The sequence below is a fragment of the Rhinoderma darwinii genome, chromosome 12, assembly GCF_050947455.1.
Source record: "Rhinoderma darwinii isolate aRhiDar2 chromosome 12, aRhiDar2.hap1, whole genome shotgun sequence".
Classification (NCBI taxonomy): domain Eukaryota; kingdom Metazoa; phylum Chordata; class Amphibia; order Anura; family Rhinodermatidae; genus Rhinoderma; species Rhinoderma darwinii.
Window position 1 is genome coordinate 82,950,958 of NC_134698.1, and position 72,089 is coordinate 83,023,046.

Sequence of the window (72,089 nt, forward strand, 5' to 3'; positions counted from 1 at the left end):
GCCCACCACCACCTATCCCCCATCTTCGCCCGCCTGCCCCATCTTCGCTCCCCTGCCCACCGCCTGCCCCATCTTCGCCCGCCTGCCCCATCTTCGCTCCCCTGCCCACCACCACTACCTGCCCCCTTTCTTCGCTCCCCTGCCCACCGCCTGCCCCCATCTTCGCTCCCCTTCCCACCACCACCTGCCCCCTTTCTTCGCTCCCCTGCCCCCATCTTCGCTCCCCTGCCCACCACCACTACCTGCCCCCTTTCTTCGCTCCCCTGCCCACCACCACCTGCCCCCTTTCTTCGCTCCCCAGCCCACCGCCTGCCCCCATCTTCGCTCCCGTGCCCACCACCACTACCTGCCCCCTTTCTTCGCTCCCCTGCCCACCGCCTGCCCCCATCTTCGCTCCCCTGCCCACCACCACCTGCCCCCTTTCTTCGCTCCCCTGCCCCCATCTTCGCTCCCCTGCCCACCACCACCTGCCCCCTTTCTTCGCTCCCCAGCCCACCGCCTGCCCCCATCTTCGCTCCCCTGCCCACCACGACTACCTGCCCCCTTTCTTCGCTCCCCTGCCCACCGCCTGCCCCCATCTTCGCTCCCCTGCCCACCACCACCTGCCCCCTTTCTTCGCTCCCCTGCCCCCATCTTCGCTCCCCTGCCCACCACCACTACCTGCCCCCTTTCTTCGCTCCCCTGCCCCCATCTTCGCTCCCCTGCCCACCACCACCTGCCCCCTTTCTTCGCTCCCCAGCCCACCGCCTGCCCCCATCTTCGCTCCCCTGCCCACCACGACTACCTGCCCCCTTTCTTCGCTCCCCTGCCCACCGCCTGCCCCCATCTTCGCTCCCCTGCCCACCACCACCTGCCCCCTTTCTTCGCTCCCCTGCCCCCATCTTCGCTCCCCTGCCCACCACCACTACCTGCCCCCTTTCTTCGCTCCCCTGCCCACCACCACCTGCCCCCTTTCTTCGCTCCCCAGCCCACCGCCTGCCCCCTTTCTTCGCTCCCCAGCCCACCGCCTGCCCCCATCTTCGCTCCCCTGCCCACCACCACTACCTGCCCCCTTTCTTCGCTCCCCTGCCCACCGCCTGCCCCCATCTTCGCTCCCCTGCCCACCACCACCTGCCCCCTTTCTTCGCTCCCCTGCCCCCATCTTCGCTCCCCTGCCCACCACCACTACCTGCCCCCTTTCTTCGCTCCCCTGCCCACCACCACCTGCCCCCTTTCTTCGCTCCCCAGCCCACCGCCTGCCCCCTTTCTTCGCTCCCCAGCCCACCGCCTGCCCCCATCTTCGCTCCCCTGCCCACCGCCACTACCTGCCCCCTTTCTTCGCTTCCTGCTCTCGTAACATCTCATTCCATGCCCCCCCCGGCCATTTCTCCGGACCCACTACTTTCCTTGCCCGCCGCCGCTTCTCATAGCTCCGCCCTCTCCGCCTGTAACATTGTATCACTTTAGTTCCCTGCCGTCACCTGTTCATTCTGCGGCTCAGCTCCACATGTGTCGCCGTTTGATGACGTCACCACGAGGCGCACAGAAATAAACGTCACCGCCTAGCCAATTATAGGTATTTCCCACATATTCTCCCGTTCTAATGTCCTTGAATATTATCGAGCTATAATAAAGAGAAGCCCAGCCGCTGTATAGTAGTACTGCCCCCTGCTGGCACATTCTAACAGCACTTGTTATAATGGAATTACAACTCCCAGCGGAGGTCAGCCAGGCTATCTCTCAGTTTCGGTGTAACGCCCCCTGACTGGACTTGCTGGGAGTGGCAAGCGGCATCTAGAACACTGCGATAATAATAACTACGCCACTGAGAGGACCTCTTGGAGTAAACCAATAGCCACGTTGCTTACAACTGACGTCAGTCATCGGCGACCAATAAGGTGTAAGCTTAGATTTGAGCGGTTGTTTTGGATTCTGGGTTGCTATGGCGACGCGGCCTGTGCGGTTGGGTGAAAGCAGTCCCGGGCGGTATTCAGGCGTCATTTCTGGGTTGGTTTAGGGGCAGAGCGATGTTTGCAGCGGGGTCTCTGTCAGCGCGGGATGTGAGTGACTCTGAGAGGAGGAAGTTTCTGCAGGTAATGTCTTCTCATACCCCAGTACATGGAAGTCCCGGAGTCGTCCTCTCTCCCCTTGTTTCAGGGAATGCTGGGTGACAACCAATATGGCGTCACGGGGTTATAACCCAACTCTCCCGGACCCTCGAGCGCCAAATCTGGCAAAAAGATGGACGTAGAAGAAATATCACCTCAGGGCTAAACAAGTTAACCATTCAGGAGTCTGGGAAAGCTGAATAAAACCCCATATGAGCTTCATTACAGTTCTCACAGGTGTTATTACCCAGCTTTTCTAGGCTTCTGAATGGTAAATCCACCCACCAATGTATGAATATAGAGCATCACCCATAACCAGGCCGATTTAGGCCACGTTCACACCATGCGTATTATGTGCGGTAAATCTGCAGCGTAATAAAGGACCAGCAAAGAAAATAACATTGCAAGAAATCTCGTCTACACGTTGTTATATTTTTCGGGAACATAAATGACCTGCGGTGCAGATTTCAAACTCCGCAGCGTGAATTTATTTTGCTTTTCCGTCTCAGAATTGTATCTGACGAGTTTATAAAAAAAATCACATCAAAATCTGCAGCTGTTTCCGCATTAGAACCTAAAAACAAAAAAAAACAATATAAAGTGCGGAATTACCACAATAAATAAATAGCCTTACCATTCAAGAGTCAGGAAAAGCTGTGTTAAAAGCCATAGAAGCTTCGCCTTAGTTCTCACAGATGTAATTCCCCAGCTTTTCTAGGCTTCTGAATGGTAAATCCACCCGTCTATGCCTTAAAAGAAAAACTGATGAATCCTCCCCCGGCGACCGCACCGATAAATCCTCCCCCGGCGACCGCACCGAGAAATCCTCCCCCATCGACCGCACCGATAAATCCTCCCCCATCGACCGCACCGATAAATCCTCCCCCGGCGACCGCACCGATAAATCCTCCCCCGGCGACCGCACCGATAAATCCTCCCCCGGCGACCGCACCGATAAATCCTCCCCCGGCGACCGCACCGATAAATCCTCCCCCGGCGACCGCACCGATAAATCCTCCCCCGGCGACCGCACCGATAAATCCTCCCCCATCGACCGCACCGATAAATCCTCCCCCGGCGACCGCACCGATGAATCCTCCCCCGGCGACCGCACCGCTGAATCCTCCCCCGGCGACCGCACCGCTAAATCCTCCCCCGGCGACCGCACCGCTAAATCCTCCCCCGGCGACCGCACCGCTAAATCCTCCCCCGGCGACCGCACCGCTAAATCCTCCCCCGGCGACCGCACCGATAAATCCTCCCCCGGCGACCGCACCGATGAATCCTCCCCCGGCGACCGCACCGATAAATCCTCCCCCATCGACCGCACCGATAAATCCTCCCCCATCGACCGCACCGATAAAGCGACCGCACTGATAACTCTCCCCCCCCCTGTAACATTCAGCGCACTGGGACTATTTCCTCTGTGATTATTGCCAGTCATTATCTCTCTGTGATCATGGGATTGTTTTGTTTCAGGTGTTCGAGGCTTGTGATGAAGGCAAAAAAGGGCATCTCAGCAGGGAAGACCTCAAGGTGGCTGTTGTAACATTATTTGGGTATAAACCCTCTAAGGTAAGTTGTGCGGCGCTGTATATGGGATCTATCATCAGGTTATATATAGGTGAAGATATAAAGTAGAAACATGACAAATGCTGCATAATCCAGACCTTGCGTGATACCACTGTTTTCCAGAAGATGTCAGCAGAGAGTCACTGTCAGTGGCCGGGAGTCACGTATCTGCTGTCATGATTGCTCCCCGCGTTATTACCATTCACTATGTCTCCCAACGTGTGTACACCTGTTGGGGGTCACAGTGCACCCTACTGAACGATGTACGTGGCCTCTTTCACTGTCACTTTTCTTTTCAGAAACTTTCATAAAGTAGTTGCACTTGGTGTGACTGAATTGTAACTTTCCTTTTGTTGACAAGGACATCAAATTTCCTTTTAGGGTTAACTAAAGTTTCAGCAAACTTCTGACATGTTATAGTGACATGTCAGAAGTTTTGATTGGTGGGGTCCGAGCACTGAGACCCTCACCGATCGCTAAAACTAAGCAGCATAAGCGCTCGTGTGAGCGCCGAGTCGCTTCGTTTCTGTTAAGCTTTTTCCGGAAATCGTTGTAGCGGTGTACGGACTGGATAGAAAGTCTACGAGCCCATACACCGCTACGTTGGCTTTCCAGAAAAAAGCCGAAAAGAAACTAAGCGGCTCAGCTCTCACACTAGCGCTTCTGCCGCTTCGTTCTAGCAATTGGTGGGGGTCTCAGTGCTCGGACCCCCACCAATCAAAATTTCGGACATGTCACTATAACATGTCAGAAGTTTGTTGAACATTTAGTTACCATTCAAGTATAAATTAAAGTAACTGTGGTCTCCTCATAAATATACACTGTAACGAGCCATACACCAGTGTGAGAGTTTTTTTTTTTTTTGTTTTTTTTTTACTTTCCACAGTTAGACCTACAATGTTGAGTAACTTTGCAAGTACTTTTACTTATCTTGTACTAATTCTGAGTATTATTTTCTCTGTATATCAAGAGCTGCATTCAAAATTCTGCTGTGTGTCCTTAGCAGCAGACCGTGGTTTAGCTGTCATCTGAGCTCCCACAATGCACTGCTCTCTAGTTAACCTGAAATTTGCAGAATTCTGGATTTAGCTTTAGATTTGAGTGGAGAAGAAAACATAATGTAGTTAGTATTTTCTTAACTTTTTATGTCGATTTATGTTCAGCCGTGGAGTTCAGATAATGTTTAGCTGCATTATTATAAAAGTACAAGTAATGACCACTTATAAGTCGCTCTTGCTTCTCTGATATTCATAAATATCATTCATTTTTTCCAGATTGAAGTGGATACAATGGTGCCGGGCCTGCCAAAGACTGGAGGTAACTGGGTGTCTGTAGAGGTTTCTAAAACTCCAACATATAAATTTGTGCTTTTAAAGGGCAGGTCTAGATTTTGTGGGCTGGACTAGAGTGTAAGTGATTTACATGTAATCTGTGCCATCACGAAGTCACTGATTAATGCTGAAGCTTATGTTCACCAAACCTTAAAGGGTAATTAAACTTCTGACATGTTCTAGTGACATGTCAGAAGTTTTGATCGGTGGGGGTCCGAGCACTGAGACCCCAACGATCGCTAAAACGAAGCAGCAGAAGCGCTCGGGTGAGTGCTGAGCCACTTGGTGTCTAATCGGCTTTTCTCGGAAAGCCGATGTAACGGTGTACGGACTCAATAGAATGTCTATGGGCGCGTTCACCGTTACATCGGCTTTCCGATAAAAGGCGATTAGAAACGAAGCGGCTCAGTGCTCACCCGAGCGCTTCGGCCGCTTAGTTTTGGCGATCGGTGGGGGTCTCATTGCTCGGTCCTGCACCGCTCAAAACTCCTGACATATCACTATGACAAGTCAAGTTTTCTTAAAGTTTAGTTACCCTTTAATATATAGAATTACACAAAGTAACAGTTCGGTTATATTATATGTATTATCAGAATTGCTCCCTTTACAGGCAAGTATTCGGGTACGTCCACACACAGCGTCGTTTCTCCACAGATGGTTATGAATGTAACACATGCAGATTTTGCAGTGGATTTCAATTTCGTGACAGAATGACCATGTGGCGGATTAGAAAATCTGCATCATGGCCTGAATTCCACACAGATTTTTTTTCCACTACTTATGCGGCAGAATAATAATCAATGTCGGCAGCGCGTCCCTCCGTGTAAACGGGATGTATTGCCGACAATGATGTAAACTGTATTGGCACAAACTTTCTTGTTCGTCGCCCGTACAGTACAATGATTGCTCCATATAAATGCAGCTAAACAAGTGCTCGACGCGCTACAATGTCGATCAGCGCCGGTGTAAAAGGACCCTGAGGTTCTGCGGACAGTCCTGGGCTGGGAGATCACTGAATACACATCAGCATTAGAAAACATCATTTACTAACACAATGTAGTGTCGTCTTCTTACCCCATAGGAGTGAGACCTGATGAATTTGTGAAGCTGATGTCCCTGAAGAGAAGTGCGCAGCTGAGCTTTGGAGACCTGAGACAGATATTTTCTGTGTTTGATACGCACTGTGAGTATTCATTCTACGCCTCTAGATGTCATGGTCACTGTAAGGCCCTGTTCACACAGAGTTATTTTGCAGGCAGAAAAAAAAATCTGCCTCGGAATTCCTTCAGGAATTTTGAGGCAGATTTTGAACTGCCTGGCCTTTTTTCCGTTTATTTGCCCCTTGGCCATTGAAGCTGAGGCAAGGACCGCGGAGAAAAAAAAACGCTCGGAAACTAGCGCCGCAGATTTTTTCTGCCTCACATTGATTCAATGTAGATGGACTAATACATGAGCCTCCATATGTCTTGCTTAACGTTAAGGCTTTTTAAAACAAAATTTTAAAAAATAAAAAATTTGAAAGTTGATGCTCCCTTTAAATCGTTTCCTTTATACTGTGTCTTTAGGCCGTGGATTTTTAAACTTGGACGACTTTAATCGTGCATTTAAACGAGTGGCCCCAAACCTATCTGAGCAGACGATCATTGAGGCTTTCAGGTGAGGGGCTAACGTCTCCAAGACGGCAAGATATTACATGTACATCATTCGGACGGTTTCACTGGGTTGAAATACAGTTGTGTATTCTAGTCCCCAAACTACGGAGGAAACATCCGGACTCCCCACCCCTCTAATGAACTGAACTTGACAATAGGGTTCAGTTGGGATCTAAATTCGGGTCAGTAGAACCAGAGTCCAGGTGTTGTGCTCTTAACACTGATGCTTAAATGTGGCCATATTATATGTAACCAGCTACAGCGTGATTCTGATGCATAATTTTTCCTGCCGATGAAAGATTTTACATATTGGAAGGTGTAATTTTTTTTAGGGTAAATTTACTTATATGGTTTTTGATGCGATGAAAACAAAACGCAATAAAAACTGCATGCGGTTTTTAGCACGCCACTTTTCAGTGTAGTTTTGCGCCATGCGGTTAGACATTTTTAAGAGGAATAAGCTGCTACTGCACTATAATCACACTGGAGCAACTACTCATATATGTGCTGAAATACAAGTTCCATCCCTTTTATTAAATTCTATGGTTTCTGCGAGTTCTGCAGGTTTCAAGAAGTAAAAACCACAGGAAAAAAATGGGCATGTGAATGAATATACCCTCAAAGTGCACCTACTGTTAAAAATGTAAAAGCTGTATATAGGTCCTATGGATCGCCCTCTAGTGATGGCAGCAGTCCTATGCATCACCCCCTAGTGATGGCAGCAGTCCTATGCATCACGCCCTAGTGATGGCAGCAGTCCTATGTATCACCCCCTAGTGATGGCAGCAGTCCTATGCATCACCCCCTAGTGATGGCAGCAGTCCTATGCATCACCCCCTAGTGATGGCAGCAGTCCTATGTAACACCCCCTAGTGATGGCAGCAGTCCTATGGATCACCTCCTAGTGATGGCAGCAATCCTATGTATCACCCTCTAGTGATGGCAGCAGTCCTATGGATTGTCCTGTAGTGATGGCAGCAGTCCTATGTATCACCCCCTAGTGATGGCATCAGTCCTATGGATCACCTAGTGATGGCAGCAGTCCTATGGATCACCACCTAGTGATGGCAGCAGTCCTATGGATCGCCACCTAGTGATGGCAGCAGTCCTATGGATCACTTCCTAGTGATGGCAGCAGTCCTATGGATCGCCCCCTAGTGATGGCAGCAGTCCTATGGATCACTTCCTAGTGATGGCAGCAGTCCTATGTATCGCCCTCTAGTGATGGCAGCAGTCCTATGGATCACCTCCTAGTGATGGCAGCAGTCCTATGGATCGCCCCCTAGTGATGGCAGCAGTCCTATGGATCACTTCCTAGTGATGGCAGCAGTCCTATGTATCGCCCCCTAGTGATGGCAGCAGTCCTATGGATCACTTCCTAGTGATTGCAGCAGTCCTATGGATCGCCCTGTACTGATGGCAGCAGTCCTATGGATCGCCCACTAGTGATGGCAGCAATCCTATTTATCGCCCCCTAGTGATGGCAGCAGTCCTATTTATCGCCCCCTAGTGATGGCAGCAGTCCTATTTATCGCCCCCTAGTGATGGCAGCAGTCCTATGGATCGCCCCCTAGTGATGGCAGCAGTCCTATGGATCGCCTCCTAGTGATGGCAGCAGTCCTATGGATCGCCCCCTAGTGATGGCAGCAGTCCTATGGATCACCCCCTAGTGATAGCAGCAGTCCTATGGATCACTTCATAGTGAAGGCAGCAGTCCTATGGATCACTTCATAGTGAAGGCAGCAGTCCTATGGATCACTTCATAGTGAAGGCAGCAGTCCTATGGATCACTTCATAGTGAAGGCAGCAGTCCTATGGATCGCCTCCTAGTGATCCAGCAGTCCTATGGATCGCCCCCTAGTGATGGCAGCAGTCCTATGGATCGCCTCCTAGTGATGGCAGCAGTCCTATGGATCACCCCCTAGTGATGGCAGCAGTCCTATGGATCACTTCCTAGTGAAGGCAGCAGTCCTATGGATCACCCCCTAGTGATGGCAGCAGTCCCATGGATCACTTCCTAGTGAAGGCAGCAGTCCTATGGATCACTTCCTAGTGAAGGCAGCAGTCCTATGGATCGCCCCCTAGTGATGGCAGCAGTCCTATGGATCACCCCCTAGTGATAGCAGCAGTCCTATGGATCACTTCATAGTGAAGGCAGCAGTCCTATGGATCACTTCATAGTGAAGGCAGCAGTCCTATGGATCACTTCATAGTGAAGGCAGCAGTCCTATGGATCACTTCATAGTGAAGGCAGCAGTCCTATGGATCGCCTCCTAGTGATCCAGCAGTCCTATGGATCGCCCCCTAGTGATGGCAGCAGTCCTATGGATCGCCTCCTAGTGATGGCAGCAGTCCTATGGATCACCCCCTAGTGATGGCAGCAGTCCTATGGATCACTTCCTAGTGAAGGCAGCAGTCCTATGGATCACTTCCTAGTGAAGGCAGCAGTCCTATGGATCACCCCCTAGTGATGGCAGCAGTCCCATGGATCACTTCCTAGTGAAGGCAGCAGTCCTATGGATCACTTCCTAGTGAAGGCAGCAGTCCTATGGATCGCCCCCTAGTGATGGCAGCAGTCCTATGGATCGCCCCCTAGTGATGGCAGCAGTCCTGTGGATCACTTCCTAGTGAAGGCAGCAGTCCTATGGATCGCCTCCTAGTGATGGCAGCAGTCCTATGGATCGCCTCCTAGTGATGGCAGCAGTCCTATGGATCGCCTCCTAGTGATGACAGCAGTCCTATGGATCGCCCCCTAGTGATGGCAGCAGTCCTATGGATCGCCCCCTAGTGATGGCAGCAGTCCTATGGATCACTTCCTAGTGAAGGCAGCAAGCATCTGAGATTTTTAATTTGGGATACAGGGGAACAATGCACTGTATTAATGAAACAGAGGACTGTAGCCTGATTATGTATATTAGAAAAATGTTCAAAATAATTTATACTGCTGTTAAATGATTGGACCCTTAAAGTGAACCTGCTTTTAAAATACATTTTAAAAGCAGGTTCACTTTAAGGGTCCAATCCCCCCATTCTGCACTACTAATGCTACATGTAAAACCAAGGTTTAAGGGGTTGTTGAACTTGAGCCACCCCTGCTCCGCCGGCACTTCCCTCAACAATGACTTGATCTTGAGGATCTCCCGGAATCCGCTGTTCTTGCTGGAATGTGCGGCCACTAAGCCTTCATGTTCCCTGCAAAGGACACGTTAGACGTCGCCCACGGCTCTCTGTAATGACAAACAAACCCCTGGCTAACCGTGTGGGGGACCCCGCTCTGTTACCTCCATATGCCGTAATAGAGGGCGTGATGAATATAGAATATTTATATAATGGGAAGGGATATTGTTATCTGCCCAGGCTCCGGGTTTATAGCTGGCACAATGACCGTAACATTTAGGGGTGATAGATGGAGTTGCCTCCATTATATTCGGTGACATCCGTAGCGACGAGCTCTTTTTAACATTCCAGTCTGTCCTCTCCCGATGATCTCCAGCCAGCTGATTATACCAGTTGCTGCAGAATTAGGATCCCAGACAGACAACACAGGACGTGGTCAAAAGCATTTAGAACCCAAGTGCACGCCGCTCCACAAGCCCCCCCATTACAAGAATAACCCTGAAGCAATGACCACATCTGCAAACGAGCCCCCGAGAAACGACCGCATAAAATCCGACCCGTCCCATCCCGTTGACCGCAGGACGTAATAAACACGACTCGCCAAGCTGGAAATAGCGTTTTTTGATTGTGCGTTGATTAGCATGCTCCGAAGGCAGCTCGCCCTGCGTTTTTATTGCGCTATTATTGCCTTCTATTATCTCCTCTCGGTCCATCCCGGCAGCTCCTGCACCACATTAGATAAACACGGGGTCAGGTGCCCCTCTAATTATTTCACTTCATTGTCCACTAATAACGACCTCATTGTTTTGTGCCGCTTTGCTGTAATTAGAAGCAGAAGCCAAACGACGCGCGGCTTACGACAATGGCGGCGCGCTGATACCGCGCTCCCTCTGCAAGTTAGATTTATGAACCTGTACTACAGAGCAGAATGGATCTCCTGCGTTCATCTCCCAGCGCCGGTTACCATGGAAACCACATACACAGAGCAGCGTCGTTTCACCTCTGGTGATTCCGTCAGACGATTTTCTCGTTCCTTTGTTGCCGTCTTCCCAGCCTTTCATCACCAGACAATTAATCATTCGCGCAGGTTTTTCTCTTCTCATACAACATTTATGAGCGTCTTTTTTTCCGGTATGAAAAAATAAAATAAAATTAAGAGCAGTGAGTTCCCGGCTGCCATTTACAGCATCTCCGTCTCCTGAACACGGGTAGATGCAGCCATTTTATGGAATTCGCCAACTTTAGGTGAGGCACACCTGAGGCGCGAGGCGCTGCGTCTGTCAGGGTTGTATTTTAGCCTCTGTTCAGACTACAACTTGTCATGGCTCCTTTTTTCTTTAGTGAAGCTGCGGACGACACCTGACCACAATAGAAGCCGCCATCAGATGTGTCACGTACGTCTTTAACCTTTTCAGGACCAAGGGGCATCGATGCCTCAATGACCAGGCCCAATTTTACCGTTTTGGTATACATTCTTTTACACCGTTATAACTTTTGGACTATGTTGAATAACTGAACCATTTTTTTTTAGAGTTTTACAGCTGACTAAGGCTCTGTTCACATCTGCGAAGGAGGCTCCGTCACAGATCCGGCAGGGTTTACCGGAGAAAATAGCGCAGCATGCTGTGCTATTGTGTCCGGTAAAATCACGGACACTGCGACGTAAGGCCGACGGAACCTATTAAAGTCAATTAGTTCCGTCGGCATCCGGCGGTGTCTGTTGGTTCCGTTATTCCCTTTTCTGCTACTCCGACCGAGTAGAACAACGGAATGACACAACGCAGGTGTGAACAGAGCCTTACCTACTATTCCTGCCTGCATATTCTAATACTAAGGGGCACAGGGAATACAAAGTATATACTTTCTACTTTGTAAATGTGTGTGTGTGTGTATCTATATATATATATATATATATATATATATATACACAGTCGAGGATGAGAGGAGAGATCAAGCGTGAAAAGTTTTTTTACAAACAAACTTTTCAGAGATTACCATGATTTGTTAATCATGGTGATCACATTCTCAGAAGCCAAGTGGTTCGGCAATCAGTCATCAGTTTGCTGGGGACACTCACACCGCCGGCGTCAGAGCGCTCTCCTCAGCGCTATGCCGGCAGAAGCAGAGGACTGTAGATTCACGTCCTGGCTGCACGGGGTATATGCGGCTAGGACATGAATCTACAGATTGTCAGCATGAAGGGGTTAATCAGAATCCAGGTATAGGGATTTTCAGGTTGGAAACCATTTAGAGACCTAGCAGAAAATTTTAGTAGCATAAAAATCGAATAGAATAAAAATAATTTTCAAACATTTCTTAGTTATATCCGTTTCTGGGAAAGTTGTGTGAAAACCAATATGGCCACCATTATCTTCCAAGATTCATTACTCTGCTTTCCAAGAGTCCTGAAAGACAAATCTACCTAGTTGTGCTCCAGTATGGGAGCGGAGGATGTATCTCTGTATTGCTATGCAGATTTGTCATTGTGGGAAAGCTGGGTGACAACCCCTGTAGTGGGTGCAATGGCAGCCATATTTATTTATTTATTTTCCATTGTTTATATAGCGCCAACGTATTCCTCAGCGCTGTAAACAAATTATCATCACACCAGTGAGCGGCCCTGACACGGTCGCAACGTGGCCAACAACCACGTTGGCACTATGTAGGAGCGGCTGTCAAATACCTAGTTAAGGGCTATTCCAGTTACATGCGCACGCACACTGCCGCTCCACTCATTCGCTATGGGAGCGCCGGAGATAGCCGAGTGCAGTGTTCGGCTTTTTACGGCGCTGCCATAGAGAATAAATAGGGGGTAAGTTGTTGTAATTTGCTAAATCGTGCGGCCATAAAGGGTGTATTAATTCAGGGCCGCACAATTTTGCAGATAAAGATACGGTTTACCCGCGTTAACATGCGACCACTAACAGGCTGCTTGACAGCCGCACCGAACCTGGTGCCGGCGCAGTTGTTAGCCGTGTTGCGACCGTGTCAGAGCCGCTCCGTGTGGCCTTACCCTGAAACTTATGTAAGATTTAGTTAGGATTTTTTTTATTTTCTTTTTAAGGGAACCCTCATCAGTTCAGTATTAACCCCCTGTTGTCACTTCTATATATTCGTAGAAACAAGTAACGACCTTGAACAACAAATATTTCTGTTATTGAGATCTATAACTGCCCTCCATCTGGTGCGTGATTTTCTCCCAATACTTCCAAGTGGCCGGCGACCCTGTGTGTTGGCAGTGCCAGCCACTCATGCAGCCTGCCAGCAATCTTGTTGAGATGGGGACGCCATGCCCCTCTTGGTTAGGAAACAATTAAATTGTTGCCTGCTGGGTTAAGACGAGCCCATCATCTGTCAGGATAGATTAATACACACTTGAAGGGAGGGAATTCTATTTCCAGATAAAGTCCTGGCTCCTTCTGCCGCGCTCCCTCTGTCGCGCTCCCTCTGCCGCGCTCCCTCTGCCGCGCTCCCTCTGTCGCGCTCCCTCTGCCGCGCTCCCTCTGCCGCGCTCCCTCTGCCGCGCTCCCTCTGCCGCGCTCCCTCTGCCGCTGATCTTCCCAGGTGTAACCGGCCGGCACCATCTCCACGGGCACGTCCTAGAGCAGCACTTGTGTTCATCTCACTATATGCTAATGATCTGGGCACGCACGGGTCCTGCGCCGCCACCATCAGTCACGCTTTAATTTTCCAGACTTCTGTTATTGAGTGAAGGAAATTAGATGTCGTGTAACTTCCCTCAAGAATCCCTGCCGTCTCTGTTTGATAAAAACACCGCTCGCTCTTTTCACAAAGATAACTGCAACCTGCTGCCCGCGTTCTAGCTCTTCTCTCCGTGACCTTCCTCGCGGTTTTGTCATTGATGCTGCAAAAGACCCTCCTCTGTCACAGCTTGTAGGATTAAAAGAAGACGGCGGCAGCAGACGTGTTATATTATTATATCATGCAGCATTGTAGTATATCATGTGCTATTATATTATATCATCTGGCATTGTATTATATATTATGGTACTATGTTATATTGTATTATAAAATGGTATTATATTACTTTATATCATATTTCTATTATATTTTATCATACTATATACTTTGGTCATCAGTTAATTTATTAAGAATTTAAAGAACTCTGTCGCCTTGTAACATCTTCTTTAGAGAGCAGTTCCATAAAAATATAAAATTATCCCCAGTTTTAAAGTCTTTAGTCGCATCTTCTGCCATGTTCTTATATTCACACGCGGCAGATTTGTTTCAGAAATTTCTGTGACTGTCCCATTGATCTGAATGAGACAAACAACCTGATTCTGATGAATGGAACTGACTTTCTGTCGCAGAAATTTCTGCCGTGTGTAAACAGGCCCATAGGGTCTGTTCACACAAGGCGGATACGCAGCGTAAAAGCAAACATCCTGTCCGCCCCGTGTGCCGCAGGGAATTCCAGCTGGAAAACTGCACCAAATTGTGTTGCAGTTTTCAGGCAAGGTTGTCCGCTGCAGAAAAGTGCATAGAAAAAAAAAAAGGATACTTACCTCGGTGCCGCGTCACTTCGACGTCATAACGCTTTCCAGCCCTGGGGTGACGTTTCATCCCATGTGACCGCTGCTGCCTGTGATTGGCTGCTGGGGTCACATGGGATGAAACAAAACATCATCCCAGGTGGCCGCTTTAGGAAGAACTACAGACTTCTGGGTAAGTATAAGATTTTTTGTTTTTTTTCTGTCGCGCTTTTTGCGGTGGAATCACAGCGATTCCATAGAAAAAAACGCAACATCTGATATTTCTTGCAGATTTTACCTCCCCAATAGCGAAATCCTACAATATGTAAGCAGCGTTTACGCAAATACGATTGACATGCTGCGAATTCAAAAAACGCTCCGCAGGTCAATTTTTGAGCGTTTTTTCCGCTTATCATTTACGCAGCGAGCGCAGAAGATTTGTTCTATCTCATCCACTTTGCTGCTACTTTATTATGCTGCAGATTTTCCGCAACTTATTCTGTTGCGGAAAGTCCGCAGTATTTACGCTACGTGTGAACTTACCCTTACTTGTCAACTATCCATCGTTCGGCCGTGGCTGACACCTCGAATATCCACCTGGACACACCTTGACAATGCCATGTTAGCACAGAGATCGCAGAACTGAAGCCACCAGAACATACTCCGACTGCTGCTTAGCAAAGAGCACGTTTGAGGAATTATTTTTTGGAGTGTGTTAAAAAATGTCCAAAAAAATTATTACAACGGAGAAGCCCTAATATTAACGAGAACATCCCTTTAAATCTGTTTCTGGAAGACCTGGTGTCTATGAGATGGGAGGGGGGGGGGGCAATGACCCTTTTCCCACATGAGAACAGCTATGCACTGAATGCCGGTGCCGGCTGCGAGGGCCCCACTGCGCCGCCGGTTATACATTGTGGCTTGCAATCACACTGTTTTTTTACCGCTTTCCTCTTTTCACGACTTTGAGAAAAGTCTCCCCCCTCCCCCAACAGGGATCATCGAATCATCCACTGATAACGTGTGAAGCAATAAGCGGCAACACTTCATGTTCTCAGCTTTCTGACAACCAAACAAAATATGATTCTGAAAAAAAAAATATTCTCAGCCATATGGCTCGAGAAATGTGTCAGCGGACGGACTGCGCAAAGCCTCGCAGGCACAATCTCTCACGTGCTGAGTGTGCGCAGCAAGCAAAATATGCATCGTGCTGAGGAGGAAACTTTCCCAGATAGTTGGATATAAATCAGAGGAGGACGGGTGACAGCACACTGACAGCGCAATACACCTGGCCATTCCAAGCTTCTGGGCATTCACCCCCCTAACAGCTTATCTGAGCTCCTGTAATGCAAGGGGGGTAAGCTAGTTTTTCCTACATCACCTTACTACAGTGCCAGGTTTAAAGACAATGCTTCCCAGAATGCAAATCACCAGAGCAAGTGTTGTGCAGACACTAAACAACTGGGTAATGCTGGGAGGATTCAGCTATGAAGCCTGCACAATTGTGAGTTCAGCTCTGGAGTATAATACAGGATGTAACTCCGGATCAGTACAGGATAAGTAATGTAATGTATGTACACAGTGACTCCACCAGCAGAATAGTGAGTGCAGCTCTGGAGTATAATACAGGATGTAACTCCGGATCAGTACAGGATAAGTAATGTAATGTATGTACACAGTGACTCCACCAGCAGAATAGTGAGTGCAGCTCTGGAGTATAATACAGGATGTAACTCAGGATCAGTACAGGATAAGTCATGTAATGTATGTACACAGTGACTCCACCAGAAGAATAGTGAGTGCAGCTCTGGAGTATAATACAGGATATAACTCAGGATCAGTACAGGATAAGTAATGTAATGTGTACACAGTGACTCCACCAGCAGAATAGTGAGTGCAGCTCTAGAGTATAATACAGGATGTAACTCCGGATCAGTACAGGATAAGTAATATATGTACACAGTGACTGCACCAGCAGAATAGTGAGTGCAGCTCTGGAGTATAATACAGGATGTAATTCAGGATCAGTACAGGATAAGTAATGTAATGTATGTACACAGTGACTCCACCAGAAGAATAGTGAGTGCAGCTCTGGAGTATAATACAGGATGTAACTCAGGATCAGTACAGGATAATTAATATATGTACACAGTGACTGCACCAGCAGAATAGTGAGTGCAGCTCTGGAGTATAATACAGGATATAACTCAGGATCAATACAGGATAAGTAATGTATGTACACAGTGACTCCACCAGCAGAATAATGAGTGCAGCTCTGGAGTATAATACTGGATATAACTCAGGATCAATACAGGATAAGTAATGTATGTACACAGTGACTCCACCAGCAGAATAATGAGTGCAGCTCTGGAGTATAATACTGGATATAACTCAGGATCAGTACAGGATAAGTAATGTAATGTATGTACACAGTGACTCCACCAGCAGAATAGTGCGTGCAGCTCTGGAGTATAATACAGGATAAGTAATGTAATGTATGTACAGTGACCCCACCAGCACAATTGTGAGTGCAGCTCTGGAGTATAATACAGGATGTAATTCAGGATCAGTACAGGATAAGTAATGTAATGTATATACACAGTGACTCCACCAGCAGAATAGAGAGTGCAGCTCTGGAGTATAATACAGGATGTAACTCAGGATCAGTACAGGATAAGTAATGTAATGTATGTACACAGTGACTCCACCAGCAGAATAGTGAGTGCAGCTCTGGAGTATAATACAGGATGTTACTCAGGATCAGTACAGGATAAGTAATGTAATGTCTGTACACAGTGACTCCACCAGCAGAATAGTGAGTGCAGCTCTGGAGTATAATACAGGATGTAACGCAGGATCAGTACAGGATAAGTAATGTATATACACAGTGACTCCACCAGCAGAATAGAGAGTGCAGCTCTGGTGTATAATACAGACTGTAACTCGGAAACAGTACAAGATTATAGTAATGTGTGTACAAAGTGAGTTCATCATTTAGATTTCTGACTACCATAGACTCCAATAGACAATTAAGCTAAACTGGAGTTACAGATCACAGCTGTGTACTAATGGAGCAGTGCCGCAATGTAAAGTATGGGGACAGAGCGGCAGCTTGAGCCTGTGTTCCATTTCTGCAATTTACTATTGTTTAATGTTGCAATTTTAATTGAGTATCAGTTTACCTGCATTTAACCACTTGTTCTACTCATCCCTTGTCCTTTCCAGCAGCGAATGTGTTAAGTTCCGCTTGATTAAGATCCATTCTCCCTACTGATTTATAATTGGGCTCTGGGAGAGAAGTCAATTACTTAATGTGTACGCGTCTTCTAAAGGCTGCATTGTCAAGCTCCCTTATCCATACGAGATACAGCGCCTCTTGTATTCAGTAACAGAGAAACAAACAAAATGAGCTGTGTAATTAATCTGACGCGCTGAACACTGGGAGACAATGCAGTGTAGTGGAGCGATAGCCGGCGGGAGATTCCCCACAGGACGTGCCTGGAGCCTGCGCTGCCACTGAATGGAAGCGGGCGGCTAATGTCGCCGTCCTCCCGGTCACATCTGGACACATGGGAAAATCGCACAAGGCCGCAGGACATCACCGGGATGATCTACATTTATGTATTTCTTCTCTAGCGACTCCAGGAGAGAGCGATGGTTCATCCAAATCTAGAATTGAAGTCTATGGGAGGAGTTTATGAACTTTTCTACGCAGGTTTTTTGGCATGGAAAAGTCACAAATGCATCAAAAGTCACAATTTCCCCAAATAAAACAACCAAAAAACAACCTTTTAAGCATTTAAGAACTATGTAAATCTTTGAAGACTTTTTTTGTTTTTACAAAAACAATTGATTTGTGTTATTATAAAGTTATTGTTTTGCTATTTGAGACACAGATTCTTAGTATCCTGTATACACAGCAGCTGTATCTTGTGCTGAAACCCGAATCCGTCAGATCAGTGGGACTGACGGCTTTAGTGACAGCGGGTCAGGGACACGCAGGATCCAGCTTTATTATCAATCACATCTAAGTTCGATAACAGGTGGATCCTGCGTGTCAGAGACCCGCTGTCACCGAAGCCGTCAGTCCCACTGAACTGACGGATTCGTGTTTCAGCACAAGATACAGCTGCAGGATATACAGGACACATAGAAGCTGGATCTCAAAAAGTAAAACTTTTTTTTTTTTTAATGAAAACTAATTACAAAGTTCTTTTTGGTTAAAAAAAAAAACAAAAAGGATTTTCAAAGGTTCCGTAGCCTTTAAGCTGCCCACGAAACTTTTACAAAAACGGAGCTTAGTAAAAGGGACAGGGCCTGCCACACCCTGACAAGTTTACTGCAATTTATTCTAGAAACCGGCGTAAACTATAGAGGAAATCAACGCCAACTCTTAGCTGGCATAGGTTTCCCTTTCAGGTGCACGGACAGCCAGAGAGGCGCCTCTTACTCCAGATACCTTTATATTAAACACCGTTCTTAATAAATCTCCCTCATTATGTTTTCTGCTTCGTGCACCTGAGATTTCATTGGGTATAAAACTTGCTGCACTTTGAAAGACTTTCTGCCAAGGAAACGAAGTCTGTGAAATAAAAATATGAATTATATAATTATTGGATGTGGCCATTTCGGGTGCACTGTCAATTCCTGAAACTTCTGCCGTGGTAAAGCCGCCAGGGTCACCGATAAGAGCCGATACAATGAAGTGGAGACCTCCACGAGCAACACAAGCTCAGCCACGAAACGCAGGCCACATAATAACACCGAACGGGACCACTGAGCGCTCAATGCCCAACCTCAATAATGCTCTTGGGGCTGACAGGACGGGAGGGAGATGTCCTGCTGCTGCTGTGGATTACCCTGACTGAAACATTGTAACAACCCCCTCAGCTTGTTGAGCAGGTGGAGATCAGGACTGGTTTTAGCCTCCTAATGTGTACAAGAATGTTGTTGTTCAATTAAAGCAAACAGAGATCTTGAAGAAGGGTAGAAATTGAAAAGAAAAATAATTCAGAACTTTTGGAACCCTTTCCGAAAACTCATCAGTACAGCTATTCCGGGATGACTCTGGCTGTAACGTCATGTATATTGTGACATGCTGACCCCGACTGACATCTGCGATTTGATCCTCGCTGCTGATGAGACATTTAAGTAACACAATAAATAAAGTAACGTATAGCAGATGTCCTTCCAGAACAGATCGCCCGCACTCATTATCCCATCTATTCCTTCTGTGCCCTACAAAATGCCCCATGTAGTTGGGACATCCCGGACATTTGCTCCTGATACTTTATACCAGGACAGATGGGCCCAGCCGGATACAGTGACATCTCCCCGGGCAGTGGACTCCATGCTGCGTGACATTATATATTTCACACCCACTTCTCAGCCTCTTCACTTTTATAGCACTGTCTGCGAGATGAAGCGTTACAATGTCACGCCCCCTTAAAGTGTAAGCTGGGGGACCATTCCTGTTGGAGCCGTAATGTCGGCCATTCTGGTGGTCACCCAGCTTTCCCAGAAACAGATTTAATGTAATTCACGTTCATGTACCATCTGGTCAGCGCAGCTTTTCCAGAGGTAAAAAAAAACAAACCTGCATCTAAATGCAAAATGTGAACTTTCAGTTATTTTATTCTCCTACATAGATAAGAGATGGAGGATAACGACCACTATAACGACCACTATAACGACCACTATAACGACCACTATAACGACCACTATAACGACCACTATAACGACCACTATAACGACCACTATAACAACCACTATAACAAGCACTATAACAACCACTATAACAAGCACTATAACAACCACTATAACAACCACTATAACAACCACTATAACAACCACTATAACAAGCACTATAACAACTACTATAACAAGCACTATAACAAGCACTATAACAAGCACTATAACAACTACTATAACAACCACTATAACAAGCACTATAACAACCACTATAACAACCACTATAACAACCACTATAACAAGCACTATAACAACTACTATAACAAGCACTATAACAACCACTATAACAAGCACTATAACAAGCACTATAACAACTACTATAACAACCACTATAACAAGCACTATAACAACCACTATAACAACCACTATAACAACCACTATAACAACCACTATAACAAGCACTATAACAAGCACTATAACAAGCACTATAACAAGCACTATAACAAGCACTATAACAGCCACTATAACAACCACTATAACAGCCACTATAACAACCACTATAACAAGCACTATAACAACCACTATAACAAGCACTATAACAACCACTATAACAACCACTATAACAACCACTATAACAACCACTATAACAACCACTATAACAAGCACTATAACAAGCACTATAACAAGCACTATAACAAGCACTATAACAGCCACTATAACAGCCACTATAACAGCCACTATAACAAGCACTATAACAAGCACTATAACAAGCACTATAACAGCCACTATAACAGCCACTATAACAGCCACTATAACAATCACTATAACAACCACTATAACAGCCACTATAACAACCACTATAACAGCCACTATAACAACCACTATAACAACCACTATAACAATCACTATAACAACCACTATAACAGCCACTATAACAGCCACTATAACAACCACTATAACAGCCACTATTAGGCCAGATTCACACGAACGTTGCGTTTTTGCGCGCGCAAACAACGCAGCGTTTTGCGAGCGCAAAAACCATTTGACAGCTGCGTGTGTCATGCGTGTCTGATGCGCGGCTGCGTGATTTTCGCGCAGCCGGCATCATAGAGATGAGGCTTGTCAACGCCCGTCACTGTCCAAGGTGCTGAAAGAGCTAAATCTTTCAGCACCCTCGACAGTGAATGCCGAACACAACAGCGAAAAACCTGTAAAAAAAAAAGATAAAGTTCCTACTTACCGAGAACTTCCCGGCCGTTGCCTTGGTGACGCGTCCTTGGTGACGCGTCCTTGGTGACGCGCCTCTCTTGACATCGGGCCCCACCTCCCTGGATGACGCAGCAGTCCAAGTGACCGCTGCAGCCTGTGATTGGCTGCAGCCTGTGCTTGGCCTGTGATTGGCTGGAGCTGTCACTTGAACTGAAGTGTCATCCCGGGAGGTCGGACTGCAGGAAGGAGACAGGAGTAATCGGTAAGTTAGAACTTCGGTTTTTTTTTACAGGTTAATGTATTTTGGGATCGCAAGTCACTGTCCATGGTGCTGAAACAGTTTAACTCTTTCAGCACCGTGGACAGTGACTATCTCCTGACGTCGCGTACCGATAATTTTTTTGCCGGGATCGGCCAAAACGAGTTTGGCCGAACCCGGTGAAGTTCGGTACGCTTGTCCGGCTTTGCTCATCGCAAAGACACTCCGTTTGGATGTTCGGAAACAGAAAAGCACGTGGTGCTTTTCGGTTTTCATTCATCCTTTTCACTGCTGTTGCGCGAATCACGCTCGTCCCACGGAAGTGCTTCCGTGTGGTGCGCGTGATTTTCACGCACCCATTGACTTCAATGGGTGCGTGATGCGCGAAATACGCAGAGTTATTGAACCTGTCGCGCTTTTTGCGCAGCAGACAAACGCAGCGCAAAAAGCACGGACTGTCTGTACTGCCCCATAGACTTGTATTGGTCCATGCGTGCCGCGTGAAAACCACGCGGCCCGCACGGACCGAATACACGCTCGTGTGAATCCCCCCTAACAATCACTATAACAGCCACTATAACAGCCACTATAACAGCCACTATAACAATCACTATAACAATCACTATAACAACCACTATAACAGCCACTATAACAACCACTATAACAACCACTATAACAACCACTATAACAATCACTATAACAACCACTATAACAGCCACTATAACAGCCACTATAACAACCACTATAACAGTCACTATAACAACCACTATAACAACCACTATAACAACCACTATAACAATCACTATAACAAGCACTATAACAGCCACTATAACAGCCACTATAACAGCCACTATAACAGCCACTATAACAACCACTATAACAATCACTATAACAACCACTATAACAAGCACTATAACAGCCACTATAACAGCCACTATAACAGCCACTATAACAACCACTATAACAGCCACTATAACAGCCACTATAACAGCCACTATAACAGCCACTATAACAAGCACTATAACAAGCACTATAACAAGCACTATAACAAGCACTATAACAGCCACTATAACAGCCACTATAACAAGCACTATAACAGCCACTATAACAGCCACTATAACAGCCACTATAACAGCCACTATAACAGCCACTATAACAATCACTATAACAACCACTATAACAAGCACTATAACAGCCACTATAACAGCCACTATAACAACCACTATAACAGCCACTATAACAGCCACTATAACAGCCACTATAACAGCCACTATAACAGCCACTATAACAAGCACTATAACAACCACTATAACAATCACTATAACAGCCACTATAACAGCCACTATAACAACCACTATAACAACCACTATAACAGCCACTATAACAAGCACTATAAGGCTATGTTCACACGGGGTCTTTTGCCGAGTTTTTTGACGCGGAAACCGCGTCGCAAAACTCGGCAGAAACGGCTCGAGAACGCCTCTCATTGATTTCAATGGGAGGCGTCGGCGTCTTTTTCCCGCGAGCAGTAAAACTGCCTCGCGGGAAAAAGAAGCGACATGCCCTATCTTCGGGCGCTTCCGCCTCCGACCTCCCATTGACTTCAATGGGAGGCAGGAGAAAGCGTGTTTTCTGCCCGCGGCGCTCAATGGCCGCGGGCGAAAAACGGCGCGATCATTGCTATTCACACGGAGTATTTTGGGGGAGGAATATCTGCCTCAAAATTCCGTTTGGAGCTTTGAGGCAGATATTCCTCCCCCAAAATACTCCGTGTGAACATAGCCTAACAAGCACTATAACAACCACTATAACAGCCACTATAACAATCACTATAACAACCACTATAACAACCACTGTAACAACCACTAATGGCCATAGCGCTTCTTGTCTCCTATTTGTGGTTTTTTGTTTTAACTTCTTTCCTAATGCTTTGCTTGTGTTCGTGTCAGTCTTTACTATAGTTCCGGTATTGTATTCATGAAACAGGAGGCTCAGGATTAACATACGGATGTGTCCTTATTAGATAAGGGAGTGCTGTGGAGCGTGAAATTGCAAGAGGATGGAAGCAACATGTGATTATCATCTGTGGGGGCTTCTCTAACATGACTTATGTCTAATAGTCCTATCATGACCCGTTGTCAGTCCATTCAGTGACAGACATCAAGGGTGAGGCGCGTAAGCCACGGTAATTGCCGGTCCCTTCTTTCGCATTTAGGAATTCCCATTTGATGTTCGCTTGCTGTGCGGGCTCTGATCTTCAGGATCGCACTTCTTAGAGGATTAAATGATTAGCCTCTCAGGCCTATTATCTCCAGCATATAATCACTTTAAGATTCTTCTAGATACTTACCTGCTAAAGTGCTTTGAAATGATTTGATCCCCACTCGCAGGACCGTGCACAGCGCGGCATTATGTGGATGGCACTTGTGCGCCCGTTCCCTGGATTCGGGGCTTCTTTCCGCTGCCAATTTAATAAAACTGGAGAGATACTTCACCCTGTAATTGTTCTCGGCAGCAGCGCTGCCTTCTTATAGGTTTACTGGGGGATACAATGTTTAACCAGAGCGTCGTCATAGCACACGGCGACTGCAGCTGGGTTACCCTGCGGATGTTATAGATTCTGACCTAGTCCTGCTCACACAATTGACGGACTTGTTACAATTTATCTGCGTACATAAGAGCTGCCAGCCTGGAGTCCAGGATAAAACAGAGATTTGTGCTACTGCTGTGTTAGGCCTTATTCACACGAACGGGTTATACGTCCGTTAAAACAACGGCCGTCACACATATCTATGGAATTCAATGGGGCCATTCACACGACCGTCGTTTCAATGGATCGTGTGAAGAGAAGAGTCCGTGAGAAAATGGGACATGTCCTATTTTTTTTTGCGCTCCACACATCCCCTCCATAGACTCTAGTGATAACGCATCCCGCAGGGAAAAGCACGGATGCACCTGGGACGTGAAAAACTGCAGTTTTTCACGTCCGAGATGCGCAACGCTCGTGTGAATCTAGCCGGGACCATAGGAGCAGTTCTGCAGGACCAACTGTAGGAGCAGAACTAGGCTCTCTAGATGCAAAGAATGAATGTTTCCATTCACTGACAAATCAGAGATGATGAAAATGATGTGAAATTGAAGCAGATACCATTATCGCGTATGGGCGATGGACGCCATTGTTAGACATCCGTTACTGGCCGCCGCCGTTTAAAGGATATGTCGGGAGGCTCCATTGATGTAACTGTTTATATATGGACCGTTAAAAGGTTATTTCCATCTCACAAATATATGGCATATCCAAAGCATATGAATGTCTGATGGATGTGGGTCGCACCTATATCAAGAACGGCTGTCCCCAGATTTCCGTCCCACCTTGTGAAGCGCCGGCTGGCCACCGATTCCAGACGGGCAGTAAATGGAGAGGTGTGCGCGCGTCTCTCTATTCTATGGGAACGACTGAGCAGCTTGCTGTCGAGTTACGTCACTGGGGCTTCCCAGATGTCAGCCGGGATCCAGCGGGATGGAAAATCATAGTCTACTACTCTAGTCTTTTAGCCCCCATCGGGCTTGTGGAGCCCTATGGACACGTTAAGTGTGTACGTCGGAACCGTAGAGTATAAAAATGATGTGCGCAGGGCCTTACAGCAAAAAACGATAGAACAAACACACAAAGACAAAACAAATCGACACCTCCTGATTTATTCGGCTAAGTTCACGTCTCGTTTTTACCCCACGTCTGATGTGCACATTGATTTCTATGGTCAGGACGGACGCCCTCACGGTGTAGTTTGTGCTTACGTTTTATCCTTTTTTTTTTCCCATGTCCTGAAAAGTGCAGTCCACTACGCTGCTCACTACTCTTCCAATACGTGTACCACACCTATACATTTTTATTTGTATTGAAGTCAATGGACGACGTATTCAATCTTAAACCCTACGTTTTGCATACGTAAAATTAATATGTTTGGCACCATATATGGGAAATCTTGACTTTACAACGTTTGATTTAGCTCAAGAACAAAAAAAAAAGTATACGTTTTTAGAAGCAAGAACGGACACAAACGTAGAAAATTGAAAACTACAAAAATAATAAGCTTATATTACTAATTCATAAATTTCTGTGACTTTAAAAACATACGTCGTCGTGTACCACAAATGTGCACAAAATGAGATGTGAACTCAGCCTGAGGGTCAATGCACACGGTGCGTATTACGTGCGGTTTTGCCACGCGTATTTGCGTAATACATTACCAGCATAGGCCATAAGACTCCAAGGAAATCCCATGTCCACGCTGCTGTATTTTTCGGGACGTAAATTGACCCGCGGTGCGTATTTTCAAAACTGTGGCATGTCAATTTATCCCGCGATTACGCTTTTAAATTCTGTCTGCCTAGTTCTGGAGAAATTCATAGCAAAACCTGCAGCGTGAAAACACAGCGATTTACGCAGCAAAACGAAAAAAACGCACCAAAAAAATGCAGCAAAGTTGCGAAATTCTTGCGGTTTTGCTGCGTATTTTCCGCAGCAAAACACGCAACGTGTGCAGGCAGCCTCGTTCAAACATGGTGTCATCAGAGCAAATCACCGTTTGTATGCAAAACGGCAGTCACTTACATTATTACCCCATTGAAGATGATCGATTGTATATAAAAAAAAAAACGCCCCCCAAATGTCCTCGTAGGCCACATGTAAAGGGGTTACCTATATCTGGGTGTTGTGTGGAAAGAGAATGGTGCGCAGCACCGCCGCCAAACAAGAGCATAGCCAAGACAAGTGATGAAGGACGTGAGCATGTGGTGCCGGAGTCTGGCGGGTCACACAATTTATTAGAGATCCCCATAGACTGGAATTAAACGCATCAACTCATTACCAAGTACAGACATTCTCAATAAAGTAAAACATCTGACCGGGAAAACAAGTGGCGCCGCTCATCCCTCGCTGCCGCCATTTATATGAAGAAGAATCAAACGATCACAACAAGCTCAGAGAATTAATAGAAAGTCTCCGCGGCTGGCGGCCCGGCGCGCTTCCTCACATTTACAATATTTGCAAACACATTTGGCAAAATAATTTCACGGTGAAGAATGAATATTCGAGAGAACGGCGCCCACAACACTTAATCTGTCTTACTTTATTTTGGAATTGTTGCTGCGCTGTTTTGCTGCGCTGTTTAGCTCACATGGGATTGTTTAGACTGTACAATTGTAGCAAACCCTGAGCTGTGAGAAGTGTTTGTTCTGTAGGGGTTTTTAGCCTCTGTATGCAAACAAATATGTTCCAATTCACTGACAACAATCAGAAGTTTTGAAAATGGAAGGCACTCTGATACATTGTATCAAGCCTTCAGCTGTATTAGTATGAGTTTCAGTCTTTGGATGTAGATTGCCTTTAACTGAGAGCAAGCAGAGATCTTGAAAATGGTGAGGAATTGAAGTACTAAGTCCCTTACAAACTGTGTGGGGCTAGTGCTGCAATTCCGCAGCATTTACAGTAGCAGCAAAGTAAATGAGATTTAGAAAATCTCATGCCCATTCTTCGAAAAAAAACTGCAGCAAAAACGTTAATATGGAGGTTGCTGTGAGTGGTGTAAGTGGAGCGTGCTGTGAGTGGGGCGTGCTGTGAGTGGGGCGTGCTGTGAGTGGGGCGTGCTGTGAGTGGAGGGTGCTGTGAGTGGAGGGTGCTGTGAGTGGAGGTTGCTGTGAGTGGAGGGTGCTGTGAGTGGAGCGTGCTGTCAGTGGGGATTGCTGTGAGTGGAGCGTGCTGTGAGTGGAGCGTGCTGTGAGTGGAGCGTGCTGTGAGTGGAGGTTGCTGTGAGTGGAGCGTGCTGTCAGTGGGGGTTGCTGTGGGTGGGGGTTGCTGTGAGTGGGAGCGTGCTGTGAGTGGAGCGTGCTGTGAGTGGAGGTTGCTGTGAGTGGGGCGTGCTGTGAGTGGAGGTTGCTGTGAGTGGAGGTTGCTGTGAGTGGGGCGTGCTGTGAGTGGGGGTTGCTGTAAGTGGGGCGAGCTGTGAGTGGAGGTTGCTGTGAGTGGAGGTTGCTGTGAGTGGAGGTTACTGTGAGTGGAGGTTGCTGTGAGTGGAGGTTGCTGTGAGTGGAGGTTGCTGTGAGTGGAGGTTGCTGTGAGTGGAGGTTGCTGTGAGTGGAGGTTGCTGTGAGTGGGGTGTGCTGTGAGTGGAGATTGCTGTGAGTGGAGTTTCCTGTGAGTGGAGGTTGCTGTGAGTGAGGCGTGCTGTGAGTGGGGAGTGCTGTCAGTGGGGAGTGCTGTCAGTGGAGGTTGCTGTGAGTGGGGCGTGCTGTGTGTGGGGCGTGCTGTGAGTGGAGCGTGCTGTGAGTGGAGGTTGCTGTGAGTGGGGCGTGCTGTGAGTGGGGGTTGCTGTAAGTGGGGCGAGCTGTGAGTGGAGGTTGCTGTGAGTGGAGGTTGCTGTGAGTGGAGGTTACTGTGAGTGGAGGTTGCTGTGAGTGGAGGTTGCTGTGAGTGGAGGTTGCTGTGAGTGGAGGTTGCTGTGAGTGGAGGTTGCTGTGAGTGGAGGTTGCTGTGAGTGGGGTGTGCTGTGAGTGGAGATTGCTGTGAGTGGAGTTTCCTGTGAGTGGAGTTTCCTGTGAGTGGAGGTTGCTGTGAGTGAGGCGTGCTGTGAGTGGGGAGTGCTGTCAGTGGGGAGTGCTGTCAGTGGGGAGTGCTGTCAGTGGAGGTTGCTGTGAGTGGGGCGTGCTGTGTGTGGGGCGTGCTGTGAGTGGAGCGTGCTGTGAGTGGAGGTTGCTGTGAGTGGGGTGTGCTGTGAGTGGAGGGTGCTGTGAGCGGGGTGTGCTGTGAGTGGGGGTTGCTGTGAGTGGAGGTTGCTGTGAGTGGGGTGTGCTGTGAGTGGAGGTTGCTGTGAGTGGAGGTTGCTGTGAGTGGGGTGTGCTGTGAGTGGAGGTTGCTGTGAGTGGGGTGTGCTGTGAGTGGAGGTTGCTGTGAGTGGAGGTTGCTGTGAGTGGGGTGTGCTGTGAGTGGGGGTTGCTGGGAGTGGAGGTTGCTGTGAGTGGAGGTTGCTGTGAGTGGAGGTTGCTGTGAGTGGAGGTTGCTGTGAGTGGAGGTTGCTGGCGGCATTTCTCACACTCAGGATACAGGCATTTCATCTGAACGCCGGCGGAGCCCCACGGGGAGGGAGCGCACAGATCTCTGCAGCTTGTGGCTGGTTAATCAGAGGACCCACATCACTCCTCCCCGGCTGGAGCTGTTTGAGGGTCTGTCTTCAGGTATCAGATGTGTATCCTTTATGCTATTTTACCCCTCCACTCGTCATGGATATTGGCTTTATGGTAGTTGCTGCAAGTTAAAGTGACACTCCTCCTTCAAGTAACATCTACTTAGCATTTTATAATATATCTTCATAACCTTAGTCCTGTTTTCACTTATAATATATCAGGAAAACATCAATTCTACTTTGCATCTCAATATCTCTGATTGCGGTCAGCGAATAGAAACATTCTTGATTGCATCCAGAGGCAGAAAACTTGTCCTGGCCTAGTCCTGCTTTCATAGGTGCACAGATTGTTAGGGTATATTCACACGTCTTATTTTCGGCCGTTTTTAGAAAAATCGGAAGCAGAACGCCTCCAAACATCTGCCCATTGACTTCAATGGGAAAAATGCAGTTCTGTTCCGATGGGCAGTTTTTTTACGCTGCCGCTTTGAAAAATGGCCGCGTATAAAAACGGCCGCGAAAAAGAAGTGCAGGTCATTTCTTGGGACGTTTTTGGAGCTGTTTTTCATAGACTGTATTGAAAACCGCTCCAAAAACGTCCGTAAAAAACGCTGTGAAAAAAACTTCTGAAAATTAGGGGCTGTTTTCCCTTGAAAGCATCTCCGTATTTTCAGACGTCTTTGAGTTTGCGTGTGAACATACCCTTTTCGGCCTCTGAAAGTTTTGGGTTGGTCTAAAAATGTTGGTTTCTGTGACGACACTCTGTTTCCCGGCACTTTATCAATTTGTGACACCCTGAGGTGGGGGGGGGGGGTTGTAGTAGACGTCCAGCCTGCTAATGGTTAATGATATTTCAGGAGAAAAATGCTTATATATAGCAATAAAAATGGCGCATATTTTCAGACATGGCGCCAGTTTTTAGTCTTTAGAGATTGATATATGAGACCCACACACTTCTGGGGTTGAAGAATCAAATCCTAATGTATGGTTCAATACTAGTGACTTCCATGGCGCCGGAGTGAACGTCACGCCGATAATGGTCGCCCAATCTGGGTTCCTTCAGGAACATCGTATAATAATTTTAAGGAGATTAACGCTGCGCTTTGGGCGCCCTCCAGTCCAGAGCGTCCGTCCATGATTGATGGTGTAAAAGCCATCAGAGATACTGATGAATGTCACCGCAGCGGTCGTCGTACCGTCAGACTGATTCTCCGCGGGTTCCCGCCAAACACCAAATAGAAACTTGAAATTGAAAGTAAATGTCAAAACTGGATTATAGAAATAATGGCGTCCCGACCTGCGCAGCTTCTCTTCTTACGGTTTCCAGTTATCTGACACGCCCGCGCGCTCATTACTGGCTCTATATTCCAGAATACCGACAGTTAATAACCCGCCCTAAAACATGTTCCACCCTTCACTATTCTGATACATGATCACGATGGGGGAGACGCCAGGAATGGCGCACGCTCCAGTCCTTATGGGCTTTCCAATCTTCATGTCTTTATTGCCTCTTATACATCCCCCCTCCACTTCTATTTGCAGATAGATGTCCGTAATCTCCGCCATCACACGCTCTGTTCATATCTGCATCGTGGTTTCGGTTCGTGACGGACGCAATGTATCTCTGCCGGATTCATTGTATGACAGAAACCCCCAGCAGACCCTATTGACTTACAGTGGTGTCCATGGGGGTTCCCTCTCAGTGTATGTCCTTCTGACAGGAGGAGTAGTACTGCATGAAGCGTTGTTCCTCACTGTTCCTCATGTCAAGACCGAGAGAATTCGCGAATTTGCCGTTTCATGCAGCGGCGGGAGTGTGTCGGGAGTTGGACCACCACCAATGCCCTATCTTTAGAATACAATATTACACTCCAGGAAAAATCCCTTTAAGGCTATGTTCACACGGAGTATTTTGGGGGAGGAATATCTGCCTCAAAATTCCGTTTGGAAATTTGAGGCAGATATTCCTCTCCCTGCACGCCAATTTTCGCAGCAATTATCGCGCCGTTTTTCGCCCGAAACAGCGAGATACACGCTTTCTCCTGCCTCCCATTGAAGTCAATGGGAGGTCAGAGGCGGAAGCGCCCGAAGATAGGGCATGTCGCTTCTTTTTCCTGCGAGGCAGTTTTACTGCTCGCGGGAAAAAGACGCCGACGCCTCCCATTGAAATCAATGGGAGGCGTTCTCGGGCCGTTTCTGCCGAGTTTTGCGACGCGGTTTCCGCATAAAAAAACTCGTCAAAATACCCCGTGTGAACATAGCCTAATTATTCATTGTATTTCAGTTCCTCACCATAGATCTCCGCTTGCTGTCAGTGAATGGATTTGTGTTGCAGATGGTTTTCGCTCACAGAGGAGTACCTAGGCTTGATACACTATAAGGCTATGTTCACACGCTAAAGTAAAAACGGCTATAAAATACGGAGCTGTTTTCAAGGGAAAACAGCCTTTCATTTTCAGCCGTTTTTAAATCATCAAACGTTTTTTAATGCGTTTTTTTCGGACGTTTCTGGAGCTGTTTTTCTATTGACACAATGGCATGCACTTCGGTATACGGGGCATTTATTGAACGCAGTGTTTTCAAACGGCCGCGTAAAAAAACGCCCCGTCTGAACTAAACGCCGTTTTTTCCATTGAAATCAATGGGCAGATGTTTCAAGGCGTTCAGCTTCCGTTTTTTCTGGTGTTTTTTTCTAGGTGTTTACGCTCCGAAAAACACCTGAAAACACTGTGAAACACTAAGCATATTAGGAAGTTGCAGAACTTTTCGTTGTACTTTGTCAAGGATGCCCGATTTTAGCTTTACCCACAGATCGGCTAAAGAATAGAGGACTGATTGCTATGGATAGGAAGCCTGACAAACCCAAATACGAGACTGTGGCTGAGAGGCAGTGTATTCATAGCAACCAGTCTGTATCGGATACCAGTGTCATTCGCCATCTCTGATTTGATTTTTCTAGTAATAAATATAGGTGGGGTACCCCTTTAAGAAATATACATAGAATAGCAAAGATGCGATACATGCAGGTTGTAGACCTCCGAGGACACGTCTGTATTTACCTTCCCTCTGTTTCTCCTGCAGGGAAGTGGATCGAGACTCTGATGGACTCGTTTGCTACAAAGACTTTGAGTATGTTATGAATTACGGTGAGGAAGAAGATTAGACGAAGTCTATTAACCAGTCACATGACCTGAAAATTACCGAACTTAACGAGCATTTCCTCCCTAAAACGGCAAAAATCCACAGTAAATATAATTACTAGAGTTGTCCTTTGCTTTTTCTGGGAAAGCTGGATGGCAGCATATATGACTGCAGCTCCTACATGGGCTGTCACCCAGCTTTCCCAGGCTCCTAAAAGGTTAAAATCTCCCTGGTTATGCAGCTATGCGGCAAATATATTTATATTGTCTTAAACTAGACCAGACAGGCAGAAACTGCGCCAAATTTATCACATTGGTGCATACTATTTAATTTGGCGCACATGTTGGGGTATGTTCACACGGCCTATTTTCAGCCGTTTTTCGGGCCATAAACGCCCCGGAAAAAGGCTCCAAATGCGGGGGCTGAACGCCTCCAAACATCTGCCCATTTATTTCAATGGGAAAAACAGCGTTCCATTCCCACGGGGCGTTTTTTACGCGGCCGTAAAAAAGAAGTGTATGTCACTTCTTGAGCCATTTTTCTTAAAACGGCCGTAAAAAACGCTTGATTCATAAAAAACAGCTGATTTTACAGCCGTTTTTTGTTAAGCGTGTGAACATGGCCTTAGACATTTTTCTCTTTACACCAGCTTTTGGTTGGCGCATCTTACCACTTCTCTTTTTTGACATAATTTTCTAAATTTTTCTGTTTGAGAGGCGCGTAATAAATTTGTCGCATGGCATGTACACCCGTTTTCTTATGCATTTCGTGTCAGAAGTCTGGCGCATTTTGCTTAGTTTATCTCCCCAGATGTTTCACTGCATAACCGGACAGATTTTCCATTCAGCAACCCAAGGTGATAACCAATCCTGGAAGCCTAATTGGTCATTATCCAGCTTTAGGGTCCTCTTACATGTCCGCTCGTTGATCGGCGCTCGTTTCACAAGGCGCCATGTTTAGGGACGGGCGATCGCTCGTCCTCATACATTTCTATTGTGCCGGCAGCACGTCGTTGTTTACACATGCACTGCCGACAACGACAATATTTCTTGGCGCATGAACAATACGATCAGCTGACGAACGAGCATTTGTGCGATCATCGGCTGATCATTGTCCTGTTTACATAGCGCAATGATCGGGAAGGAACAGTCACATGAACGCTCGTTTGTCTCATAATTGGCCCGTGTTAAAGGGCCTTTACTGGTGATTTTTTTTTCTGGGGGAAGTGCCCTTTAAGGCCTGGTTGTCACACCTGTACCACAAAGTGAAAAGAATGCAGAGTCGAGTGTCTCTGGAGGGGTCACTCTGTTCCCGTCCAATAACAGAATCAGCATTGCTGGCATTGCAAATGTGGAAACCGAGCTGAACTGTGCAGAAAGAAGGAAATTCAAGAAGGTTTAGCGAGCGTTGCTAGGCGATGCGGCGTATACACGTCCTCCCGTACCAGCGCTGACCTTGCTACTGTAGTCAAGCAAAATCTCTGGAGCCCCTCTCAAGAAAACTGGAGCAGGTGCGGAAGTGTCATCTGAGGTTACAAGCGCTGGTGGTGTCACCCGGATCAAACACACCAGCGCATTTCTCAGACAAGAGATTCTCTCATATCCGCGCTGTGTCCTTTTACCGTCTCAGGCAGAAAGAAAATAAAAGGAGATCCATAAACAGCAGCGGTTGTCTTGATATATACACAAGGGCACAACATATCAGAGGAAGGATCATTAGAGGCTAACACTAGGTCTTTAGATCTGGGGATCAAACTGTAGCGTGAGAAACATACCCCGGCAGCCTGAGCGAAGCTGAACCGAGAGGAACTTTATTCTTGGGTTTTATTTTTGTCCTTCGCTTTTGGTGCTTTATATTTGCTTAACCCTTAAAGGGCCATTACAGAAGAACTTTAAACAAGGTAATCCATAATGTACTAGTGGCGGCAAAGACCTTCCACTATGCAACTTCCTTAACCAGAGTTGGGGGGCTGTACCCCGTGCCTGGTATCTGCATTTGGGAGGATTTGCTGTCTGTCATTATTGTTACTGACGCCTTTGTTTAAAGTGCCCCTGACCTCATAATGACATCAACCTTTGGAGCCCCTATACCTATGATATTGACACTGCAATCAAAAGTAACCAAACAGCGCCGTTCTTACGAGGACACCGGAGCTCCCGCCGTGCACACTGATCTGGAAATAAGCAGCATTTTTTTCTACAGCTCTGGAAGTGACTGAAGATAATATTAAAGATGAATGAATCGCGTAGCCTTGTGCTCTATTCTGTCCAGCCTTACCCAATGTAATAGTTAGATGTAAACCGCGACATGCTACTACTTGTTAGAACGATCCCTTAGCAATAAGCAGATCACAAAATGTTACCCAGCTGGGAACCCCAGCGATCAGCTGTAATCTGTGGGTAAACCTGTTAGTAAGGGTATGTTCAGACGTAATTCGGGCGTTACGCCTGAAAAAAACGGCTCCATTACACCTACAAACATCTGGCCATTGCTTTCAATGGGTTTTACGATGTTCTGTTCCCATGAGATGTAATTTTACACGTCGCTGTCAAAAGAAGGCGCGTTAAAAGTCGCCCGTGTCAAAAAAGTGCACGTCCCTTCTTGGGCCGTTTTTGGAGCCGTTTTTCATTGACTCCATTGAAAAACAACTCCAATAACGTCCGTAAAATATGCAGCGAAAAAAGCGAGTAGTTACAAAAACGTCTGCAAATCAGGAGCTGTTTTCAGGCGAAAACAGCTCCGTAATTTCAGACGTATTTTGCTACTGCGTGTGAACAGACCCTAAGGCCTCCTGCACACGGCCGTAGCTTTGTGCACGGTCCATGATTACGGCACAGATGGGCCGCGGAGTGTCATCCGCAATCACGGACCGTGCACGCACAAGATGTGCATTTATTTCAATGAGCCTAGACCGCAAATGCGGACTGTATAACGCCATGTCCTATATTTGTTTTGTTTTTTAGGTCCGGGCTTCGGTCAATACACAGACCATAGAAACCATAGGAATTGCGGATAGTATATGGCCACAAAACTATTGTTGTGTGCATGACGCTAAGCGTTCAGTTTCCCTACAGCGCCACCACAGGGGAAATGAAGCATTACATAGTAATCATTCATGTTAATGTGTCGTCTGTGTAATGCAGGACAGGACAGGTCCCTCAGAGAGAGACGCTCTATGTAACCGCATTGTGATATTTATGTTAAAACGTGAAACCAAACTATGGATGTGACAGTGTATGTGTGTGTGTGTGTGTGTATATATATATACTTCCGTTCAAAAGTTTAGGGTCACTTAGAAATTTCCTTATTTTTGAAAGTAAAGCACAGTTTTTTTCAATGAAGATAACATGAAATGAATCAGAAATCCCCTCTATACATTGTTAATGTGATAAATGACTATTCTGGCTGCAAACGTCTGGTTTTTAATGCAATATCTACATAGGTGTATAGAGGCCCATTTCCAGCAACAATCACTCCAGTGTTCTAATGGTACATTGTGTTTGCTAACTGTGTTAGAAGGCTAATGGATGATTAGAAAACACTTGAAAACCCTTGTGCAATTATGTTAGCACCGCTGTAAACAGGTTTTGCTGTTTAGAGGAGCTATAAAACTGACCTTCCTTTGAGCTAGTTGAGAATCTGGAGCATTACATTTGTGGGTTCGATTAAACTCTCAAAATGGCTAGAAAAATAGAGTTTTCATGTGAAACTCGACAGTCTATTCTTGTTCTTAGAAATGAAGGCTATTCCATGCGAGAAATTGCCAAGAAATTGAAGATTTCCTACAACGGTGTGTACTACTCCCTTCAGAGGACAGCACACACAGGCTCTAACCAGAGTAGAAAGAGAAGTGGGTGACCCCAAACTTTTGAACGATAGTGTGTATATATATATATATATATATATGTAGAGCAGGTAGACACCTTCCTCCCTGTTTCCTGCCAACGCACAATGTAAGACCCTCTCATCGTGTTATTCAGTTAATGGAAAATTACTTAGAGGACATTGAAGCTGGAATAATCAGGCCCATAAATCAGAGCTGACAAAGTAGCGGCAGTTTTATGTATCAGCAAACTCCAAAGCTACAGCCAGGAAGTAGTTCATGAATATGAACGCCGGATCAATGTCCAATCATTATTTTTACTAAAAGTCTTAGGAAGTCCATTTTGTAGAACTACAAGTCACAGTGTAACATGTCAGACGCGTTGGGTACGTTGATGGTGCAGTTTTTAGTTTTGAATTCTAAACCCCACCATGGCCAGAAACCATATAGATTACAGCCACAAATACTGCGTGCGTATACATCATGTGTGGACCTATAGTGATGTTTATCCTGATCCGCCTGGTTAATGATGTGACACTTACAGAGACCCAGCAGTAGAGGGGAGATGTAGGTGTAGACAAATCTGGGTGACCACTCCTTTGGACCGTGTAATAGCATCCATTCATACCATTCAGACATCAGTTGGGGAAAGGGGGGTAACCAAGCAAAGCGTCATGGTCCTGAGTCACTTAGGTGTAATTTTGCATCCATATATATGTACTATATGGGTGGAAATTCATTGTAAATATCTGTTATGACAAAAGTGGCTTTTGATGATATGGCCGAGATGCAGGTCTTGTAGTCTGTAGTCTGCAACATTACAGGAGCCTTATCGTCTACGTGGTCTGCAGCGCGATCTCCGCAGGGTCCCCTGCTCTTCTATAACTAGCACTGAGATAAACTTCCACCAGAGAAGTAAATTGTATTCGACTGGTAAATCCTATTGGCTTATGTGATTTAGTAACAGCGCATTCAATTGAAGTTACAATATCTGAATGGAAATAGCTCTTCCCACTATGCCAATAAGGATGAAATGTAATTATGTGTGCTAGAATCAGTTTCAGCTGCATCGTAACTCGTAATGTGGCAGCCGCTATCCCTTGTACCGACAGGAGCCAGAGGGGTTCATCACAATGACAGTAATACACTTTGTATTGAAGGACGCCGTGCGCTGCTGAAAACTGATCCGTCTTGGTTCACTCCATCCAGAAATCTGACTTTTTCTGCTGCTTGCCAGGACTGGAAAACAAGCAAAGTCCAAAAGTTTTGTTTCAATGGCAAAACATTCCCTATCTATGGTATTCTGCTCCATAAAAAGTGGAGTTACTGTTCATATATGACATTACTTATCCTGTACTGATCCTGAGTTACATCCTGTATTATACTCCAGAGCTGCACTCACTATTCTGCTGGTGGAGTCACTGTGTACATACATTACTTATCCTGTACTGATCCTGAGTTATATCCTGTATTATACTCCAGAGCTGCACTCACTATTCTGCTGGTGGAGTCACTGTGTACATACATTACATTACTTATCCTGTACTGATCCTGAGTTATATCCTGTATTATACGCCAGAGCTGCACTCACTATTCTGCTGGTGGAGTCACTGTGTACATACATTACATTACTTATCCTGTACTGATCCGGAGTTACATCCTGTATTATACTCCAGAGCTGCACTCACTATTCTGCTGGTGGAGTCACTGTGTACATACATTACTTATCCTGTACTGATCCTGAGTTACATCCTGTATTATACTCCAGAGCTGTACTCACTATTCTGCTGGTGGAGTCACTGTGTACATACATTACATTACTTCTCCTGTACTGATCCTGAGTTATATCCTGTATTATACTCCAGAGCTGCACTCACTATTCTGCTGGTGGAGTCACTGTGTACATACATTACATTACTTATCCTGTACTGATCCGGAGTTACATCCTGTATTATACTCCAGAGCTGCACTCACTATTCTGCTGGTGGAGTCACTGTGTACATACATTACATTACTTGTCCTGTACTGATCCTGAGTTACATCCTGTATTATACTCCAGAGCTGCACTCACTATTCTGCTGGTGCAGTCACTGTGTACATACATTACATTACTTGTCCTGTACTGATCCTGAGTTACATCCTGTATAATACTCCAGAGCTGCACTCACTATTCTGCTGGTGGAGTCAGAAAAGTGAGTGCAGCTCTGGAGTATAATACAGGATGTAACCCAGGATCAGTACAGGATAAGTAATGTATGTACACAGTGACTCCACCAGCAGAATAGTGAGTGCAGCTCTGGAGTATAATACAGGATGTAACTCAGGATCAGTACAGGACAAGTAATGTCATGTATGTACACAGTGACTCCACCAGCAGAATAGTGAGTCCAGTTTTGGAGTATAATACAGGATGTATCTCAGGATCAGAACAGGATAAGTAATGTCATGTATGTACACAGTGACTCCACCAGCAGAATAGTGAGTGCAGCTCTGGAGTATAATACAGGATGTATCTCAGGATCAGTACAGGATAAGTAATGTCATGTATGTACACAGTGACTCCACCAGCAGAATAGTGAGTGCAGCTCTGGAGTATAATACATCATATAACTCAGGTTCAGTACAGGATAAGTAATGTAATATATGTACACAGTGACTCCACCAGCAGAATAGTGAGTGCAGCTCTGGAGTATAATACGGGATGTAACTTAGGATCAGTACAGGATAAGTAATGTAATATATGTACACAGTGACTCCACCAGCAGAATAGTGAGTGCAGCTCTGGAGTATAATACGGGATGTAACTTAGGATCAGTACAGGATAAGTAATGTAATGTATGTACACAGTGACTCCACCAGCAGAATAGTGAGTGCAGCTCTGGAGTATAATACAGGATGTAACTCAGGATCAGTACAGGATAAGTAATGTAATGTATGTACACAGTGACTCCACCAGCAGAATAGTGAGTGCAGCTCTGGAGTATAATACAGGATGTAACTCAGGATCAGTACAGGATAAGTTATGTATTTACAGACTAGAGCTGCAAACTGTAACAGAAATTGAATAAGCCCTGGAATTGTCCTGTGAGCATTGGAATAGCTGTGGAGAACTTGACAGGACAAGCTATTTCTAGGGAAGTCAGGAAGGCTTGAAATTGCTTTATCTCCACCAGTGCATGTCATTCAGAGGAAGAACCGTAAACTGAACACGGATAATATATATTCAGGGCCATTCATTCGGTCTTCTGTGTACACAGGGATCTGGATGACTTTACATGTTCTAAGCACCTGGGACATCCGTAATCGTCAGAAAATGTTCAGCTGTGATGGTAATAGCGACATTTTAGCCAGAAATTGACCAACCTTATAAAACGCGCCCCCTGGAGTCCGTCATGGCAGTGCACTGAGCTACTTCTGAGAATGACCGTGTATAAGATGATATCACTGAACTGGGGTTTTACTAAACAGCAATTTCATTTAAGTAAAAAACTTGAAAGGAGGACTTTAATTTAACCCCTTGAGGACTTAGCATATCTTCATTTTCTCAGGTTTTTTTTTTCCATTGTCTCATTCCAAAAGCCGTCACTTTTTTATTTTTCCATCGACAAAGATATATGAGGACTTGTTTTTTGCAGCATTTTAATGTACCTTATAATGAACCGGTAAAGTTTGAAAAATTATTTTGTGTGTGGAATTGAAAAAACACAATCTCCATATAGTTTCTGGGGTTTCTTTTTTTATGGGGTCAGTGCGGTAAAAATGACATGTTAACTTTATTCTGTACGTCAGTACGATTACGGAGATACCAAATTTCTATATTTTTATTGACACTGTGAGTCGCCATATTCTGAGCACTGACGGCAGACGTGGATGACTTTAATAGGCTTTATGTTGCCATAGCAACCGATCGTCGCGCTGCAGTTTTGTTGCATTGGTAGGATACAATCGGGGACAGATAGAGCCCCTTCCCTCTGGCTTACCGCTCACATGCCGCTATTAAGAGTGACCACCGAGGAGTTAAATGGCTGGGATCTGAGTTATCTTCTTTTATAGAATAGCGCGTGGTTTTGCAGTCCATGTGTACAGTAGGGTGGTTTCTTGCCTGACTGGTGACATTTCTGGTAGGATTGCAGGCTTGGCGCGCAAGTGTACTTATGCCCCAAATAATATGACTTTTGTAACATTCAAGGGGGAACTTGCGGGGTTCAGCAGTGTTTGTTTCCATCAATGGGAGTCTGTGTATATTTTTTGTTGTTTTTGTTGCATCTTCTTTGTGTTGGGTTGTTGGCGGCACCAAAGTAACCACATTATTATTGTTCCCTCCAAGTCACAGTCATGGGGCGGGGGGCCCCATATATCTCAGCTACTTGGACCGTTGTAAGTGGGCCATGAGAGATATTGGGGTTCACTGCAATCACCCTGAATTTGTAGGTGTTTGTAAAAGGGCCTTTTACACCGACCGATGAGCGGCCGCTGCAGCGAGAACCGACCAACGAGACATTGTTGATCGGCGCTCGTTTGCTCCTGTCACATGGGGCTATGGATGGCGACGATCGATCATTACTCCCGTTGCTTGTCCCCGTACATTATCATCAGGTCGGCAGCGCGTCTCCCTGTTTATACACCAAGATGCGCTGCCGACAAGGAGAATATTTTAAATTTTTAAAACGATACGATCAGAAGATGATGATCCGGCGTTTGTTCGTTCATCTGCTGGTCGTTCCCCTGTTTACACAGGACAATTATCGGCAACGAGCGTCATATGAACATTGCCCGATAGTCGTCCAGTGTAAAGCCCCTTTAGCTGCATAAAAGATGCGATCAGCCGATGAATGAGCATTTCCCCGTTTATCTGCTGATCGTTCCCCTGTTTACACAGGCAAATTATTATATTAACGCTCGTCTGCCCGATAATCGTCCAGTATAAAACCCCCTTCAGTTTTACACTTTGGGTCACATTATGATTATAATGATCAGTATCAACGGCTGTGAACCCCTGTTCTAGAGAAATGTGACTTAAGGCCCTTTTACACTGGCCGACACTCGGCCGGTGCAGCAAGCGCCGATCAACGAGACATTGTTGATCGGCGCTCGTTTACTCCTGTCACACGGAGCTATGGATGGGGATGAGCGGTTGATACTCAGATTGCTCGTCCCCATCCATTATTATCGTGTCGGCAGCGCGTCTCCCTGTTTACACACCATGATGTGCTTCCGACAACCAGAATATTTTAGTTTTTTAAGTGATACGACCTGCAGATGATGGATCGTTTGCTCGGTCATCTGCTGATCGCTTCCCTGTTTACACAGGGCAATTATCAGCAACGAGTGTTATATTAACGCTCGTCTGCCCGATAATCGTCCAGTGTAAAACCCCTTTAACTGCCCCGATAAATGTTAAGGATAATTGGAGTGTAGATACTAGAGTCTCTGTCCTGCAGGAGGGAATTAGCAGGTTTCATAGAAGAGTGTAATCACACAGTGCAGTTTTACCACGTGGCTGAAAACCTCACTGAAGAACCGCATTTGGCAATATCGAGTCAAATCCTGGTAATAACGCATGTGGGTTTTTGGTGTAATTTACGGCTTTGCGGGAAAACTGCACCGTGTAAATACACCCTAAGTAAACAAAGTACCCTAGAGGGATTGTCCAGTTTGTAGAACCAATTGTCATACACACTATATGGGAATTCAGGGTTAATAGCGGTGGGTTTTATGCTCAGGATCCTCATCTCTTGGTCAGAGTGGAGAGCGGTTACATAGAGTATCTCTTTCTCTGGAGGACCCGTCCTGTCTTGTATTACACAGACAACACATTGATATGAATCGACACCGTGTAATACTTAATTTCCCCTGTGGTGGCACTGCAGGGAAATTGAACACTTGCTGCCATGTTTCCCCACAGATCACAGCTGATCGCTGGGGCTCCGAGCATAGAAACACTTTGTAGTCAGATTATTGTCAAGAGACCCTTCTAAACAAGTAGAGATTGTCCAAAGCGGAGAAACTTTTTAAGATGTGTACGTGGAGTGTGCCTCCTGGTGAGGAGTCGGTATAGGTAGTTACATAGAGACTGTGAGACAGTGCACCGAGCTAATTACACTATCATTATCTTTGCTGTTGGAGTGTGTCCAAGGCTCCTGTAGTCAATGTAAGGCCCTGCTCACACAGAGTTTTTTGCAGGCAGAAAAAATCTGCCCAGAATTCCTGCATGAATTTTTAGGCAGATTTTCACCTGACTGTGCTTTTATGCCACAGTTTTTGCTGCATTTTTCACCTGTGGACATTGAAGCTAATGCAAGGACCTCGGGCAAAAAACACAGCGAAACACTCAGAAACGAGTGCCGTAGGTTTTTCTGCCTCCAATTGATTTCAATGGGAGGTCAGAGGCGGAACCGCAGTAAAAAAGGCGTTGCCACTTTCTTTCCGGCAAGCGGCTAAAAGCCGCCCGGGAAAAAAAACGCCTCTGCCTCCCATTGAAATCAACGGGGAGCGATTTTGGCAGTTTTTTGTCACTGATTCCAACACAGATTCTGAGTCTAAATCAGCGTAAAAAACTCTGCCAGTATCTCAGTATGTGAAAATGTCAGTGTCAGGCCGGTTATATCATAGTCAGTGTCGGGCCGGTTATATTATAGTCAGTGTCGGGCCGGTTATACTATAGTCAGTGTCGGGCCGGTTATATCATAGTCAGTGTCGGGCCGGTTATACTATAGTCAGTGTCGGGCCGGTTATATCATAGTCCGTGTCGGGCCGGTTATCTTATAGTCAGTGTCGGGCCGGTTATGTTATAGTCAGTGTCGGGCCGGTTATCTTATAGTCAGTGTCGGGCCGGTTATATCATAGTCCGTGTCGGGCCGGTTATATTATAGTCAGTGTCGGGCCGGTTATGTCATAGTCCGTGTCGGGCCGGTTATATTATAGTCCGTGTCGGGCCGGTTATATCATAGTCGGTGTCGGGCCGGTTATATCATAGTCAGTGTCGGGCCGGTTATATTATAGTCAGTGTCGGGCCGGTTATATTATAGTCAGTGTCGGGCCGGTTATATTATAGTCAGTGTCGGGCCGGTTATATCATAGTCAGTGTCGGGCCGGTTATATTATAGTCAGTGTCGGGCCGGTTATATTATAGTCCGTGTCGGGCCGGTTATATCATAGTCGGTGTCGGGCCGGTTATGTTATAGTCGGTGTCGGGCCGGTTATATCATAGTCGGTGTCGGGCCGGTTATGTTATAGTCGGTGTCGGGCCGGTTATGTTATAGTCGGTGTCGGGCCGGTTATATTATAATCAGTGTCGGGCCGGTTATACACAGTCGAGTCACACTATTATTATCACCTCCTACTTTCCACGTCGGCAGCGTGTAGCCCATGAAGACAGTGAGGTGTGTTGGGCTCGGTGGGTATATAAGGGGTGCGATAGTCTGATCACGTCACTCGTTGTCGTCATGGGTAAAAGGGGCGATTTATCAGAGTTACTATAAGGGCTTATTATTGGCTTTCGGGCCAGGGTGGCGGTATTTCTCACACAGCGCAGTTTGTGAAGTGTCCGCGTGCTGCGGTGGTGACCGTGTATCGGGAGTGGACAAATGGCAGCATTGAGAATCACCGACATGGAAACACCACGCGCCATTGATGTGAGAGGTGAATGTTGGCTACGAAGGTGCGCGAGGACCGAACGACACGCTACATGGAGCAGCTCACCGTGAAAATCATCCAGGGGGCGACCAGACGTGTGTCTAATACAACAGATCAGCGAACCCGACTGCGTATGGGGATCCGAAGCCGACGGGCGGTCACTGCTCCGATGTAACAAACGTGCAGAGGAAAAAAAGGCTTCAATTTGCGCGGCAGTATCGGAATTGGACCACCGATGATTGGCACAGGGTTGTCCTCTCTGATGAGTCACGTTTTCTGCTTCATGGAACGGATGGACGTTGGCGTGTCAGGCGAGAAACATCCGAGAACAAACACCCGGCAGACATTGCTGGGAGAACGCGAGCTGGTGGCGGCAGCATTATGGTCTGGGGACATTTTTCCTTCCGTTCTCTGAGCCACTCATCCATGTGGACGGCTCTGAAGCGATTTGGGGGTGAATCCATCATTGCAGATCACGTCGTTCCCCCCCCCCCCATACATTCTGATTGTCTTCCCTGAGGCAGGTGGAATCTTCCAGCAAGACAATGCGACATGTCACACGGCTAGAAATGTCCGACAAGGAAGAGCCCGACCAAGACCTCCAAGTACTTCCCTGGCCCCCTAATTCACCAGACCTGAACCCAATTGAGCATCTGTGGGACCTCGATCGTCTTGTTCGCCTTATGGACCTTCCCTCCATGCACCCGCCACCAAATATGGGGTGTTCTGCAGTCAGCGTGGCACCAGATACCTGAGACCACCGACCAGCACCTTATGGAGTCACTCCCCGCCCGTCTACTGCTGTCTGTGCTGCACACGGCGGTTACTCTGGATATTACCTGCTGCTCATAATAATGGGACTCCACTGTGTATTATAGTCAGTGTCAGTATATTAATGTCAGGCCGGTTGTATTATAATTATATCAGTGTCTCATTGTATATATTTCTGTACTATACTTTTGATTTCTCTATTGTTTTTCATAATCCAAAGCTACCTGCAAAATTGTTAGCCCGTTTTATCATAATTTAGAATCTATTATCACCTGCTGGGGACCCCTTCTTGCTGCCCCTTTAGTTCTGGACCCCCATGTGATTAGCTGTCTGCAGACATTGCTCCTTTGCTGTTGCAGCGCGTTGCTTTTATTTGTTTTTGTGCCGTGTTTGTGCAGCACTGAGGGACCTCCGCCAGCTGGCACTTCTCTTCCCCACACAGACACTTCGCTGCCATCATCTACCAGCTCTGATGTGCTGCAAGACGAGTGAGCACAATTACAGAAGGATTTCATATTCCGAAGAATCCTGGGAACCACACACCGCACTTATCACAACAGTCTGACTGAAATGGGATTTGTCAAAATATTTTTAGCTGATAATTACTTTTTCATGCTAAAATGTAAAAAAAATCATGCGCTGCTTTGCTTAATTGGAACTGAAGCTTTGCTGCCACCCGACACCTGTAGATGGGGTGTTCTGTGCAAAAGTGTCACCATATCCTAAGATCGGGCCAGTTGTGGGAAAAGCCACAGAAGTCCCTACTAAGGTCAGCAGAACTGCAGGGGTAGATACTGAGGAAGGGCAGCAGAGCTGCAGGGGTAGATCCTGAGGAAGGCCAGCAGAGCTGCAGGGGTAGATCCTGAGGAAGGCCAGCAGAGCTGCAGGGGTAGATACTGAGGAAGGGCAGCAGAGCTGCAGGGGTAGATACTGAGGAAGGGCAGCAGAGCTGCAGGGGTAGATACTGAGGAAGGCCAGCAGAGCTGCAGGGGTAGATACTGAGGAAGGGCAGCAGAGCTGCAGGGGTAGATACTGAGGAAGGGCAGCAGAGCTGCAGGGGTAGATACTGAGGAAGGGCAGCAGAGCTGCAGGGGTAGATACTGAGGAAGGGCAGCAGAGCTGCAGGGGTAGATACTGAGGAAGGCCAGCAGAGCTGCAGGGGTAGATACTGAGGAAGGGCAGCAGAGCTGCAGGGGTAGATACTGAGGAAGGGCAGCAGAGCTGCAGGGATAGATACTGAGGAAGGGCAGCAGAGCTGCAGGGGTAGATACTGAGGAAGGCCAGCAGAGCTGCAGGGGTAGATACTGAGGAAGGGCAGCAGAGCTGCAGGGGTAGATACTGAGGAAGGGCAGCAGAGCTGCAGGGGTAGATACTGAGGAAGGGCAGCAGAGCTGCAGGGGTAGATACTGAGGAAGGGCAGCAGAGCTGCAGGGGTAGATACTGAGGAAGGGCTGCAGGGGTAGATACTGAGGAAGGCCAGCAGAGCTGCAGGGGTAGATACTGAGGAAGGGCAGCAGAGCAGCAGGGGTAGATACTGAGGAAGGCCAGCAGAGCTGCAGGGGTAGATCCTGAGGAAGGCCAGCAGAGCTGCAGGGGTAGATCCTGAGGAAGGCCAGCAGAGCTGCAGGGGTAGATACTGAGGAAGGGCAGCAGAGCTGCAGGGGTAGATACTGAGGAAGGGCAGCAGAGCTGCAGGGGTAGATACTGAGGAAGGGCAGCAGAGCTGCAGGGGTAGATACTGAGGAAGGGCAGCAGAGCTGCAGGGGTAGATACTGAGGAAGGGCAGCAGAGCTGCAGGGATAGATACTGAGGAAGGGCAGCAGGGGTAGATACTGAGGAAGGCCAGCAGAGCTGCAGGGGTAGATACTGAGGAAGGGCAGCAGAGCTGCAGGGGTAGATACTGAGGAAGGGCAGCAGAGTTGCAGGGGTAGATACTGAGGAAGGGCAGCAGAGCTGCAGGGGTAGATACTGAGGAAGGGCAGCAGAGCTGCAGGGGTAGATACTGAGGAAGGGCTGCAGGGGTAGATACTGAGGAAGGCCAGCAGAGCTGCAGGGGTAGATACTGAGGAAGGGCAGCAGAGCAGCAGGGGTAGATACTGAGGAAGGGCAGCAGAGCTGCAGGGGTAGTTCGTTTTTTTAATCCACTCCAGGATGTAGCTTCAAAAACGGCACCAAAACAGTACTGTGTGAACAAGGCCTTGTGTTAAGTTGCAGGGGAATGTTGTGACTAAGAGCAGCAGAGTTTTAGAGGTAGGTCCTGGCTAAGGGCAGTATAGCTCTCATTTTTCGGTAACAGCACTTTAAATCCCCTGCTTCTTTTCACACAGCCATAGAGTTCAATTATAAAATTCTGGCTGCCGGCAGCTGCCTCTAGGGGGAGCTCATTGAGTGCATATTCTATTATTAAAGGGAACCTGACACCAGCATTTCACCTATTGACCTCTACTCACCCCTCGCTGGCCGCTGCTGTCAAAAGTTAATTGTTGTTATTTCCTCTCCTAAACTCCTCCGACTGTAAATAACGATCTGCAAACCTTTTGTGTCCTTTATGGTAATAATCCGGCAGCCTCGTTCGTTCCTCTTCGTTTGCCCGCCCACCGCCGAGAACTGGCCCGCTCTGAATGCCGAAATCTCACCTGAGCTAGCGCACGTGCGCCGTCATGTATAGTCCAATACCCTTTCCTGGTTGTTCTGGGCCTCAAATCTACTTACTGTGCATGTGCCACTATGGTGTCCTGTTGTGCGCACGCACCAGGACATTGATGTGCAAGCGCAGGATTTTGTGTGTGCTGGGGGAGGCAGGGAGCTGTCAATCAAAAGTAAGGAGGCGGGGTTAACTAAGAAAGGCTTGAGGAATGAAGATATGACTTTTCTAATGAAATACGGTGCGGGAACATTAAAATGAATTCTAAAGGTACAGAGCCGACTTAGAAGATAGTTATTTACCTATTTCCACCAGGTATTGCTGGTTTAATAGGTGAAATGCTGGTGACAGGTTCCCTTTAAGTTCCTTGGAAGCTGTATACAATGAGCTCCCCCTAGTGGTGGCCGCAGGCAGACAGAATTTAACATTTATGGCTCTACAGAAAAAAGGATTGTAATTTCTTAAAACTATTATACACAGAATATAGGACGCGTTTAGACGGGAAAAATAAACCCACTTGGATGCTGCGGGATCATTAAAAAAAACGTCCTCTAATTTGGGTTTGTCCTATAGATACTTTATACAGTCACATTGGAGCTCCACTTTCCCATTGTGGATAGGTCACGGAAGCCTCGCTCAGGTGACGCGCTTCGGTGACGTTCCGCTCCCTTGGTTCTCCCTTTATTATGTACTGAAGGAGTATTGATCCTGCATAGAGGCAAATCTCGCCATTAAGTGATACATTGACCTCTGTAGCGGTGTATATATATATATATATATATCTCCCTGCATTTCCCTCACAATGAACATGAAAATAATCACCATGCCGCTGCTCGCGCCTCCGACACGCCAGACAAAGCAGCAAGTAACTCATTTCCATAGTGACGGAGCAGTGAATGGCAACACATTATTTTCTTTTTCTTTAAATTATTATTTTCTATAGCAGTGGAGAGACATGAGCGAGCGCGACAAACCGCCTATTTACAGCACGGCCTCTGTTTACTGCACTCAACCGCGGTATACACTCTCAGGTCACTTTCACATGGCAGTATTTTGGTCAGTATTTGGAAGCCAGAACCCGAATTGGAACCTACACAGAGAAAACGTATAATGGAAAGATTTACACCTCTTCTGCGTTTTGGACCCGCTCCTGGTTTTGGCTGCCAAATACTGATCCAATATACTTTGGTGTGAAAGTGGCCTGACAACTGTGCAGAAAAGTTATTAGAATTGTATTAGAAGCTGTGGCATAACAGATGGGGCATGGTTTAGCGTGCTTTACAATTCCCATATGACCTATAAGGATAAATGAATCTCATAGGAGCGGGTTCCCTGCACAGGACCCCCGTTTATTAGCCAGACCGGAGAGCCACTATAAAGAGCAGCCCCCGCTCGATAGGACGTGGCACAATCATGCATTACATGAGTCTCTATTCACTTGAATGTAAGACCTTATTCAGACGAACGCTGTATACATCTGTGTGCTGTCCGTTAAAACAACACACGGACCTATGCAATTCAATGGGGCTGCTCGGACGTGCGTGATTTTTCACGCAGCGTGTTTCCACGAGTGAAACTTACTGCACGTCCTATTCTAGTCCGTTTTTGCAGACCACGCGCCCATTGAAGTCTATGGGTACGTGAAAATCATGAATAGCACACGGATGTCTTCCGTGTGCTGCCCGTGATTCACGCACCAGTTGCTAAAGAAAGGCTGGGGAAAAAAAATGTGCACCGACATTCTTATTCTTGCAAATGTTTTACATTGCGGCTGCACGACATTTGTGGTAAACCGCCATTTTTTCCGCAACTCTTGTGTGATCAAAAGTCGCCCTCGAATCCAAACCTTAAACGACTATCAGTCATGCTGGTCACTCCCAGAATAGTGAAGATTTTATACACCTGAAGCCATTTACTAAGTTCATAAATTTTAGGCTCCACGCACGCGACCATAAATGTTTTTACTGTTCGCAAAAATGGACCCGCAAATACGGAAGTGCCCATAGATTTCAGACAACTGCGGACAAGAATAAGACATGTTCTATATTTCTATGGCCCGGACACACATCTGTAAATATACGGAAAGGTGTCCGTGGCCTATAGAAACGAATGGGTCCGCAATTTCATCCGTAATTACCTGATCCGTAGTTACGGATGAAAACGACGGTCGTGTGCGGTTTATACAATGAGACCGTGGTAATAGTGGAACTTTAAGGGCATATTCACAGATTTGTATCACAAACGACACCGTTCACTGCTGCATTTCTTATATACTATTTGATCATTCTGGATTATCTCTGACAGCTTGGTCACTTCAATTTTTTATTTATGTAAATGTATGAAAATTGGTAATTTTATTAACTAGATGTGAGGCTTCCTCTAATATAATACCTGAGTAACCAAATCAATCACATATTGACAGCTTTATTATATTACTATTAAAATGCTCCTGTGTAGGTTAATATATGAAATGAGGGCATAAATCTGCAGATCCAAGACCCACACCTATAATAAAAGTCTATAGGGGCCAGTATTATAGTAGTTATATTCTTGTATATAGGGGTCAGTATTATAGTAGTTATATTCTTGTATATAGGAGACATATTATAGTAGTTATATTCTTGTATATAGGGGTCAGTATTATAGTAGTTATATTCTTGTATATAGGGGGCAGTATTATAGTAGTTATATTCTTGTATATAGGGGCAGTATTATAGTAGCTATATTCTTGTATATAGGAGGCAGTATTATAGTAGTTATATTCTTGTATATAGGAGGCAGTATTATAGTAGTTATATTCTTGTATATAGGGGGCAGTATTATAGTAGCTATATTCTTGTATATAGGAGGCAGTATTAGGGCGGGTTCACACATGGCGGATTTTCACTTAAATTCCGCTGCGGACACTCCGCAGCGTTAATCCGCAGCGGAGCCGTTTCTCCATTGACTTTCACTTTAATTTCGCAGTGTTCGTTTACACGATGCGTACAATTCCGCTGCGGAGCATAGGCTGCGGAGCGGAATGTGGTGTCCGCAGCATGCTCTGTCTGTTGCGGAGCAGTGGCGGACTGGTTGCGGACTCATGGCGGAATTTCTCCATTGACTTCAATGGAGATTCTAAGTTCCGCAATGAAGTCCGCAGCTGTCATGCACATGTTATGTGTGGTGCGGAGCGTATTGGTTTTTTAACATGACATTTCTTCATTCTGGCTGGACCTATGTATTTCTAGGTCTACAGCCAGACTGAGGAAGTCAATGGGGCTCCCGTAATGACGGGAGCGTTGCTAGGAGACGTCAGTAAATAGTCACTGTCCAGGGTGCTGAAAGAGTTAAGCGATCGGCAGTAACTGTTTCTGCACCCGGGACAGTGACTACCGATCCCAATATACATGTATCTGTAAAAAAACATATAAGTTCATACTTACCGAGAACTCCCTGTTTCTGTCTCCAGTCCGGCCTCCCAGGATGACGTTTCAGTGGAAGTGACGGCTGCAGCCAATCACAGGCCAAGCACAGGCTGCAGCGGTCACATGGACTGGCGCGTCATCCAGGGAGGTCGGGCTGGATGCCGAAGGAGGGACGCGTCATCAAGACAACGGGCGGTAAGTATGAATTTCTTTTACTTTCACTAGGGAAAGTGCTGTCCCTTCTCTCTATCCTGCACTGATAGGGAGAAGGGAAGCACTTTTCCTGCAGTCCGCAGCGGCCAGTCCGCATCAATTTTCTGCACATTTTGTGCAGATCCGCAGCCGTAATCCGCAACCCGGATTAGGTGCGGCATTGATGCGGACAGTTGCGGAGGAATTCCGCCATGTGTGGTCATGCCCTTATAGTAGTTATATTCTTGTATATAGGAGCAGTATTATAGTAGTTATATTCTTGTATATAGGAGCAGTATTATAGTAGTTATATTCTTGTATATAGGGGGCAGTATTATAGTAGTTATATTCTTGTATATAGGGGTCAGTATTATAGTAGTTATATTCTTGTATATAGGGGGCAGTATTATAGTAGTTATATTCTTGTATATAGGGGTCAGTATTATAGTAGTGATATTCTTGTATATAGGGGGCAGTATTATAGTAGTTATATTCTTGTATATAGGGGTCAGTATTATAGTAGTGATATTCTTGTATATAGGGGCAGTATTATAGTAGCTATATTCTTGTATATAGGAGGCAGTATTATAGTAGTTATATTCTTGTATATAGGAGGCAGTATTATAGTAGTTATATTCTTGTATATAGGGGGCAGTATTATAGTAGCTATATTCTTGTATATAGGAGGCAGTATTATAGTAGTTATATTCTTGTATATAGGAGCAGTATTATAGTAGTTATATTCTTGTATATAGGAGCAGTATTATAGTAGTTATATTCTTGTATATAGGGGGCAGTATTATAGTAGTTATATTCTTGTATATAGGGGCAGTATTATAGTAGTTATATTCTTGTATATAGGAGCAGTATAGTAGTTATATTCTTGTATATAGGAGCAGTATTATAGTAGTTATATTCTTGTATATAGGAGCAGTATTATAGTAGTTATATTCTTGTATAAAGGGGGCAGTATTATAGTAGTTATATTCTTGTATATAGGAGCAGTATTATAGTAGTTATATTCTTGTATATAGGGGCAGTATTATAGTAGTTATATTCTTGTATATAGGGGGCAGTATTATAGTAGTTATATTCTTGTATATAGGAGGCAGTATTATAGTAGTTATGTTCTTGTATATAGGGGCAGTATTATAGTAGTTATGTTCTTGTATATAGGAGGCAGTATTATAGTAGTTATATTCTTGTATATAGGAGCAGTATTATAGTAGTTATATTCTTGTATATAGGAGCAGTATTATAGTAGTTATATTCTTGTATATAGGGGGCAGTATTATAGTAGTTATATTCTTGTATATAGGGGCAGTATTATAGTAGTTATATTCTTGTATATAGGGGGCAGTATTATAGTAGTTATATTCTTGTATATAGGAGGCAGTATTATAGTAGTTATATTCTTGTATATAGGAGCAGTATTATAGTAGTTATATTCTTGTATATAGGGGGCAGTATTATAGTAGTTATATTCTTGTATATAGGGGGCAGTATTATAGTAGTTATATTCTTGTTTATAGGAGCAGTATTATAGTAGTTATATTCTTGTATATAGGGGCAGTATTATAGTAGTTATATTCTTGTATATAGGGGGCAGTATTATAGTAATTATATTCTTGTATATAGGGGGCAGTATTATAGTAGTTATATTCTTCTATATAGGGAGCAGTGTTATAGTAGTTATATACTTGTATATAGGGGCAGTATTATAGTAGTTATATTCTTCTATATAGGGAGCAGTATTATAGTAGTTATATTCTTGTATATAGGGGCAGTATTATAGTAGTTATATTCTTGTATATAGGAGCAGTATTATAGTAGTTATATTCTTGTATATAGGGGCAGTATTATAGTAGTTATATTCTTGTATATAGGAGCAGTATTATAGTAGTTATATTCTTGTATATAGGGGCAGTATTATAGTAGTTATATTCTTGTATATAGGGGCAGTATTATAGTAGTCATATTCCTGTATATAGGGGCAGTATTATAGTAGTTATATTCTTGTATATAGGGGGCAGTATTATAGTAGTTATATTCTTGTATATAGGGGGCAGTATTATAGTAGTTATATTCTTCTATATAGGGAGCAGTGTTATAGTAGTTATATTCTTGTATATAGGGGCAGTATTATAGTAGTCATATTCCTGTATATAGGGGCAGTATTATAGTAGTTATATTCTTGTATATAGGGGGCAGTATTATAGTAGTTATATTCTTGTATATAGGGGGCAGTATTATAGTAGTTATATACTTGTATATAGGTGCAGTATTATAGTAGTTATATTCTTGTATATAGGGGGCAGTATTATAGTAGTTATATTCTTGTATATAGGGGGCAGTATTATAGTAGTTATATTCTTCTATATAGGGAGCAGTGTTATAGTAGTTATATACTTGTATATAGGGGCAGTATTATAGTAGTTATATTCTTCTATATAGGGAGCAGTATTATAGTAGTTATATTCTTGTATATAGGGGCAGTATTATAGTAGTTATATTCTTGTATATAGGAGCAGTATTATAGTAGTTATATTCTTGTATATAGGGGCAGTATTATAGTAGTTATATTCTTGTATATAGGAGCAGTATTATAGTAGTTATATTCTTGTATATAGGGGCAGTATTATAGTAGTTATATTCTTGTATATAGGGGCAGTATTATAGTAGTCATATTCCTGTATATAGGGGCAGTATTATAGTAGTTATATTCTTGTATATAGGGGGCAGTATTATAGTAGTTATATTCTTGTATATAGGAGCAGTATTATAGTAGTTATATTCTTGTATATAGGGGCAGTATTATAGTAGTTATATTCTTGTATATAGGAGGCAGTATTATAGTAGTTATATTCTTGTATATAGGAGCAGTATTATAGTAGTTCTATTCTTGTATATAGGGGCAGTATTATAGTAGTTATATTCTTGTATATAGGGGGCAGTATTATAGTAGTTATATTCTTGTATATAGGGAGCAGTGTTATAGTAGTTATATACTTGTATATAGGGGCAGTATTATAGTAGTTATATTCTTGTATATAGGAGCAGTAATATAGTAGTTATATTCTTGTATATAGGAGGCAGTATTATAGTAGTTATATTCTTGTATATAGAGGCAGTATTATAGTAGTTATATTCTTGTATATAGGGGCAGTATTATAGTAGTTATATTCTTGTATATAGGGGCAGTATTATAGTAGTTATATTCTTGTATATAGGAGCAGTATTATAGTAGTTATATTCTTGTATATAGGGGCAGTATTATAGTAGTTATATTCTTGTATATAGGAGCAGTATTATAGTAGTTATATTCTTGTATATAGGGGCAGTATTATAGTAGTTATATTCTTGTATATAGGGGCAGTATTATAGTAGTCATATTCCTGTATATAGGGGCAGTATTATAGTAGTTATATTCTTGTATATAGGGGGCAGTATTATAGTAGTTATATTCTTGTATATAGGAGCAGTATTATAGTAGTTATATTCTTGTATATAGGGGCAGTATTATAGTAGTTATATTCTTGTATATAGGAGGCAGTATTATAGTAGTTATATTCTTGTATATAGGAGCAGTATTATAGTAGTTCTATTCTTGTATATAGGGGCAGTATTATAGTAGTTATATTCTTGTATATAGGGGGCAGTATTATAGTAGTTATATTCTTGTATATAGGGAGCAGTATTATAGTAGTTATATTCTTGTATATAGGAGGCAGTATTTTATAGTAGTTATATTCTTGTATATAGGAGCAGTATTATAGTAGTTATATTCTTGTATATAGGAGGCAGTATTATAGTAGTTATATTCTTGTATATAGGGACAGTATTATAGTAGTTATATTCTTGTATATAGGGGCAGTATTATAGTAGTTATATTCTTGTATATAGGGGCAGTATTATAGTAGTTATATTCTTGTATATAGGAGCAGTATTATAGTAGTTATATTCTTGTATATAGGGGTAGTATTATAGTAGTTATATTCTTGTATATAGGGAGCAGTATTATAGTAGTTATATTCTTGTATATAGGAGCAGTATTATAGTAGTTATATTCTTGTATATAGGGGCAGTGATATAGTAGTTATATTCTTGTATATAGGAGCAGTATTATAGTAGAAAACAAGGGGAGAAGGTAGGATCCAGCGCTGAAGCGTTTAAAATGGAAAACAATTTTCCAAGTTTAATTGTTAGATTCTAAAAGGAAGTCCAGTGATATGAAGTCCAGGGTGTATAGGAAATTTGAGGGAGGGTATCCTCTGTAAGCCTACGCGTTTCGGACAACGCTGTGTCCTTAGACTTGGCTGTGTTAAGTTTTGAATAGAGCGCGCTGTCATTATATCATGTGAGGGTTGAGAACAGCTGATGGGTATGTGTTGATTGCGTGTCAAGCTTCTGTTTATTGTGGAACGCAACCTCACAGTTGGAAAACAAGTTAGCAAGGATTGTATCGATATATGTGATATTCATGATGTTTTCTGCACAGGTATGTATCATGGACATAATATAGTTTGATGTATATTTAATTAGCGATTATACATTTGTATTCAAAACAAGTATGTTTATTATATTGTCTGTTTTGATAAAGTTTTGTTTGTTATGATTGCATTCCAGGACTCGTTCTGAGATCACCTTCGGAGGCGACTATCTGCCCGATTACCGTTCCTGTTTCGAGTCCGTCCTGGGACATAGGTAAGTGTTATTGAATTATGTTAAATTCCAAGTTCAAATATGTCATCCATGATGATTAATGAAATATTGCTAACTTACTTTGATTAATCAAACAAGTATTTAGGTTTCTGGAAATGTCAATTTTTCGTGCATTTTTTTGGGATTTTGGTTCTAAGAAGCAATTACTTAGAGTTTTTTAACTTAGGTATTTCCGTGAGTAATGGTTGTCACTATATCTCTTTTATATTTATATACAGTATTATTAGTGAACTTTTTTTGCGCAGACAGTTTTTTTCGGTATATTTTTTTCGAAATTGTCCTTGAAACAATATTTTCCAATTTTAATTATTGACCACAGCATAGCTCTATATTGAAGTTGTCGAGGATGTAGTGTCGGGGAGGAAATGTGTGGGTAGGACCACAACTGAACTAGTGAAGTGGGGAAGATTAACATTGCAACGTGGAATTAGTGTTGTGACAATAGTGTGTACAGGACAGCTAGCATATATTGTGTCTGTACATAATGTGAAACAAGGATAAAAAAAAATTAATTATAAGAATGCCTCAAATGAAGTTTGGAAACATATTGGCTTAATCTTTTTGTTGGTCATGAGACATGTTGTCATGATTTAAGGTCCTATTTGATTGTGTATAGGTTAGTATAAATACATTAATTCTTTTTTTAAAACACAGGAGTGTGTCAGGTGAGCTGGAGGATTTTTTCTACTTTTTTGTGCCAGTATTATAGTAGTTATATTCTTGTATATAGGAGAAGTATTATAGTAGTTATATTCTTGTATATAGGGGCAGTATTATAGTAGTTATATTCTTGTATATAGGGGGCTGTATTATAGTAGTTATATTCTTGTATATAGGGGCAGTATTATAGTAGTTATATTCTTGTATATAGGGGCAGTATTATAGTAGTTATATTCTTGTATATAGGGGCAGTATTATAGTAGTTATATTCTTGTATATAGGGGGCAGTATTATAGTAGTTATATTCTTGTATATAGGGGGCAGTATTATAGTAGTTATATTCTTGTATATAGGGGGCAGTATTATAGTAGTTATATTCTTGTATATAGGAGCAGTATTATAGTAGTTATATTCTTGTATATAGGGGCAGTATTATAGTAGTTATATTCTTGTATATAGGGAGCAGTATTATAGTAGTTATATTATTGTATATAGGGGGCAGTATTATAGTAGTTATATTCTTGTATATAGGGGCAGTATTATAGTAGTTATATTCTTGTATATAGTGGCAGTATTATAGTAGTTATATTCTTGTATATAGGGGGTAGTATTATAGTAGTTATATTCTTGTATATAGGGGCAGTAGTATAGTAGTTATATTCTTGTATATAGGAGCAGTATTATAGTAGTTATATTCTTGTATATAGGGGGCAGTATTATAAGTAGTTATATTCTTGTATATAGGAGCAGTATTATAGTAATTATATTCTTATATATAGGGGGCAGTATTATAGTAGTTATATTCTTGTATATAGGGGGCAGTATTATAGTAGTTATATTCTTGTATATAGGGGGCAGTATTATAGTAGTTATATTCTTGTATATAGGGGCAGTATTATAGTAGTTATATTCTTGTATATAGGGGGCTGTATTATAGTAGTTATATTCTTGTATATAGGGGCAGTATTATAGTAGTTATATTCTTGTATATAGGAGCAGTATTATAGTAGTTATATTCTTGTATATAGAGGTAGTATTATAGTAGTTATATTCTTGTATATAGGGGGCAGTATTATAGTAGTTATATTCTTGTATATAGGGGGCAGTATTATAGTAGTTATATTCTTGTATATAGGGGGCAGTATTATAGTAGTTATATTCTTGTATATAGGGGGCAGTATTATAGTAGTTATATTCTTGTATATAGGGGCAGTATTATAGTAGTTCTATTCTTGTGTATAGGAGCAGTATTATAGTAGTTATATTCTTGCATATAGGGGGCAGTATTATAAAAGTTATATTTTTGTACACAAGGAGCAGTGTGAGTGATGTAATACAGTCTCGTAAAACAGTGGATATTAGATTGGAGTTAATCTGATTTGTGCAATGGGCTAAAAAAAATAATAAATATATAATTTAACCCTTTATCTTCTTACTCGTTCTTGCTCTAGTACCTTAATAGATTGAACACTTTTGAGGTTAAAGAAGAGAAGGAGCTCCATCTCCCATTTTGTCATTGTGTGTTGCAGTGATGGTGATGTACACCCCATGTCTGTATATTACACCCTTTTTTTTGTCAGCTGTCAGGCTTAGTCTCTGATGTACGGTCTTTGAGGGCACACAGGCGGCATACACGCCACCACCGTAGCCGCATTTCAGGAAAGTGGCCCCTTCATTCCTGTCGTCCCCTCTCATCGCCAGTCACAATACATCAAGCTCGGCCCCGGCCTTGTGGTCTACAGAAAACATTCAATTCAATTATCCCTAAGTCATTTACTGCACACATGCGTTTGTCTAAATATAGAGCCGAGTTCTCATCTATAGTACATGGGGCGGCTCTGATATACTCCGCTCTCCTCAGATTCATCTTGACAAGGTCAGTTTACATGGATTCAGCGGGTTTTTTTTGTCTTAAAGAGGTCCATTAGAATTAACCCCCCCCCCCCCTTCCCAAATAAATCCAATCCACAGACGCAGCATTGTCACTGATTATAGTCTCAGTATCTTTCTTATATCTTAGATTCCTCGTATCATGAATAATTAGTTATTTTCCTGTGTCATTTCACATTTCCATGTTCTGCAGCCGTCTTGTAAGATCTGTTCATCCTGAGCTTCCTGGTTCATGAATGAAATGGTAGAACTACAGTGTGCAGGATAGAACCACACAGTTACTTGCACAATTGTAGTTGAGTTGCGATCATCACATTTTTTTCCACCTTTTGTTATCATTGCTCCGATGCATCTAAAATAAAAACAATGAAAGCAGGTTTTTCAATTTGTCTTGACTAAAGGTCCTATTACATGGCACGATATGGGCCGTCATAACAGGTGGCGATCAACAAGGCAGCTAGTTGGCCGGCGCTCGTTTGCCCCTTTCACATGGGTCAATGCTTGGTTACATATGGGGACGAACGATCATTACTACGATCACTTGTCCTCATACATTTCCATCATGTCGGCAGCGTGTCGTTGTTTGCACACGGGGATTTGCTGCCGACAACAATCATATTTATTGCTGCTTAAACGAGCGTCTCCGCAGTTCATCGGCTGATCGTTGCCCGGTTTACACATATGAATGTGCGTTTGCCCGATCATAGGCCCTTGTAAAATGAGCTTAACAAATCTCTCGTTTGAGTATACAGCTTTTATGCAGACCTTTATGTCTCCATGGTTACAAACGATAAATAAACCTCGTGTAGTCTGATCCTACAGTCATGTGTTACTTTATTCCATTTGTCCCCTACAGACAGTAGAAGATGATAGAGATAGACGCCACGTTTAGATGTGGCAGAAATTTCCTGAATTTTCGGTACAGATTTCTCATCGAAAATCGTTCCAATTTTACAGTACAATACAATGTGGTTGGTGTGCTGAAAACCTCATCCACACATATTGGAAACAATCCACGTGGAAGTAATAGCATGCTGAGGATGTTCATATCCGCATGATTCTCATTCATTTGTGGAAATATTGTAAATTCTCACAGTGGATTTCACTGTCTGCAATGCATAGGGTGAAATCTGGGGCAGCGTATTTACCCTGGATTTGTAGCGAAGCAGACATAATACATCTGGATGTAGCAACTGACACATAACTACAGGATCAGACTACACAGGGTTTGTTTGTAGTCTGTAACCATGGAGACACATAGGTCTACATAGGAGCTGTAGACATAAAACGAAGTTATTTTTGCGTTTTTATTTTTTGATGGAGCAAAACAAACAACAACTGGTTTCTAAGCTGGACATAGACTTTAGAGGAGGCTTCTCTATCCTACATCTTGGGAAATGCAGATTAAAGCAAAGCCGCAAGGGCTGAGGTAGGACGGCCGGCAGCGCGGGCAAATATCATTTACACATGGGAGAATCCTGTCTAATTAATCAGTGAGAAAACAATTACACAGGAAGACACTTGTGGAGCAGTTGTGTCTTTTCTGATACCCTGGGGTGGCAGCAATTCTCCATAGTGATTAGAAGTAATCCGCAGCGTCCGCACACAGCTCAGCGGCCCTCAAAGACCTGTGAATCTGTGGTGTGTATGAACTATAGTGTCGTATTATCAGCACCACGTCCCGGTCATTCTCCTGGTCGATTTATGGATATATATTCTGGACAAGAAGTGAATGACAGATTTACAGATACTTTATATATGGCATTGTGGAAACATTAAAACATTGGGGTCTGACATTCAGATTAATGAGTCTATAATTCAGAGTTCTACAACTTTCTTCACCAATTTCAAGATGTCTGCTTGCCTGTACAAACCTAATATTTCTCACAGCTGACAGTTTGTTACAATGTATCAGTGTAAGGAATAAATGTATCATAAATATTTATTCTAACCTGGACTCCAGGATGTTTCCCTGAATGATTCATTATAAGGGCTCGTCCACACGTAGCGGAATTGCGGACGGAAAATACGCAGCAGAATACAGCAGCAGCAAAGTGGGTGAGATTTAACAAATCTCATCCACACGCTGCGGAAATATTCCGAGCAGAAATTGACCTGCGGTGCGTATTTTCCAGACTGCAGCTTGTCAATTCCTGCTGCGGAGAGTGGACTGAATTGCTGCGTTTTTCAGAGGAGACGTCACCATCCCCCAACATTGAGAAAAACTTGCGGAGAAGAAGCGGAATTTCACTGCGGATTTCAGAATTTGCATTGCAAATCTGTGGCAATTCCGCTGTGATATCTGCAATGTCTGAATTATATGTCAAATATGCAAATGTTGCTGCAGATTCGCAATGAATCTGCAGCAACATTTTCAGAGGAAAAATTCTGCCATGTCTGAACACAGCTTTACGTGTGGACAAGCCCTTAGCTGTGTGAGCAGGACTAGGTCAAGACAGTTTTCTTTAGCCTTTGGTTGTAAACAGGAATGTTTTCATTCACTGAATGCAAGCAGAGACCTTGAAAATGGTAAAAACTTGACACACAACGTGGGTGAGAAATTATTATATGTTGTTAAAAGAAGGACACTTTACAGTTTGTGAGTCTCTTTAGTTTTGCGCAGGCTACAGAATACATGTGCCGCAACTCCCAGCATACTAGCCCCACCTGACTGTAGTTCGTGTGCAAGAAAAATTTGGCGCAACTATCTTATCGAACCTGATGCCTCTATTTTACTTTTCTCCTTTTAAAATCTTACCCTTTCCAAATGACCAGCAGAAGTCACAGATATTTCCATTCCACGTTACAATTGTTTCAGATTTTGCACAACACAACTTCAGAAATAAAGACCATTAGGCTGGATTCACACATCGCATATTTGTTGCAGATTTTTGCACCAAAGCCAGAAGTGGATCCAGGAGGAAGGAGAAGTAAAAGTTCTTCCTTTACATTTCCCATTACTTTTGAAAGCACTTCTGGCTTCAGCCCAAAGCTCTGCATCAAAATCTGCAACAAATATGTGATGTGTGAATCCAACCCAATCCTCAGAAGGGATCTAAAGCAGAAGAAAGATGAAGAACCCCTGATGTAGTGTTAACAGGTCAAGTGCTCAGTAGTGTGTAGTGTTGTGGTGCTACCAGCAGGGGGTGCAGACACCTATCCCAGGACAACTGTATTTAAACTTGACCTAGAAGCAGAATACCAGCTCCATTGTAAACCAGACATAAGATAAGACAAATTATCTATCTATCTATCTATCTCATATCTATCTATCTATCTATCTATCTATCTATCTATCTATCTATCTATCTATCTATCTATCTATCTATCTATCTATCTATCTCATATCTATCTATCTATCTATCTATCTATCTATCTATCTATCTATCTATCTATCTATCTATCTATCTATCTAATATCTATCTATCTATCTATCTATCTATCTATCTATCTATCTATCTATCTATCTATCTATCTATCTATCTATCTATCTATCTCATATCTATCTATCTATCTATCTATCTATCTATCTATCTATCTATCTATCTATCTATCTCATATCTATCTATCTATCTATCTATCTATCTATCTATCTATCTATCTATCTATCTATCTATCTATCTATCTATCTATCTATCTATCTATCTCATATCTATCTATCTATCTATCTATCTATCTATCTATCTATCTATCTATCTATCTATCTATCTATCTATCTCATATCTATCTATCTATCTATCTATCTATCTATCTATCTATCTATCTATCTATCTATCTATCTATCTATCTATCTATCTATCTATCTATCTATCTATCTATCTATCTCATATCTATCTATCTATCTATCTATCTATCTATCTATCTATCTATCTATCTATCTATCTATCTATCTATCTATCTATCTATCTATCTATCTATCTATTCTGCTGTTAGTGACATATAATGTTTTGTCTCTGTCGGAACTGATTTAGAGAAAAGATGTTTCTTTTTTCAACCAATAGAAAGTTGCTGTTACTTTGTTAACTGCAGAGGTGGGCTCTGATTGGCTGCTTCGGGGAATTTCACCCTGTTCCTTTGAACAATTTTCTTAATCTCCTTTCTGCATTTTCATCATAAAACATCTCAATAATTGTACTTAATAATAACCATAAACAGCCGGAAAAGCCACATCTAACAGAGGAGATATTTATAGAGTTATATCATTGACATCTAATAATAGTCATGTATAATATTGATTTTATTGTTGCTTAACTCTGTGTTTTGCAGTGAAGCTGAAGGCCAGGCTGTGCGCTGGAGAGATGAGCTGATGAGCAGTAGGACCCAGGAGGCAGCAGCTGTAGTTTGCTCATAACAGTGACAACACTGAGCTGTTTCAGAGTATGGGCTGGTTATGGCTGCATTCTGTCTGCAGAGATCCTTCACAATAAACAGCACCAGGATGGCCGGGAGAAGCCTGGGAATATAATCGAACCCCTGGAGAAGCGGCTGATGCAGCAGGACACTGCACAGATCAAGGATTACAAGGTAAGGAACGTGGCGTGTGCCCCCCTCCTGCCCAGAGACATTCCCTTACTGAGAGCGGAGTGTTGTAACCTCCCAGTGCTGTGGATTACCACCCTGGTGACATTGTATCACTGTGCAGGGCATCCAGGCTAGCGAAAGATACAATGTATCAGTCTACCACACACCCTGTATCACTATACATACACTGTCTATCATATAGTATATCACGCCAAGCAGCCCGCTGACATCTGGGGATGTATCACTCTATATTAGGACACAGCAGACCACAATGTTGACATTGTCTCGCTCTACTGTATACAGATACAATGTAACGATCATATACTAACCACCTTTGTGACATTGTTTCAGTCTTACAACTCTGCATCACTCCTGCACCCCAGAACACTAACCAGCCGGGTGACCTCTTGTGTGTGTATACAAGTCTATATATGGATTCAATGTATCACTTGTGTACAATGCACTAACCCCCTGGTGACATTATATCCGTCTACTGTGCGTAATAGTCTTCATAATGAAACAATGTATCAGTCACATTGCGTAATGCCCTGGGCATAGATACCACGTATATCACTACTGCCACCTACACAGTGTATTCACATAATGTAACATAGATAGATAGAGATTATATATAATGTGTGTGTACAGACGCTGCCTCTAGTCCTGGGCATAGATACCACGTATATCACTACTGCCACCCACACAGTGTATGTACATAATGTAACATATATATATAGATAGAGATGATATATAATGTGTGTACAGACGCTGCCTCTAGCCCAGGTTTTCTGGCTGTATCCCCCCTCCCCGTGTCCTTGCACAACGTCTTGATATCGTTCTGTGGATCTTTATTATTGCATTCAGTTACTTGGTCGCAGATAAAGTTTTGCAAGTAAACATTCACTGTAAGGAAACCAAAATGGCAGTTTGTACGTGTCAGCGGCGTCTGCTTCCTGTTGACAGTCACTTTGAGAATTTCATGCAGCAACAAGCTGGAGATGGTATTGTCTGCGGCTGGTACTTTGTTTTTCTGGCCTGGATTTTTTTGGATGTAAAACTTCCCTTCTCCCGTCCAGAGGGATCTGATACGGACGTCATGTAAACATTTATACCGGTCAGAGAAATGAAACCAATAGTTTTTTCCTGCAACAACATTGCTGTAGAGAATGTGCTGCTGTGGCGTGAAGTGGCGGGCCGCCGGTACTGCTGAGGCTTCACATTGTGATGGTTACAAGCACATCCGCTAGATCTTGTGGGGTTCTGCTGTAAATAGCTCATCTTTTAATCACTGCCCCTGACGCGTGGTGGCGGCTCGCAGGTGTAGGTGTCACATGATCGTCGTCTTGCGCAGGGCTTTTTATGGAATGGCGTTGAATAATCGGACACTTGTACTTTTAAGGATAAAGAGATGCAGGTATCTGTGCTGCGCTGGCTTTGTGGTCAGGCAATGGGCGGTCATTATAATTGGCGCCAAATTTTGTCTTAGTGCCTTTTAAACGTATGTAAGGGGCGTGGAAAGCACAATTTTTAATAAAAGAATCGTATATCTGAGCAAATGTGCGCCGTCTATCTACCAAAGCAGCAACAATGTGCAACCGGCGCTATTGGCGCAGGGGTCCTGGGTGGCCATATTCATACCTAAGCGTCACAGATGTATTGTTCGTTACCATGCATTGAGGGGACGGTCTGTTTTTAAATGGAGCTTTGTTATTTTAGCAGCCGATGACGTAGATCAGAGCTAAGATCGCTCTCCACATCACAGGAGCAGCTGAAGTGTCGGCTCTATAAATGGCTGATGTGAACGCGCTCCGAGATCCGGAGGAGAGCTAAATTAGTAACCGCCACAAGTGGGCGCATATGTGAGTCATTGTGATCCGCCGGGCACTCACGTGTATCTTCTCAATCCCCCTGACAACACTGAATGTGCAGAGTCTATTACTGTGATATCCAGATACTGGTCCTGTGTATATATATATATATTATTATTTTATTGGGAACAAAAGGAATACGTCTTGATTAGAGGAGTGAGCTGCTTGCCTTATACTTTTAGGGTATGTTCACACGCACTAATTACGGACGTAATTCGCCGTGTTTTTGCCCCGAATTACGTCCGAAAATAGCGCCTCAATAGCGTTGACAAACATCTGCCCATTGAAAGCAATGGGCTGACGTTTGTCTGTTCACACGAGGCGTATATTTACGCGCCGCTGTCAAATGACGGCGCGTAAATAGACGCCCGCGTCAAAGAAGTGACCTGTCACTTCTTTGGCCGTAATTGGAGCCGTTATTCATAGACTCCAATGAATAGCAGCGCCAATTACGTCCGTAATGGACGCGGCGTTCAAGCGCCTGCACATGCCGGTACGGCTGAAATTACGGGGATGTTTCCTCCTGAAAACATCCCCGTAATTTCAGCCGTTACGGACGCTGTCGTGTGAACATACCCTCACTGTCAACATGATCCGTTCCTGGTTTTCCCTATAAAAAAAAAATCACTAACCGCAACTGTGCCACAACCGCGCTGTGTGAACCTGGCCTGAAGCCAGTGACGTGGATGTGAACCATGCGCAGATCACATTTCTCTGCTGCCGGTGAGATATTTTTTGGCTGTTAAAGAGACGTGCGCTAATATTTCATGAAGTGTGAGTCTTAGGCCTTATTTACACCAACGTGTGCGTTTTGCGCGCATTGCAGTTCCGTGTGTCATCAGTGTTTGGTGCGTGTCTGCGTTATTTTCGCGCTTATGCCATCCTTATGTCACGCGGTTTTGAAGTTTACCAAATTAAATGAAGGAGGTGTTTTTCTTTTTCCCATCATTTCTTTAGCAGCTGTTGCGTGAATCACGCACAGCACACGGATGTGCGTCCGTGTGCTGTGCGTGATTTTCACACACACATCGACTTCAATGTGTGCGTGATTCGCAACAAAACGCTCAAGTATAGGACATGTCGTGAGTTTCACGCAGCGGACAGACGGTGCGTGAAAAACACAGACTGTCTGAATGGGCCCATTGACTTACATAGGTCCGTGCGACGTGCATGATTTTCACGTGCGTATCACACGCGTGATTTTCACGTGCGTATCGCGCACGTGAAATACGCTCGTGTAAATAAGGCCTTAGAGATACACAGCTCAGCAGAGTATCACACATGATAGGATTAGATACAACACTCAGCAGACAGTATCACACATGATAGGATTAGATACAACACTCAGCAGACAGTATCACACATGATAGGATTAGATATAACACTCAGCAGACAGTATCACACATGATAGGATTAGATACACAGCTCAGCAGACCGTATCACACATGATAGGATTAGATACACAGCTCAGCAGACAGTATCACACATGATAGGATTAGATACAGTGGCTCAGCAGACAGTATCACACATGACAGGCTTAGATACATTGGCTCAGCAGACAGTATCACACATGACATGCTTAGATACACAGATCAGCAGACAGTATCACACATAATAGGATTAGATACATTGGCTCAGCAGACAGTATCACACATGACAGGCTTAGATACATTGGCTCAGCATTGTATCGCTGGGGATTAGTTTCTTATAGATACAATGACACATTGAGCTCAGATACAATGTGCAGTGACTTTATATTTGCAGCAATGGGTTAAGCAGTTGTGATGGGATCACTGGGAAGTTCAGCTCCAGTAACTCCTGGTTCCAGCCTGAGCCCCTTCATATTTTCGAAGGCCTAATATCAGTAAACCACCTCGCCATTGGCTGCAAAATTTAGACACAGGAAGTGACTGCTTTCTAAACCTGAGAAGTGGGGACTTGTCGTCATGGGAACAAGGAGCTGGCTGCGTCTGCCTTCCGTCCTTTAACCTTTGCAGGGCCGCAGTGCTCGCTTGTCACTCCTTGGAGGGGGGACACAGATTTTTGCAGTCAGTATTATTGCAGTCTGCTGAACAGTCAGTGGTAGATAGGAAATATGAAACCTATAAGTATTTATACACATGTATGTATAGAAAAGTAAGATATGTGCTAATAATATATCTAATAACCCTTATGGACGGCTGTGATCAGATGGATAGTCTCTCTATCTGGAGTATAATACAGAATGTAACTCAGGATCAGTACAGAATAAGTAATGTCATATATTTATCCTCTACTGGTCCTGTATTATACACTTATACTGTACTGATCCTGAGTTATATCCTGTATTATACTCCAGAGCTGCACTCACTATTCTGCTGGTGGAGTCACTGTGTACATACATTACATTACTTATCCTGTACTGATCCTGAGTTATATCCTGTATTATACTCCAGAGCTGCACTCACTATTCTGCTGGTGGAGTCACTGTGTACATACATTACATTACTTATCCTGTACTGATCCTGAGTTACATCCTGTATTATACTCCAGAGCTGCACTGACTATTCTGCTGGTGGAGTCACTGTGTACATACATTACATTACTTATCCTGTACTGATCCTGAGTTACATCCTGTATTATACTCCAGAGCTGCACTCACTATTCTGCTGGTGGAGTCACTGTGTACATACATTACATTACTTATCCTGTACTGATCCTGAGTTATATCCTGTATTATACTCCAGAGCTGCACTCACTATTCTGCTGGTGGAGTCACTGTGTACATACATTACATTACTTATCCTGTACTGATCCTGAGTTATATCCTGTATTATACTCCAGAGCTGCACTCACTATTCTGCTGGTGGAGTCACTGTACATACATTACATTACTTATCCTATACTAATCCTGAGTTACATCCTGTATTATACTCCAGAGCTGCACTCACTATTCTGCTGGTGGAGTCACTGTGTACATACATTACATTACTTATCCTGTACTGATCCTGAGTTATATCCTGTATTATACTCCAGAGCTGCACTCACTATTCTGCTGGTGGAGTCACTGTACATACATTACATTACTTATCCTATACTAATCCTGAGTTACATCCTGTATTATACTCCAGAGCTGCACTCACTATTCTGCTGGTGGAGTCACTGTGTACATACATTACATTACACATCCTGTACTGATCCTGAGTTACATCCTGTATTATACTCCAGAGCTGCACTCACTATTCTGCTGGTGGAGTCACTGTGTACATACATTACATTACTGATCCTGTACTTATCCAGAGTTACATCCTGTATTATACTCCAGAGCTGCACTCACTATTCTGCTGGTGGAGTCACTGTGTACATATATTACATTACTGATCCTGTACTGATCCTGAGTTATATCCTGTTTTATACTCCAGAGCTGCACTCACTATTCTGCTGGTGGAGTCACTGTGTACATACATTGCATTACTTATCCTGTACTGATCCTGAGTTACATCCTGTATTATACTCCAGAGCTACACTCACTATTCTGCTGGTGGAGTCACTGTGTACATACATTGCATTACTTATCCTGTACTGATCCTGAGTTATATCCTGTTTTATACTCCAGAGCTGCACTCACTATTCTGCTGGTGGAGTCACTGTGTACATACATTACATTACATATCCTGTACTGATCCTGAGTTACATCCTGTATTATACTCCAGAGCTGCACTCACTATTCTGCTGGTGGAGTCACTGTGTACATACATTACATTACTGATCCTGAGTTATATCCTGTTTTATACTCCAGAGCTGCACTCACTATTCTGCTGGTGGAGTCACTGTGTACATACATTACATTACTTATCCTGTACTGATCCTGAGTTACATCCTGTATTGTACTCCAGAGCTGCACTCACTATTCTGCTAGTGGAGTCACTGTGTACATACATTGCATTACTTATCCTGTACTGATCCTGAGTTACATCCTGTATTATACTCCAGAGCTGTACTCACTATTCTGCTGGTGGAGTCACTGTGTACATACATTACATTACTTATCCTGTACTGATCCTGAGTTACATCCTGTATTATACTCCAGAGCTGCACTCACTGTTCTGCTGGTGGAGTCACTGTGTACATACATTACTTATCCTGTACTGATCCTGAGTAACATCCTGTATTGTACTCCAGAGCTGCACTCACTATTCTGCTGGTGGAGTCACTGTGTACATACAATACATTAATTATGCTGTACTGATCCTGAGTTACATCCTGTATTATACTCCAGAGCTGCACTCACTATTCTGCTGGTGGAGTCACTGTGTACATACATTACATTACTTATCCTGTACTGATCCTGAGTTATATCCTGTATTATACTCCAGAACTGCACTCACTATTCTGTTGGTGGAGTCACTGTGTACATGCATTACATTACTTATCCTGTACTGATCCTGGGTTATATCCTGTATTATACTCCAGAGCTGCACTCACTATTCTGCTGGTGGAGTCACTGTGTACATACATTACATTACTTATCCTGTACTCATCCTGAGTTATATCCTGTATTATACTCCAGAGCTGCACTCACTATTCTGCTGGTGGAGTCACCGTGTACATACATTACATTACTTATCCTGTACTGATCCTGAGTTACATCCTGTATTATACTCCAGAGCTGCACTCCCTATTCTGCTGGTGGAGTCACTGTGTACATACATTACTTCTCCTGTACTGATCCTGAGTTATATCCTGTATTATACTCCAGAACTGCACTCACTATTCTGCTGGTGGAGTCACTGTGTACATACATTACATTACTTATTCTGTACTGATCCTGAGTTACATCCTGTATTATACTCCAGAGCTGCACTCACTATTCTGCTGGTGGAGTCACTGTGTACATACATTACTTATCCTGTATTATACTCCAGAGCTGCACTCCCTATTCTGCTGATAGAATCACTCTGTACAAACATTAGATTTTTGATAAATAATGTCATGTATTTTTATTCTTACTCCACTGCTAGATTCCTGTTTGCTGCTTTGGGTACATCTGGCGTTTTTCTCTCTGCAGAGTATTGTCTTTTTTAGTACGTGATATTGTGGTGTAAAACTGTCCATAGACTTACATTTAGCTGTTAGTCATCGCTAATTCAGCCAACAGTTATTCTTTCCAACTCCCCCATACACACATACACACATACACACATACACACATACACATATACACACATACACACATACACATATACACACATACGCTCCGCTTGACTCCTCTGGCAGCGGCTTTTTTTCTGTGGGGACAAATATAATCCAACATGTCTGATACTTCACCTGAGATCTGCTGTCGGGGAAGGTCGTAACACCCCCCCATACAGAATAGATAGTCGCTGGTCCCGCAGAAATCTGTGGGTTGGGACGACTTTCCGTTTCGTGTCCACTGTGACTCTCCTTGTGCATTATATTATTATTACTCCTAGGACGGGGCTTTTATTAGGGCTGGGTCTCCGTCAGTGATTATTAGACATAACCGATGGAAATAAACCCAAGTGCATCGCAGTCGTGATAACTTCACACAGTCCTATAAGAAGAATGTTACTGGGCTTTGTGGTATCCGGGAACCGACCTTGACTGGACCTCAATATTGTCTTCTTGCAAAATCAAAGGGCCATTTATATAAAGGGAGTCAGAATTAGTGATGTTCTTACCCTCCCTCTAATAAGTAACCGTCTTCATCCCCCCCCCCCGCAGCCTTCCATCGTCTCCTGATCTGTGGTGGAATCTGGACTAAGGCCTCATGCACGCCACCGTACTTTTTATTCGTAATTACGGATAATCCTCGGACTGATGCTGTTCTATAGGCCACGGACACCTATCCGGATGATTACGGATGTGATATTATTTTGCGGATATTAGAGATTATCCGCCAAATATAAACATGTGCTTTTCCTGTCCGCAATTTTGCCACAGACTCGCCCATAGAAGTCCATGGGCACATGAAAAATTGTGGTGGCTACAGATGTGCATACTAGGCTGTCCGTAATTGCGGAAGCGTTACTATGTGATGGCAGTGGATTCCCCAAGTTAATGGCGCGAGAGGGATCGTTTGACCTTTTCAAGGGGTTGGGACATGTTAGTGACCTCATTTGTAGCCTCCTCTTTCTTTTTTTGGGGATCCGTAAATACGGATGCACTAAGGGCATCGTGCCAGATATGGGGATGACCTGCAAATAACTACGGATCCATATTTGCGTACGGTAAAAACCAGCGCTGTTGTGTGCATGAGGCCTAAGGCTAGATAAACACGAGTGTGGGGTAACTCAGACGTGATAGACGTTACATTGTAACAAACCCTCATCTGTGTCTGTACAGGACAAGAATTCTCTTATTGACTGAACGCAAAGATCTTGAGATGGAGATGAATAGAAAGTTAATTCTTCTTTTCATTACGCATGACTTGAGTCTATGGAGGGATCCGTGAAAACGGAACAAAATAGGACACGTTCTGTTCTTCACGCCGACCCTTCACACGGACGTAGTCACCGCTCGTGTCAATCAGGCCTCACCGTCTGCGAGGATTGAGAGCTGATTTCTGCCGGTGACTAATGGGGGTTGCTGTCCGTGTGGAAGATTCATACATGAATGGTTGAGGTTGTTATCTCTATGTGGTATTAAGACATGTACTGGGGGAAATAACGGATGATGGGAGTTTTCATCTGCATCCTGTATTCAAACATGCAATGGTAGAATCAATGAGGATGGTGAGAGTTGTCATCTACATGCCTGTCATATAAGCACCAGAGTCGGAGGATAGTGGGAGTCTAGTCTGTGCGCCATTCTCATACATACATGGGTGGAATTATGGAGGAGCTTGTGTTTTGTATTCCTACATGCCTTGACATCAAGTCAGTGACAATGGTGGGAGTTGTATTCTGTGAGCTGCAGTGGAGAAGTCATTGCAGATTGCAGGTTACTTCTCAGGGTGCAGACCTCAGGCTGTCATTTCTGCGCTCAGTCAGGATTTCCTGACTGGTGCTTTATTGTGAGAGGAAGGACAAGGACTCCCACTCTCCTGACTCCCACTCTCCTCTTTGTTTCATACATTTTGTTCTTCTCTCTCTCTCTGTCTGATCCTCAGAGAGGTAAATAGTCTGCACTCCAGGATGATACATTGTAGCAAATCAGGATAGAAGAGAATTGGATTTAGAGGATTGCCTAGGCTGGATACATTGTAACAAACCCTCCTCTGTGTCTGTACGGGACAAGAATTCTCTTATTGACTGACAGCAGAGATCTTGAGATGAAGATGAATTGAAAGTTAATTCCACTTTTCATTACGCAGAGATCGAGCTTTATTTACATGAATCTGGAAGGGCCTTTTGTTTCTTTCTTTGCTGTTTGTTCTCTGGTGACAAAACCTCGTGGAAAAAGACAAATCTCCGAGCATTGTGTGAAGACGGAGACTCCAGAAACAAGCCCCGACCTGCGCTAATCAAGTGGGTAACACCAGCAAATCCTGCGCGATTACCGGGTCCGAGGTCACACTCCAGAACACTCACAATGGGATGAATAGCAGAGTTGTGAATAATACACTGTGTATGGAGGTAATGGTATCTGATTAGATACACCAGCTCAGCAGACAGTATCGTGCACCATAAGCTTAGATACACCAGCTCGGCAGACAGTATCGTGCACCATAAGCTTAGATACACCAGCTCAGCAGACCGTATCATGCACCATAAACTTAGATACACAGCTCAGTAGACAGTATCACACATGATAGGATTGGATGCAGTGGCTCAGCAGACAGTACCACACATGATAGGATTAGATACAGCGGCTCAGCAGACAGTATCACACATGATAGGATTAGATACAGTGGCTCAGCAGACAGTATCACACATGATAGGATTAGATACAGTAGCTCAGCAGACTGTATCACACATAATAGGATTAGATACACAGATCCGCAGACACTATCACACATGATAGGATTAGGTACAGCGACTATAGACAGTATCACACATGATTGGATTAGATACAGCGGATCAGCAGACAGTATCACACATGATAGGATTGGATGCAGTGGCTCAGCAGACAGTATCACACATGATAGGATTAGATACAGTGGCTCAGCAGACAGTATCACACATGATAGGATTAGATACAGTGACTTTAGACAGTATCACACATGATAGGATTAGATACAGCGGCTCAGCAGACAGTATCGCACATGATAGGATTAGATAC

At 44.1% G+C, this 72,089-nt stretch overlaps 1 protein-coding gene across 5 annotated transcripts; it reads left to right on the top strand.

Annotated features, from left to right (window-relative positions):
- The first annotated feature begins 1,715 nt into the window (after window positions 1-1,715).
- On the top strand, window positions 1,716-33,394 carry EFCAB11 (EF-hand calcium binding domain 11). Of its 5 annotated transcripts, none has more exons than XM_075843727.1 (7): window positions 1,716-1,879; window positions 3,567-3,662; window positions 4,934-4,976; window positions 6,051-6,173; window positions 6,556-6,646; window positions 28,509-28,644; window positions 31,674-33,394. In XM_075843727.1, the coding sequence occupies exons 3-7, from the start codon at window positions 4,949-4,951 to the stop codon at window positions 31,692-31,694; spliced, it is 399 nt and encodes a 132-aa protein (XP_075699842.1). In that variant the 5' UTR covers window positions 1,716-1,879; window positions 3,567-3,662; window positions 4,934-4,948; the 3' UTR covers window positions 31,695-33,394. The 5 variants fall into 5 exon arrangements, with proteins under 5 accessions (XP_075699842.1, XP_075699838.1, XP_075699839.1 ...); XM_075843723.1 differs by lacking the exon at window positions 1,716-1,879 and adding an exon at window positions 1,891-2,072; XM_075843724.1 differs by lacking the exon at window positions 1,716-1,879 and adding an exon at window positions 1,892-2,072 and having other exon boundaries at window positions 6,072-6,173.
- The last annotated feature ends 38,695 nt before the right edge of the window (window positions 33,395-72,089 follow it).

What these genes read in the sequence shown, in the direction of transcription:
- EFCAB11 (XM_075843723.1), top strand. Translation starts at nt 2,007, where the DNA reads ATGTTTGCAGCGGGGTCTCTGTCAGCGCGGGATGTGAGTGACTCTGAG. An exon ending in GGGCCTGCCAAAGACTGGAG is followed by an intron (nt 4,977 to 6,050) that starts GTAACTGGGTGT and finishes AACACAATGTAG; the next exon opens with TGTCGTCTTCTTACCCCATA. An exon ending in ACGATCATTGAGGCTTTCAG is followed by an intron (nt 6,647 to 28,508) that starts GTGAGGGGCTAA and finishes TCTCACACTCAG; the next exon opens with GATACAGGCATTTCATCTGA.